This window comes from Ranitomeya variabilis, chromosome 3 (genome assembly GCF_051348905.1).
Source record: "Ranitomeya variabilis isolate aRanVar5 chromosome 3, aRanVar5.hap1, whole genome shotgun sequence".
Lineage (NCBI taxonomy): Eukaryota > Metazoa > Chordata > Amphibia > Anura > Dendrobatidae > Ranitomeya > Ranitomeya variabilis.
The window spans coordinates 236,542,864-236,614,952 of NC_135234.1; the positions used below are offsets into that span (position 1 = coordinate 236,542,864).

A 72,089-nucleotide genomic window follows, 5' to 3' on the forward strand; every position below is an offset into this window, starting at 1 on the left:
GGAGCCGCGCCGGGACGCCGCGGACGGGTAAGTATGAGAGGACGCGGCAAGCGGCGGCAGCAGTGGCGGCAGCAGCGGCGGCAGCAGCGACGTGACACACTCTATGATGAGGCAGATGGAGGTCCTGTTAACGCCATCTGAACTGTGACCAGGCAGTGTCCATCTTTTTATTAGGAGTGCATAAAAGTACAATCTGCCACAGCTTTGTGCACCTCTGATAAAAAGGACACCGCAAAACAGAGGCCAGACAGAGCCCAGATTAACTCTGTGAATGGATCCTAAGGGATTTCATCTGCATTATGTCTCTCGGAGAATTAAAGAGAAACCCCTATGCGAGTGCTCAGCGTAGAGCGTAGGATAAATGTGATCCAAAATATAATGTAAAATGTTCCCAATAAATGCTTCAACTCAATCCACAAAGAAAAACAAGTCCCCATTCAAGTCTTTTACCTGTTAACGGAAATATAAGGGCTTCCATATTACTGGTATTACAAAGGCTCTGGAAAAGCTAAATGACCCTCACCTCAAAAGAGAAATTCATCAAATTCTGTGCTCCCAAATCTAGCAGTTTGCAATTTTCACTCCGCATCATCCGCTGCTGCTTGTTACTGGAAAACACCCATGGAGTCAAAATCGTCACTACACCGTCCCAGCCAGGCTTGCACACTGCGCCTGTGCGAGCATTGTGGCCAGCCACCTTTGAAATCCCCGCCCCGCACTGTGCATAATGCATAACACTGTGCATAATGCATAACACAGTGCGGGGCGGGGATTCCAAAGGTGGCTGGCCGCAATGCCCGCGCAGGCGCAGTGTGCAAGCCTGACTGGGACGGCAGACGGCCAGAGCTTACTGCGTCTGTGCAGGACACCAGTACACAGCGCAGGCGCCGGTTTTGAAACGATAACAGCGCTGAGGGGGCGGCGCCGAAAGCGCAGGAAGATTGGAGTGACGGCAGAGGAGCTGGTCAAGCTGGGGAGTGAGGACCCGCCTCCCTAGCTAGAGACAGGAATTGTGGCTAAGTATAAACACGCTTTATTTGGGGTATACTTGAACCTAAAACTAAAAGAGCCACCTTGTTAGAATGCAGCATTACTGCTGCACAAGGTGGCTTTTTTAGTTTATAACGGCTGGAGGGGGGTGACAGTGGCACTTTAAGTCACATGCTGTCCATTTCCTTGTGGTCCTTCATGAGATGGTTCTACTCCTTCATTGGCGTCCATCTATGTTTAATTAAACTGATAGGACTTGAGTTGGAAAGACACACACCTGTCTATATAATACCTCACAGCTCACAGTGCATGTCAGACCAAAGGAGATTCATTATTTGGTCAAAAGAAATGACCAAGAAGCTCAGAGACAGTATTGTGTTGTGGCAAGGCACAGATCTGGCCAAGATTACAGCAGAATTTCTGCAGTACTCAAGGTTCTTAAGAGCACAGTGGCCTCCATAATCCTTAAATGGAAGAAGTTTGGGACCACCAGAAGTTTTCCTAGACCTGGCCATCCAGAAAAACTGAGCAATCATGGAAGAGTCAACTATCACTGCAGCCCTCCACCAGTCGGGCCTTTATGGCAGAGGGGCCCAACAGAAACCTTTCCTCGGCGCAAGACATATGAAAGCCTGCATAGAGTTTGCTAAAAAACAAGATGAAGGACTCCCAAACTATGAGAAATAAGATTCTCTGGTCTGATTAGACAAATATAGACCTTTTTGGTAATAACTCTAAGCGGTATGTGTGGTGAAATCCAGGCACTGCTCATCACCTGCCCAATACAATCCCAACAGTGAGACATGGTTGTGGCAGCTTCATGCTATGGGGGTGTTTTTCAGCTGCAGGGACTGGACAACTGGGTGTCATAGAAGGAAACATGAATGTGGCCAAGTACAGCGATATCCTGGATGAAAACCTCTTCCAGAATGCTTTGGACCTCAGACTTGGCCGAAGGTTTACCTTCCAACAAGACAATGACCCTAAGCACACAACTAAAATAACAAAGGAATTGCTTCAGAACAACTCTGTGGCCATTCTTGACTGGCCCAGCCAGAGCCCTGACCTAAACCCAATTGAGCATCTCTGGAGAGACCTGAAAATGGCTGTCCACCAATGTTCACCATCCAACTTGACTGAACTGGAGAAAATCTGCAAGGAAGAATTGCAGTGGATCCCCAACTCCAGGTGTGAAAAACTTGTTGCATTATTCCCAAGAAGACTCATGGCTGTACTAGCTCAAAAGGGTGCTTCTACTCAATACTGAGCAAAGGGTCTGAATACTTATGACCATGTGATATTTCAGTTTTTCTTTTTTAATAAATTAGCAAAAATTTCTACATTTGTTTTTTTTCAGTCAAGATGAGGTGCAGTATGTACATTAATGAGAAAAAAAATGAACTTGTTTGAATTTACCAAATGGCTACAATGAAACAAAGAGAGAAAAATTTAAAGGGGTATGAATACTTTCCGTACCCACTGTATATGATATATGGGTTCTGTACCTTCAGGGGTAACAGTGGTTGCATATTTCAATTTTGTAATGTTACCTGTTCTTGCCAGTTGCATTACTTAGTTGTACTTAGTTGTTATTCAACACTTTAGGATGATCATGATTAGTTCATTCACCTGTGGACACTCTCCATGAGAAATACATTTATTTCATCTGACCATTGGTTCTTCTGTATGTTTTGGAACTGCTGAGACAATCTATCTACTTATATGTACATCATTTGATCATACCTGTGCTGACGAGTTTTTTGTTTGTACTAGTGTCCAGTAGGACAAGGTTTGAATACCTAATCAGATTGACTCTTTCCCTTTTATCTTCATGTCACACTAGTAGGGCCTCTTATAAACCCTCAGGAAGAGCTGTGGAGTGGGGGCACCATTTGCGTTCAAGAGGGTGCCAACCTCCGCTGACAGGTAGGGACTAGTGTTGAGCATTCCGATACCGCGAGTATCGGGTATCGGCTGATACTTGCGGGTATCGGAATTCCGATACCGAGATCCGATACTTTTGTGGTATCGGGTATCGGTATCGAAACAACATTAATGTGTAAAAGAAAGAATTAAAATAAAAAATATTGCTATACTCACCTCTCCGACGCAGCCTGGACCTTACCGAGGGAACCGGCAGCATTCTTTGCTTAAAATGCGCGCGTTTACTGCCTTCCGTGACGTCACGGCTTGTGATTGGTCGCGTGCCGCCCATGTGGCCGCGACGCGACCAATCACAGCAAGCCGTGATGTAATTTTCAGGTCCTGAATGCCTAATTCTAGGCATTCAGGATTTGAAAATTACGTTACGGCATGTGAATGGTCGCGTCGCGATCACATGGGCGACGCGACCAATCACAAGCCGTGACGTCACGGGAGGCAGGAAACGTGCGCATTTTAAAATTATGTCACGGCTTGTGATTGGTTGCGTGCCGCCCATGTGACCGCGACGCAACCAATCACAGCAAGCCGTGACGTAATTTTCAGGTCCTGAATGCAGAATTAGGCATTCAGGACCTGAAATTACGTCACGGCTTGCTGTGATTGGTCGCGTCGTGGTCACATGGGCGGCACGCAACCAATCACAAGCCGTGACGTAATTTTAAAATGCGCGCGTTTCCTGCCTCCCGTGACGTCACGGCTTGTGATTGGTCGCGTCGCCCATGTGACCGCGACGCGACCAATCACAAGCCGTAACGTAATTTTCAAATCCTGAATGCCTAGAATTAGGCATTCAGGACCTGAAAATTACGTCACGGCTTGCTGTGATTGGTCGCGTCGCGGCCACATGGGCGGCACGCGACCAATCACAAGCCGTGACGTCACGGAAGGCAGTAAACGCGCGCATTTTAAGCAAAGAACGTTGCCGGTTCTCTCGGTAAGGTCCAGGCTGCGTCGGAGAGGTGAGTATAGCAATATTTTTTATTTTAATTCTTTCTTTTACACATTAATATGGATCCCAGGGCCTGAAGGAGAGTTTCCTCTCCTTCAGACCCTGGGAACCATCAGGGATACCGTCCGATACTTGAGTCCCATTGACTTGTATTGGTATCGGGTATCGGTATCGGATTAGATCCGATACTTTGCCGGTATCGGCCGATACTTTCCGATACCGATACTTTCAAGTATCGGACGGTATCGCTCAACACTAGTAGGGACCAAGTTAGGGTACAGTATAAGGTCACTACCCTGCTACTTGTCTCAACAGCCTTGGTACATCTTCAATACAGTATCTCTGGAGATTTCTTTTTCTGTTTTTGTTTTTTTGGTTTTCTATTTTTTTATCCTCTTTTATATTTTAATAGATACTAATAAACAGTGATTTTATGTGTATAATCTATGAATCTACCCTTGTTACAATGCAAAATTTTGGATAAAAAACATTTTTTGTGGGGAAAAGCACCAAGGTTTCAAGTTGCTCACCACACATCTAGATAAGTTCCGAGAAGGGTCTAGTTTTCATAATGGTGTCACTTGTGAGGGGGTTTCCACTGTTTAGGCACATCAGGGGCTCTCCAAAGGCAGCATGGCATCCACTAATTATTCCAGCACATTTTACACTCAAAAAGTCAAATGGCGATCCTTCCCTTCCGAGCCCTGCCATGTACCCAAATAACAGTTTTCCCCCACATATGAGGTATCGCCATACTCAGGAGACATTGCACAACAAATTTGGTAGTGCAAGTTCTCCTGTTACCTTTGTGAAAATGCAAAGTTTGGGGCTAAAAAATATTTTTGTGGGGAAAATGTGATTTTGTTTATTTTCACGACTCAACATATAAACTTCTGTGAAGCACCTGAGTATTAAAGGTGCTCACCACACATCTAGTTAGGTTCCCTCAGGGGTCTTCTTTCCAAAATTGTGTCATTTGGGGGCAGTTTCCACTGTGTAGGCACATCAGGGGCTCTCCAAACACAACATGGCATCCACTAATTATTCCAGAACTTGGAATCATCCCAACTTGGTGTGTGATATCATCAGAATGTGGAGTGCGAGGTAAATGCAAACTGCTGCTTGTGCAAGTTTTGCAGGGTACTATGCAGTTTACAGTTACATTTCCAGTATGAAGGCTGTGTCAAGAGAAATGGGAAAATGGCATGACAGGTAAGAGCGCCAGTCTATTGGCGTGTGTACTGCAAAGTTACATAATAATATAATAATAATCTTTATTTTTATATAGCGCTAACATATTCCGCAGCGCTTTACAGTTTTGCACACATTATCAGTTACCTGCCTTTACATGCCTTGGCATGCAATCGGTGAGGTTGTCAATGGTTGTCTGGAATGTTCTGCCACAGTGAATTCACTTCGGCATGCAACTCATTAAGATACACTGCTGTAAGCTCCCTTTGCAACTGTTGACCACTGATGGACTCGATGGAAGACAAGTCTGGAGATGCTGCAGAACATGGTAACACAATTACACTATGCACGCTGCTCACAGTAGTATGAGCAACATGCGACCAAGACACACAGTGGCCACTGGTGGTGGGGTGAATTATTCTTAATTCTGCCAGACATATTATTCTTTTGTTCAGTGGGTCAAGGGACATGTGCTATTGTTTCATGTGAGTCTGTCCATTGTTGTTTCTTAATTTGTGGAATGCCTACTGATTATGTATTGCATCAGCCCTTTGCGGTGTACTAGTCTGCACAACTTGGAGGACAAAAATGCAGGTTAATTGAACAATCGAACAATGAGGAATTACCTCCCCCCACCTTCTCCCAATCCTGTGGGAGAATGCTCTGATTGAGAGCTGTGGATTATAAGTGGGGGCTGCCTCTGTTTCCAGAGAGACTCTACAAGACATCAGCCCAATAAACCACAGCTCCAACTGGTGGAATACAGATAAGTTCCACTGCCCACCACTGAACCCACAAAGATGTTTGGAGATCCCAGGTTGGAACAATCAGGTCACCTGGCCAAACACCATACTGTCAGCTTTCTAAGCTTGCTGCTTCCTCTCTGTGGGTGCTCACGAAAAGTGAGGTGCTATTGGTTGGAGTAGTTGTCCCTGGATGCCCCCAGGTCGCAGAGGTTCTAATCCCCAACAAGCCCCCAGAAGGTTATGACTCTGTCATTTGTACCATCATGTGTTTTTGCTGTGTACTATATAACGCATTACCGCAGTGTGTTACCCTCACCCTGTGTTGTTTGAGTAGTATTCTACCCATGGGGAAGGAGTACAGGCGAGCGTTCTGTGGGATGAGCCCTGGTCCATGCAGTCTTTCAAAAGACAGCAAGGCCAGTAGACAAGAGCACCTACTGACCCTTGTGTCTCCACACCTCCCCACCCCATAATCCCGGAAGTAGAACTGGTTTGATGTTCCGTCATGAAAGCCTCTTCATGACGTTGCCCACATTTTCTCCAGAGCAATCTCCAGCTGTCATTGTGTCCAGAACAACTAATGATTAATTGCTGATGAGGATATAACTCCATTCCAGCCTATGATCTCCATCTGATGACCACATGAGGAACACCATGAAGAGGCCTCTACGAAGGAATGCCACATTGGTTCTACCCCAATATCATGATACGCACAAAAACATAATAACTAGGGTGCAGAAAATGGCAGCAGGTGATCTGGATTGATGAGTCAAAATATGAAATATTTGGCTGTGATATAAGAGGAAGTTTGTTTGCTAATGGGCTGGAGATAAGCACAATAATGAGTGTCTGCAGGATGCAATGAAGCTTGGTGGAGGTTCCTTGCAAATTTGGGACTGCATTGCAAGAAATTGACTTCGGAATTTGGTCAGGAGTCAGACTAATGGTGTCCTCAATGTTGAGAAATACAGGCAGATACTTTTCCATTATGCAATATCATTAGGGAGACATCTAATTGGTCCCAAATATATTTTGCAGATGGACTTTGACCCGAAGCATACAGTCAATTTTATCAAGAACTTGTCACGAGATTGTCATGTCCTCCTGGGAGATCTGGGGTTAGAATATCATTACGTATTGATAATCGCAGATCTTCCATTTAACCTGTGTGTTTGTGTCCCATATTAAATGGATTTGGTTTCCTTTGGTGCTGCAGAGGTAAACGACCCTTTCTTTGCTGATCAGAAACTTGTAGCTCCATTTTCAGCTGTTTCTGATCTGATCATAACCTCTCCCTATAAAACCTGGCCAGTCCCTCTCTGCGTTGCCAGTGAAAAGATTTGCTTCCTAGCTTCTTGGAGACACTGTGCTGAATAGGAGTTTGTTGTTAGTGCTGGAGATTCGTCTTCCTGTGTTGAGTGCAAAAGCTAACTAGCTGGAGTGGAGTTGTAGTAGTGATCTTTAGTTTGCTGTAGTACGTGTGTGTTTATCTCCTCGTCCCTATTCATATTTGGTTGGTACATTCCTATCCTTCCCTATATACTTCTCTACCTCTCTGGTGAGTGTTTGTATGTTTGTTGCTTTCTGTTATCCTTGTTTCGGCTTTGTGTCTTGTTTGCCTTATATTTCTGTCCAGGCCTCATGAGGTGGGGGAGGGGACAGATCAGGAGTGGTGATGAGCGAATATACTCTTTACTTGAGATTTCCCGAGTACGCTCGGGTGACCAAGTATTTTTTAGGGCTCGGAAATCTAGTTTTTATTGCTGCAGCTGAATGATTTACATCTGATAGCCAGCATAAGTACATGTGGGGGTTGCCTGGTTGCTAGGGAATCCCCACATGTACTTATGCTGGCTAACAGATGTAAATCATTCAGCTGCGGCAATAAAAACTAAATCTCTGAGCACTAAAAAATACTCGGAGGACACCCAAGCGTGCTCGGGAAATCTCGAGTAACTAGTATATTCGCTCATCACTATTCAGGAGATAACAGGAGCAGAGTTAGGTCAGAGACCTTCGGGCCTCTCTTCCTTCAAGAGTACCACCGAGACAGGGATAGTAAGGGTCTCAGTTCCAGTGACAGTTTGAGGCCACCATCCTTACTGAATACCGTAACAGCATGACAGAAATATCTTCATTGTAGAAAGGAACAAGAAGTCCTGGAAGTGATGATATGGCCTCAACAAAGCACTGACCTCATGATCATCGTGTCTGTCTGGGATTACATGAAGAGGCAGAATGATTTGCTCAAGTTTTCATCCATAAAAGATCAGGGGTTAGTTCTCCAAGATGTTTGGAACAACGTCCCAATCAAATTCCTTAAAAAAACCAGTGTGTGCAAGTGTACATTGAGGAATTGATGTTTTGATGCTATATAAAAGTTGTTCACACCAAATATTGATTTCAGATTTTTCATCTGTCCATTCACTTTGCATTTTGTTAATGAATAAAAAATACACTATTACACTTCTATTTTTAAAAACATTCTTACTTTGTAACATTTTTCCACACCTTCCTAAAAGTTTTGCATAGTTTTGTGTGTACATACTGTATATAGAAATGAATCACTTTACGATATTACCATACACAGAGATATTTGAATAAACATTTATTAAACGTTTTATTTGCAGTCAATGATTTTGTAGAATAGGGGATTCATGTAATGCTACAGTGTTGTAGGAAAAAAATATATAAATAAACTGAGTCACAGGCAATAGTTTATTTGCTAGTTAATTCTCCTTTATATTACTTTCTCTTCAATTTACTGGTACCGCCGCACCAGTATGTAACCAGTATTTAATAACCATCAGAATTCACCTATTTTTTTAATAGAAAAGGGTATATGCTGACAGTCTTCAGAACTGCAGATTTTTATGCTGATTGCGCAAATCCAACTCTGTTGTTGCCCATATCATAAACAGAGTAGTACTGACGGAGGAAGACATCACCCAGAATCCAGAAGGGTTGACCATTTTGAGAAGGCAGATAGGTCACTTCTACTCCAACTGTACAGTAGCCATTATTCTACAAAGAAAGAATAATGTAATGAGAATGGTGAATTGCCAAAGATGAATACATTATTGTTTATGAATGTGATATAGACCAGATACCTGGAGAATATAGGCAGAAGGAGGAATGGGGAACTGTACGCCATTGATTGTGAAGCTGATGGTCGGCAGGTTCTGCACATTGTTACAGTTCACCAGATACTGTGAATTTAAAAGCATAATGTTGTTATTGTTTAAAGGTCTATGTATGAATGTAATGCAACAGACTGTAAAAACAATCATTTTTATGACCATAATAGCATGCATTAGGGTACTTATTATTACGATTACTGTTAAATTAAGGAAGGGGTTAATGGCTTCAGGCATGCCAAAACTCATGGAGTGTGGTAGTTCTCACTAGAACTCTCTGAAAGGCAAGGGTCACACAACCATCTGAGAAAATCTGACACTGATCAGAGTTTGATCAGAGTGGGATCCGATTTTCTCAAGGTGGAGAGAAAATAATTTCTCCTCCTTATCCATTCAGTCTGTGAAAATTGGACTGCATAGAGATGTCCTCCAATGTCCGACCAATAGACTTGAATAGATGAGTGAAATACTCAGAGGCAAATTGGACATGGGTACGAATGCTAATGGTGAAAACCATGGATAGCCCTTGTTCAGTTAACACAGTCATCTGCAGGAGCCCAAAGAAAGTCTTGCTAAGGAGTATGAATAAGCTGGGTGGATACAGAGATTATCTTTCCTTATTATTCAGCCATGTATTCTGCTGTTTGCTATTTTGTAAGAAATTAATAAAATGCATGCAATGTTCATTTATATTCATGGATGGTATAAATAAATAGACACTTCAGATATTCTTCAGAGAATCTTGGAAATCACGACTGTGTATTTCTTGGTCCTCACCGGCACTGAGTGAATCCCAGAAAATGTAAAGTTGAAGTTAGAACTGCTCTAATATTGCACATGTTAAATGAAGAAAATGTTTTGCTACATAAAAAGGTTTGTGTTTTTAACCCCTTTATAAGGTGTAACTAATACTATTTAACTGTAGAAGCAAAATCTTATTTCTAATCTCTAATCTTTCTTTAAGCTAGTGTATGAGTCTAGGCTCTTATGTGAACTTTCTCACCGCTCCATTCTGGCTTTCTTGGGCTCCCACAGACTGAAGGAATGTTCCCAAAAACTGTTGTGGTATGGTAAGGAGGGAGGTTCCAGTATCCACCATGGCTTGGCAACCCTGACTACACCATCCTGTTGCTTGTCCATTAATGGAAAACCTGTAATATATTAGTTTTGTAATTGCAATACAAGTACAAGAATACATTTGGCTTGAGCAACATACATTTGTTGAAAGACTACTCACGCATCAACTGCAATCTGCCAGTATAGCTCCTGGGTGACAGGTGCCCAGTATATTTCACCAGAATACAAGTTGTTGTCAACACCACCAAAAACAACCATCCCAGACTGACTGCAAAAAGATTGTAAAGTCATATCAATGTTAAGTCATATCAATGTTCTAATTTCTCAGTTTGGAAATAATATCAATAATCAAGACTAAAAATAAATGAGTACACATTTACTAAAACTTACCTACTCATGTAGACACTAAAGATTGGGTAAGTGAGAAGGTTTTGTTGCAGCATGCCCTGCATAGCAGTGGTGGCACCTCCAGCAGAAAGAGAAGGGTAGGCCATTCCGAAAATCCCTTCAAAGCCAGCATACACAAAATTGGTGCCTGGTTCATTCACACTTAGTCCAATCTCTTGGTTTGTGATAGTCAGGCCTTGTACCTACATAAAATAATGTAAATGTATTAATAACACAACAGATAATCTGTAAACACATAGTTTTAAAGGGATCTTGTCAGACAAGTATATTATTGTAGGCGAGTATATTATTCTTTGAAATGCTTTGGTGTTTCAGAGTAAGTATAGTTAGAACATCTGGATGGGGACCATAGCCGGAGACCCAGTTTGTTTCTCCCTGCTCTGCTGCAGGTGGTTGATAGATCTCTCTCCTATATGTTCATATGGAGAGACCTAGCAATTACTTGCAGCATCCATGAGAATAGCCGGCAAGGAGTTGGCGCTGGACTAGTTTCATCTCTGCCTACAGCCCTTAGCTGGATCTCCAAAGTTTATTTCCGGCTCTGGTATTTCAGAAAGTAATATACTTAGTTGTAATTGTGTTCCAATTGGGATCCATATTTCTTGCAGAGGCTCACTTTACAGAAGTGTTTTGAGGGGAATGTTTTTCAACTTAATTGTGATTTTCCTATAATTTTGCTTTCAATATTTTATTTCTAAAACGGAATAAACTTGGTAAGGTCTACAAGCTAATCTCAAATATGTATTAAAATGAATGTCCCATGTGACAAATGTATATGATGACATGAGCCGAGACTTCAAGGCACAGTAATGGCCATTCAGTTAGGAGCAGGAAGAAGGTGTGGTGCCCCAGGGTCCTGGTCGTCGCAGTGGTATTGCTTTCCTCTCGGGGAGAGTGATGCTACGTTTGGAGGGAAGGAAGTATAACTGCATCCAGGTATCACAAACATGCAATGCATTTCACACTCCAGGCCACCAGGGGGAGCTTCTGCTCCTATTTATTAGGTCACTCCCCATATAGATATATAACTGGTAGTCTGTAGTTCCTGACAGAGCTCCAGACAGGAGTTCTGTAGAAGAAAGTTCCAGACAGTAGTCTGAGGAGGACAGAAGGTTAATGGAGCTGTGCATGCCCTCAGAGCTGCAGCTTCCAGAAAGAGACATTGGAAGGCAGAATTGTATTGCAGCGAACGTGAAGGAAGTCGAAGCAAAGGAGAGGATACCAGAAGGGGGCCAGCCCCGCTCAGGCTGCCTCTTTCTGAGGCGCAAAATCCCGGTAGCTGGAACACCGAGGGAGTAAGGACCTCTACGCCATATTTCAGAGACTGGCAGGACAGTTAATTGCAGGTTACCTGTCCGCACCTACACCCAGAAGGCATGGAGACACCCACAGAGCCGGGTTATCTAAGAGACCCTATAAACAGGCTCAAGTCACCAGTCATACGGGTTTTGTCCTATCCTATATGGGAGACAGAGAGAGCGAAACATCGCATATGTGAGACCTTTATGTGAAGCCATAGGCAGTAAGGGACTACACCACTGCAGCGCAAGTGAAGGCTACTGATTTCCACCTGGACAAGGGAACTCTGGACTTGCCTCCAAACCAGCCGGACTCTGCCTGCCCTTTGATCTGGTGCTCTGGACTGTGGATGCTGAAGAGTTCAGTAAAGGTAATGAGACTGCAACCTTGTGTCCTCGTTTTTCACTGCGCCATTCACCATACCACCATCTACATACTGGGAAGCCCTGGGGACATACTTCACCTTTGGGTAGGTATACCATCTAGCTGCCATAACATCACCCCAGCGGACCCCTTAAAGCAGCATCGGTCACCCTGACCGAATACCACAGGTGGCGTCGCAAACATAAACTTTATCCCTTTAAAGACCTTTCCCTTTTACATGGGTGCCCAGGGCCACGGACTGGGTCACAGCCACCGTGACATCCCACTGTGAAACAGCAGGACCCGGTAGTAAGTACCCCTTGCCCGCGGGGCAACTCAAAGGTATACAGGAAGGCACTCCAGAGGGCAGGGCTTGTCCTTGGAAAAGAAATGTAGATGCAATCCATTACTTACAGATACAGTGTCATATCCAAAGACTCCGGTGAGACTTCCACTGCCATACTGCATGGAAAACTGCTGATTATTGGAGGAGTATGTGGAAGACTGGCTTGGGTTAAAAAGTGGGTGGTTCTCTAACAAAGCAAGATACTTTTATTAGTAAATTACCTACATATGGAGAAAAAATAACTAAAACTGAAGAAGTATTTTCTAAGATATATTTTGCAAGTAAAATGCATATTGCATTTTTATTAATCTATTAAAACAAGGCACATCAAGGCATTGGGCTATGGGCATGCAAGAAATTATTGTGCCTCATAGCAAAAGTTGAAATTGACTGTACTCTTAAGATTGTAAAACATTTTCTCTATTTTTTTATTCATTTCAACTGTTATTTCATAAAATATGTTAAACCTTTAATGACCAGAGAATTGTTTCTTTTTTATTTTTCCTCCGTCTCTTCCAATAGCCATAACATTGTTATATTTTCATCAAAGTAGTGGTGCAAGAGCTTGTTTTACTTTACCATATAATGCACTAGAAAATAGAAAAAAAATTCTGAGTGCTGCGAAATTGCGGAACACCCCCCCCCCCCACACACACACACACACACACACACACAGTATTGCCACTGTTTTGCTGGTTTTAATTTTGCCCAATTTATTCTGCATTGAAAATAACCTGGGTACATGATTCCCCAAGCCAGTATGATTATAATAATAAAAACAATTGTATAGTTTTTTTTATTATATCAGTGATGAAAAAAATCTGAAAAAAAAAGAATTGTCAACATTTTCTGAAACCCATAACTTTGATATTTTTTGCACCCTGAGTTGATGTTATATTGATACCATTTTGGGGTACATATTTCATTTTGATTCCTTTTTATTTCTTTGAGAAGTGTGATAACCGAAAAATGACAATGCTGTCGCTCCAAATAAATTTTCATTTTTTTTTTTTAACTTTTGAAGTACGGAAAATGGAGGGGCCATTCAAAATTGTACTTATTTTTCTTTTATATTGTTTAACTTTATTTTCACTTTTTTTAGGCCTTGCAATCGTTCAATTGCTTATACTATTTACTGCAATACTAAACTCTCTGATGTTGGAGGCCTGTGGAAGTTCTTTGTTCCCTCTGGAGATATGCCATTGCCAAAGAAGTTGGGAGTGATAGCTGTCATTCAAACAAGTTCATCCTACAGATATTGAGAGTGTTTTAGTTTTTAGTGTAGATGTTTACATTTGAACAATTTGGTGATCCATTATTTTTTATGACCAATATAAAGATTCATTCAACCCCTTTCCGAACGGTGATGAACATATACGTCTGTTATGATGACCTGGTGGTTAGGAGCACTCGGAATGACCTGATGAGCAAACTAGTAATACAGGACAAGCTCTGGGAAGTGGGAGCTCTGCTGACCGCAACCCCTAATCCTATCACAACAACTAGAAATAGCCGTGGAGCGTACCTGACTCTGCCTAGACGCCTCTTCACAGCCTAAGAGCTAACTACCCCTAAAGATAGAAAATAAAGCCTACCTTGCCTCAGAGAAATTCCCCAAAGAAAAAGGCAGCCCCCCACACATATTGACTGTGAGTTAAGATGGAAGTCACAAACACAGGAATGAAATAGGTTTCAGCAAAGGAGGCCAGACTTAACTAAACAGACTGAGGATAGAAAAGGTGTCTTTGCGGTCAGCATAAAAAACTACCAAAAAACCACGCAGAGTGTGCAAAAGAGACCCACGCACCGACTCACGGCGCGGAGGTGCCACTCTGCATCCCAGAGCTTCCAGCTAGCAAGGCAAAATCATGATAGCAAGCTGGACAAGAAAACAGTGGTAAACAAATAAGCTAGCAGGGACTTAGCTTTTGCTGGAGTAGACAGGTCATCTGAAAGATCCAAGAGAACTGAACCAGTACTAGGACATTGACAGCCGGCATCAAGTAACGATCTGAGTGGAGTTAAATAGAGCAGCCAGCCTAGGACTTAAACGAGGTCAGCTGAGGAAGGAACCTCAGAACCAGCAGCTCCACTCACAGCCACCAGAGGGAGTCCATGGACAGAACTTGCCGAAGTACCATTCATAACCACAGGAGGGAGTTCGAGAACCGAATTCACAACAGTACCCCCCCTTGAGGAGGGGTCACCGAACCCTCACCAGAGCCCCCAGGCCGATCAGGATGAGCCAAATGAAAGGCACAAACAAGATCGGCAGCATGAACATCAGAGGCAACCATCCAGGAATTATCCTCCTGACCATAACCTTTCCACTTGACTAGGTACTGAAGTTTCCGTCTCGAAATACGAGAATCTAAAATCTTCTCCACCACATACTCCAACTCCCCCTCAACCAACACCGGGGCAGGAGGGTCAACAGAGGGAACCATAGGAGCCACATATCTCCGCAATAACGACCTATGGAACACATTATGGATGGCGAAAGAAGCTGGAAGGTCCAAACGAAATGACACAGGATTAAGAATTTCAGAAATCTTATAAGGACCAATGAAACGAGGTTTAAACTTAGGAGACGAAACCTTCATAGGAACATAACGAGACGACAACCAAACCAAATCCCCAACACGAAGTCGGGGACCAACACAGCGACGGAAGTTAGCGAAACGTTGAGCCTTCTCCTGGGACAATGTCAAATTGTCCACCACGTGAGTCCAAATTTGCTGCAACCTGTCCACCACAGAATCCACACCAGGACAGTCCGAAGGCTCAACCTGCCCTGAAGAAAAACGAGGGTGGAAACCAGAATTACAGAAGAAAGGCGAAACCAAAGTGGCCGAGCTGGCCCGATTATTAAGGGCGAACTCAGCCAAAGGCAAGAAGGACACCCAATTATCCTGATCAGCAGAAACAAAGCATCTCAGATATGTTTCCAAAGTCTGATTGGTTCATTCGGTTTGGCCATTTGTCTGAGGATGGAAAGCTGAAGAAAAAGACAAATCAATGCCCATCTTAGCACAAAAGTACCGCCAAAACCTTGAAACAAACTGGGAACCTCTGTCCGACACGATGTTTTCCGGAATGCCATGTAAACGAACCACGTGCTGGAAAAATAATGGAACCAAATCAGAGGAGGAAGGCAATTTAGGCAAAGGTACCAAATGGACCATCTTAGAGAAGCGATCACAAACCACCCAGATAACCGACATCCTTTGAGAGACAGGGAGATCTGAAATAAAATCCATGGAAATATGCGTCCAGGGCCTTTTTGGGACCGGCAAGGGCAAAAGCAACCCACTGGCACGAGAACAGCAGGGTTTAGCCCGAGCACAAGTCCCACAGGACTGCACAAAAGAACGCACATCCCGTGACAAGGAAGGCCACCAAAAGGATCTGGCCACCAAATCTCTGGTACCAAAGATTCCAGGATGACCAGCCAACACCGAACAATGAACCTCAGAGATAACTCTACTAGTCCATCTATCAGGGACAAACAGCTTCTCCGCTGGGCAACGGTCAGGTCTATCAGCCTGAAACTCCTGCAGCACCCGCCGCAAATCAAGGGAGATGGCAGACAAAATTACCCCCTCTTTGAGAATACCAGCCGGCTCAGGAACTCCCGGAGAATCAGGCACAAAACTCCTTGAAAGGGCATCAGCCTTCACATTCTTAGAACCCGGAAGGTACGAAACCACAAAATCGAAGTGGGAGAAAAACAGCGACCATCGAGCCTGTCTAGGATTCAACCGCTTGGCAGACTAGAGATAAGTCAGATTCTTGTGATCCGTCAAGACCACCACGCGATGCTTGGCTCCTTCAAGCCAATGTCGCCACTCGTCAAACACCCACTTCATGGCCAACAACTCTCGATTGCCCACATCATAATTGCGGTCAGCAGGCGAAAACTTTCTAGAAAAGAAAGCACATGGTTTCATCACCGAGCCATCAGAACCTCTTTGAGATAAAACAGCCCCTGCTCCAATCTCAGAAGCATCCACCTCGACCTGAAACGGGAGCGAAACATCTGGCTGACACAACACAGAGGCAGAAGAAAAACGACGCTTCAACTCGTGAAAAGCCTCAACGGCCGCAGAGGACCAATTGACCACATCCGCACCTTTCTTGGTTAAATCAGTCAATGGTTTAACAACACTAGAAAAATTAGCGATGAAGCGACGGTAAAAATTAGCAAAGCCCAGGAATTTCTGAAGGCTCTTCACAGAAGTAGGCTGAGTCCAATCATAAATGGCCTGAACTTTAACAGGGTCCATCTCGATAGTAGAAGGGGAAAAAATGAAGCCCAAAAATGAAACCTTCTGAACTCCAAAGAGACATTTAGACCCCTTCACAAACAAGGAATTAGCACGAAGGACCTGGAACACCATTCTGACCTGCTTCACATGAGACTCCCAATCGTCCGAAAAGACCAAAATATCATCCAAATATACAATCATGAATCTATCCAGGTACTTTCGGAAGATGTCATGCATAAAGGACTGAAACACAGATGGAGCATTAGAAAGCCCGAATGGCATCACCAGGTACTCAAAATGACCCTCGGGCGTATTAAATGCTGTTTTCCATTCGTCGCCCCGTTTAATACGCACAAGATTATACGCCCCTCGAAGATCTATCTTGGTGAACCAGCTAGCCCCCTTAATCCGAGCAAACAAATCAGACAGTAGCGGCAAAGGGTACTGAAATTTGACGGTGATTTTATTGAGAAGGCGGTAATCTATACAAGGTCTCAGAGAACCATCCTTCTTGGCCACAAAAAAGAACCCTGCTCCCAACGGTGACGACGACGGGCGAATATGCCCTTTCTCCAAGGACTCCTTTATATAACTCCGCATAGCGGCGTGTTCTGGCACAGATAAATTGAACAGTCGGCCCTTCGGAAACTTACTACCAGGAATCAAATTAATAGCACAATCGCAATCCCTATGAGGAGGTAGGGCACTGGATTTGGGCTCATCAAATACATCCCGGTAATCTGACAAGAACTCAGGGACTTCAGAAGGATGGGAAGACGAAATTGACAACAATGGGACATCGCCATGTACCCCTTGACAACCCCAACTGGATATAGACATTGATTTCCAATCCAATACTGGATTATGGACCTGTAGCCATGGCAAACCCAAAACGACCACATCATGCAGATTATGCAACACCAAAAAGCGAATATCCTCCTGATGAGCAGGAGCCATGCACATGGTCAATTGAGTCCAGTACTGAGGCTTATTCTTGGCCAAAGGTGTAGCATCAATTCCTCTCAATGGAATAGGATACTGTAAGGGCTCCAAGAAAAAACCACAGCGCCTGGCAAACTCCAAGTCCATCAAATTCAGGGCAGCGCCTGAATCCACAAATGCCATAACAGAATAGGACGACAAAGAGCAAATCAGAGTAACGGACAAAAGAAATTTTGGCTGTACCGTACCAATGGTGGCAGACCTAGCGAACCGCTTAGTGCGCTTAGGACAATCAGAGATAGCATGAGTGGAGTCACCACAGTAAAAACACAGCCCATTCTGACGTCTGTATTCTTGCCGTTCAGCTCTGGTCAAGGTCCTATCACATTGCATAGGCTCAGGCCTCTGCTCAGAAGATACCGCCAAATGGTGCACAGTTTTGCGCTCACGTAAGCGTCGATCGATCTGAATGGCCAAGGACATAGACTCATTCAGACCAGCAGGCGTGGGGAATCCCACCATAACATCCTTAAGGGCTTCAGAAAGACCCTTTCTGAAAATTGCCGCCAGGGCACACTCATTCCACTGAGTAAGCACAGACCACTTTCTAAACTTCTGACAATATACCTCCGCTTCATCCTGACCCTGACACAAAGCCAGCAAGATTTTCTCTGCCTGATCCACTGAATCTGGTTCATCATAAAGCAATCCAAGCGCCAGAAAAAACGCATCTACATTACGCAATGCAGGATCACCTGGCGCAAGGGAAAATGCCCAGTCTTGAGGGTCGCCACGTAGCAAAGAAATTATGATTTTTACTTGCTGAATGGGGTCACCAGACGAACGGGGTTTCAAAGCAAAAAGCAGTCTACAATTATTTTTGAAATTCAGGAACTTAGATCTATCCCCAGAAAACAAATCAGGAATTGGAATTCTGGGTTCTAACATCGGGTTCTGAACTACATAATCTTGAATGCCTTGTACACTTGCAGTGAGTTGATCCACACAAGAGGACAGACCTTGAATGTCCATATCTACACCTGTGTCCTGAACCACCCAGAGATTTAGGGGAAACGAAAAACAAAGCACGCTGCAGAGGAAAAAAAAATGGTCTCAGAACTTCTCTTATCCCTCTATTGAGATGCATTAACACTTTACTGGCCAGCTGTACTGTTATGATGACCTGGTGGTTAGGAGCACTCGGAATGACCTGATGAGCAAACTAGTAATACAGGACAAGCTCTGGGAAGTGGGAGCTCTGCTGACTGCAACCCCTAATCCTATCACAACAACTAGAAATAGCCGTGGAGCGTACCTGACTCTGCCTAGACGCCTCTTCACAGCCTAAGAGCTAATTACCCCTAAAGATAGAAAATAAAGTCTACCTTGCCTCAGAGAAATTCCCCAAAGAAAAAGGCAGCCCCCCACACATATTGACTGTGAGTTAAGATGGAAGTCACAAACACAGGAATGAAATAGGTTTCAGGAAAGGAGGCCAGACTTAACTAAACAGACTGAGGATAGAAAAGGTGTCTTTGCGGTCAGCATAAAAAACTACCAAAAAACCACGCAGAGTGTGCAAAAGAGACCCCTGCACTGACTCACGGCGCGGAGGTGCCACTCTGCATCCCAGAGCTTCCAGCTAGCAAGGCAAAATCATGATAGCAAGCTGGACAAGAAAACAGTGGTAAACAAATAAGCTAGCAGGGACTTAGCTTTTGCTGGAGTAGACAGGTCATCTGAAAGATCCAAGAGAACTGAACCAGTACTAGGACATTGACAGCTGGCATCAAGTAACGATCTGAGTGGAGTTAAATAGAGCAGCCAGCCTAGGACTTAAACGAGGTCAGCTGAGGAAGGAACCTCAGAACCAGCAGCTCCACTCACAGCCACCAGAAGGAGTCCATGGACAGATCTCGCCGAAGTACCATTCATAACCACAGGAGGGAGTTCGAGAACCGAATTCACAACATACGTCACATTTTGAGTGCTGGTGTATGGAACAGGTTCAGCAGCTGAACCCGCTTTAAAAATGGTGGAGGCAGGCTGTTTTGTACAGCCAAAATCCGCCTCTAACAGCTATGACTACAGCTAGAACACTGCTGTTAACCCCTTAACCCGGTGTCGTGCTAGTCATATCAGCCCAACTTGTGAAGTCACTGTGGGGTGCCGATTGGCTGCCATGGTAGCTGGTGTCTGCTGAAGGCTTCCATGGCTGCCATGTTGGAGCTGCTATGATAGTCAAATAAAAACATAACTTTTTATAATTTTTGAGAATTGTTTTCACCACTTAAAAAAAGAAACTAAAGCAAGACATTTACAAATTGTCTAATGCCTTAATCATATTGACCTGGAATATACTTAGCATACATCGAATGACGTAAAAACTAAAACCCCAAAATAACTGGCGGAATTGTATTTTTTTGCCATTTCACTGCTTTTGCATTTTTTTACCATTTTACAATACATTTTATTGTAAAATGAAAGGTATCATTCAAAACTAGAATTTGTTCTGCAGATAACACACCCTCAAATGGCGATGTGGATGGAAGAATTAAAAAGTTATGGCTCTTGAAAGAGTGGAATGAAAAATCACGCTAAAATGGAAAATCGAACATTCAAGATGGTTATTATCACTACTGCTGGGAAAATACTTTTTACTTAAAGGAACACTGTCACCTAAATTTGCAGGGAACAATTTTCAGCCATAGGGGCGGGGTTTTCGGGTGTTTGATTCACCCTTTCCTTACCCGCTGGCTGCATGCTGGCTGCAATATTGGATTGAAGTTCATTCTCTGTCCTCCGGAGTACATGCCTGCACAAGACAATCTTGCCTTACGCAGGCGTGTACTATGGAGGACAGAGAATGAACTTCAATCCAATATTGCAGCCAGCATGCAGCCAGCGGGTAAGGAAAGGGTGAATCAAACACCCGAAAACCCCGCCTCTATGGCTGAAAATTGTTCCCTCCAAATTTAGGTGACAGTGTCCCTTTAAAATTGTTATTAATCACAAGATGAATGTAATATTTAGACATTTTATTCGAACTGAGCTCATTTTTGTACTTTGGATATGATTACCCTATTGCTCCTAAATACTCACGGCAAGCTTCACTCGAGCAGTAGGTGGAAGCAACCCAAAGATTGGATGACCCTGTGTCAAAAAGAACCATAAAGTTTTGCGGTGGTGTTCCGACACTAATTTGTCCAAAGTAACAAGCCTGGAACAGAAAAAACACACACTGGTGAAAACCAGAATTACAAAAAAAAGGCGAAACCAAAGTAGCCGAACTGGCCCGATTATTAAGGGCGAACTCAGCCAATGGCAAGAAGGTCACCCAATCATCCTGATCAGCAGAAACAAAGCATCTCAGATAGGTCTCCAAAGTCATTTATTAAGGCAGAAGAGTGGTGGGCAGAGTGTGATGCCATTCAGGAACCAAGACTTTGCTCTACATTGATGCAGGGACAAGTGACTTTGTGGTGTTTCAATATGTAGGTGTACCCATAAAATCTCATCAAATTGGATTCAACTGTGTAGTAAGTTTTGTGTCGCCCTGCATACTATATAGTTTTGGTAACATTGAAAAGTTCCTTTTCCTAATTTTTTTCTTCCTCTTACCCTTATTAGCAAAGTGTATGATAGCGCGTATGCTATGTAAATACTAGTTTACTACACATTATGTATACGTTCAGATGGCCATATGAAAAATTGGGCTGTCTTGTTTGCAAGGTACAGACATGACTGGCTCCGTGTGCAGCGCCGCATGCTCGTCCACATAGCGGATGGGTGCAGTAGCACCTGCTATTTGTATGCAATAGACTGGCCCATATAACCCACTAGTCTGGTGCACAATGTGATTTTTCCCGTGCAGAGTTGAGGTCTGTGTGGGAGATCACAGATATCCGCTATCATATATGCTACAATTGGTCCATGTGTTGAGGGGTGTGCTGCGCACAGGAACAGCACTCAGACTGAACATAGATTTGTGTGAATGTGCCCTTATACAACACTAATTTCTTTAAGGAAATCTGTCACCAGGTTTGGCTACCCCATCTGAGTACAGCATAGGGGACAGACGCCCTGATTCTAGCAACTGGGCTGCATGCTGCAGTTTTGCTTTCACTGTTTTACCTTTTGCAGATCCAGCAGTTCTCTAAATATTGAGCTCTATATAGCCCCTCCCACACCACTGATTGACAGCTTTCTGCCTATGCACAGTGTCAATCGGTGAGGGTGGGGCTATACAGAATTAATGAATATTGAGGACGACACGGTAGAAGTTTTTTTAGTCCTCTTGTTCTGTCTCCGCCATCTAATTTGTTACCTCCAATTATCTGTTTGCATAATTTGCAGTTTCTCAGCCAGTATACAGGACTTGATATAGTCATACCTTTATTTGTAGTGCTTTGGCTCCCTCTAGCGGTCAGAGTCATGTTGACAGTTGTATTTTTCTGTTATGTATTTTTTATGTCTGATTCTCCTCCTCCTTTGCAATGCATTATGGTAGCTCAGCCTACATTTCCCTCCATTATCATTTCACTTCCAGTTTGCCTTCCAGGAAAGAAGCTTACACTTCATCCCCCTTGCGATTGCATTGCCGGTATGTCTTTATGCTCTCTGTAGATATTTCTGCTCTATATTAGCCTAGCTTAACCAGTTGCACTCCTAGTTCAGTTACTAGCCTTCTAAATGTAATGCATAACGTTTATCATGTGTTGTATGTATTTGTTCCCTACCATGCACTGATTCTATGTATATCATTGTTCACAGTTTCACCGCATCAATATACCACTACGTTTAATAAAGCACAGACTCAACCACAGTCTCCTTATTGGACCCCGGTATAGCGGTTTAGCTGACTGGATAGCTACTTGGGCCTGTCTCATTTAGTGAGGACAGAACAGTGAAACGGCAGCCATCCAACTAGTGGGATTCAAGTCACCGGCTACTCAGAGACTAAATACAGCTACAGCAATCTCTGCACAGCCAAGCACTTTCCCAAGACACCATGTCTCACAAATCCCATAGAACAAGATCCGTTACTTCCGTTTCCTCAAAGACAACATCCATCACCAGCGCGGTCGCCATTGCCCGCGCAAATGCCGAAGCCGCCAAAATGCGAGCAAGCTTTGCTGACCAAGAGATGAAACTTAAGTTAGAGAAGGCACGTGTGGATGCTGCCTTAGAAAGCCTAGCAGCAAAAAGGGAAGCTGCCGCAGCCCTCGCTGAAGCAGAATCGCTAGAAGCCGCGCAAAGTCCCAAGCTGCATAGCCAAAGCAGTATGTCGAGTCTGGAGTTTCCACCACAAGACTCACCACAACGCACATCTCAGTATGTTAATGAACTTCCTGATCCAAACTATAACCCTGAACCAGTACCAAAACAAGAGTACGACGTCTCCAGCGAAGTTAGCGAGAGTCATCTCGAGGCTCAGCTCCAGGACAGAAACAAACTCGAAAACGTGACACAAAACAACTCTGCTAATGACTACCTTGCCCCTCACCAGGTAACCAATGTGGATCACCCTGCTGACACACCGTACGTCAGACCGAAGCAATACGACACCGGCTGGCGCCACCCTGAGGACACTAACAGGTATGAACGCACCTCACATCACTATCAGGGTGACCCATCACCAGCTTACTCTGCTGACAACCGGTTCACGACAGAATTTGCCAGGTTCTTCACATGACGTGAACTGGTTGCCAAGGGGCTCATGAAATTCACTGACCAAGCTGAAGGATACAGAGCTTGGAAAGCTTCCTTCCAAAATGTAATTAGAGACTTGGGGCTACAACACAGGGAAGAGATAGACCTGTTAGTCAAATACCTGGGAGAAGAGTCAGTCAAACACGCAGTAAGAATCAGAGACATTAATATAAACCGCCCTGAGACCGGCCTCAGAGAGATCTGGAAGAGGCTGGATGAGTGTTACGGTTCGGCAGAGGTAATAGAAAGAGCCTTGTTCAAAAGAATCGATGACTTTCCTAAAATTTCTAACAAAGGTCTCCAGAAACTTAGAGAGCTAAGCGACCTACTAAAGGAAGTCCAAGTTGCCAAATACGAGGACGACCTACAGGGACTTGCATTTCTCGACACAGCCAGAGGTGTTAACCCTATAGTCCAGAAGTTGCCCTACAATCTACAGGAGAGGTGGCTCACACATGGTTCCACGTACAAATACAAACACAGTGTTCCATTTCCCCCCTTCTCCGTTTTTGTAGACTTTATACACCAACAAGCGAGAATTAGAAACGATCCCAGCTTTGACTTTGCAATGCCATATGCCACACCGTCACCACCTGCAAATCCACGCAGAACATCTGTGGCAGTACACAAGACTTATGTTTCTTCTCCAGGTTCTAATTACAGGTCTGCTGGCTGCTCCCAATCAGAGACAAAGGTGCAGGACCCTGACAAGCAGTGCCCACTTCATCAGAAGCCTCATCCTCTCCTGAAATGCAGAGCCTTCAGAGGAAAATCTATGCCAGACCGCAGAAGCTTCCTGAAAGAGAACGGTATCTGCTACAAGTGCTGCTCATCCACAACTCATCTCGCCAAGGACTGCAAGGTCAGTGTAAAATGCACAGAATGTGGCACCACAGACCATAACACTGCTCTACACCCAGGCCCAGCTCCATGGAATGCACAAAACATGCCAGCTGAGAGTGAGCATGGCGGGGAGGAAAGGAACACTGATACAGCTACGCCAGAGATCACTTCACAATGTACCGAGGTCTGCAAAAGGACAATAGACAGTAGGTCCTGTTCAAAAATTTGCCTTGTCAGAGTATACCCAAAAGGCCATAGAGACCAGGCTGTAAGACTGTATGCTATCTTGGATGATCAAAGTAATCGATCCTTGGCAAGATCAACATTCTTTGACCTATTCAACATCAAAGGGCCAAGCACTCCCTACTCATTAAAGACGTGTGCAGGTACTGTGACTACAGCAGGCAGGAAAGCTACAGACTACCAAATCGAGTCATTGTCCATTCTGCCTACCACTACCTACGATCATCGAATGTAACCAGATCCCAGACAACAGATCTGAAATCCCTACGCCAGATGTAGCAATCCATCACGCTCACTTAAAGCGAATAGCACACCTTATACCGGAACTCGACCATCAGACCCAGATAATTCTGCTATTGGGGAGAGATATCCTGCAGGTTCATAAAGTGAGACGTCATATCAATGGACTCCACAATGCTCCCTATGCCCAAAAGCTAGACCTAGGATGGGTCATAATTGGCAACGTATGCTTGGGACGCATGCACGCCCCATCTTCTGTGACAAGCATGCTGACAAATACATTGGAGAAAGGACGACCATCTCTGTTTCAACCTTGTAACAATGAGTTCCATGTCAGGGAACTGCCACACAGCATCCAACTGCCCAATCATTTAATAGACTTTACTCACGACAGCAGTATAGTGTCGGGAAGCTATGAGGATCAGTTAGGGTGCACAGTCTTCCAGAGAACTAAGCAGGACAACCAAGTGGCAATGTCGGTAGAGGACAAGTTGTTCTTGGAGGTAATGGACAAGGGACTCGTTAAAGATGAGACCAACAGCTGGGTCGCACCTCTTCCCTTCAAAACCCACAGACCACGTCTACAGAACAACAGAAATTAGGCATTACAACGTTTCTCCTCTCTCAAACGTAATCTGCAAAAGAAACCAGAGATGAAAGATCACTTTTTCTCCTTCATGTCAAAGATTTTTGAAAACTGTCACGCAGAACTAGCTCCCACTCTCAAAGACTCTGAAGAATGCTGGTTCCTACCTATGTTCGGAGTATACCACCCTAAGAAACCAGGCCAGATTAGAGTCGTGTTCGATTCCAGTGCCAAATTTAATGATGTCTCCCTAAATGACGTTCTACTAACAGGACCAGACCTCAATAACAAACTGCTGGGAGTACTTATGCGCTTCCGTAAGGATTCCATTGCCTTCATCGCTGACATCCAGCAAATGTTCCATTGTTTCCTTGTGAGAGAGAGAGACAGGAACTTCCTAAGATTCTTCTGGTACAGAGACAATGATCCTACTAAAGAAGTCACAGAGTATCGCATGAGAGTGCACATCTTTGGCAACAGTCCTTCCCCTGCAGTCGCCATTTATGGACTCAAAAGGTCGGCTCAGGAAGGAGAAGCAGAATACGGAGCAGATGTCAGACAATTCATAGAAAAGGACTTTTATGTCGACGACTGTCTGAAAGCCATGCCTTCAAATGAGACTGCCATCAGTCTTCTCAGGAGAGCCCAGGACATGCTTGCCTGCTCGAACCTTAGGCTTCATAAAATAGCCTCAAACAGCCAAGAACTCATGGAAGCGTTCCCTTCTCAGGACCTATGCAATGGTCTCAGAGACCTGGACCTGGGGTCAGACCCCGCACCAATGCAACGCAGCCTTGGGCTTCTCTGGAATCTACAGTCAGACACTTTCACCTTTCAGGTCAACCAGGAAGAAAGGCCTTTCACACATAGAGGCGTCCTGTCTACCATCAACAGTCTGTACGATCCCTTGGGTTTCGCAGCTCCTGTTACTATACAAGGCAAGGCCCTACTAAGAGACTTAACTAGGGAAACATCTGACTGGGATGCACCTCTGCCACCTGATAAGAGGATCCAGTGGGAAGAGTGGAAGAACTCGTTAGCGGCACTCTCCAACCTGAATGTGCCAAGACCATACGCCCCTGTGCCATCTACTGAAATACAAAGCCAAAGACTGTACGTATTTGCAGATGCTTCTGTCAAAGCGATTGCCGCTGTTGCCTACCTGAGAACTGTAGACTCCAAAGGTCAGTGCCACATTGGTTTCATTATGGGGAAGGCCAAACTCGCACCACAACCAGAGCACACTATACCCAGGTTAGAGCTTTGTGCCGCAGTCCTAGCCATTGAGTTAGCAGAGTTCATCACATCCGAAATGGATATCGACCTGACACAGGCCAAGTTCTACTCAGACAGCAAAGTAGTCCTGGGATATATCCACAACGAAACCAGGCGATTCTACGTTTATGTCAATAACAGAGTGCTACGTATCAGGAGATCAGTTCATCCAAAGCAGTGGCATTACACACCCTTGGTTCCAGTTCCTAACGACCCTGAGGAGCCCTTGCTATTGACTCCAGCTACTCTACTTACCCAGAAAACGGGACTGTCCAGTGCCCCTCCAGGAGGATTCGACGCTAAGGACCTCTACAAGCGCCAATGGAGACAGGTACAAAGTCTTGCAAATACTTTCTGGGACAGGTGGCGCAAGCAATATTTGTCTACCCTGCAGCCACGTACGAAGTGGCAATCTACTAAACCTAATTTGAACGTAGGTGACCTTGTTCTTGTGAAAGACTGTCAAATTCACCGGAACCAGTGGCCACTTGGTCTAGTTACCGCAACATTCCCGAGCAAGGACGGCAACGTCCGCAAAGTTGAACTAAGGATGACCAAAGGGAATGAACCTAAGACATTTTCCAGACCGGTATCTGAACTGGTCCTATTGTTGCCTTCGGAAGAAAGGAGTAGTGACATCCGTTGATGTCAGACGGGGAGTGTTCTGTCTCCGCCATCTAATTTGTTACCTCCAATTATCTGTTTGCATAATTTGCAGTTTCTCAGCCAGTATACAGGACTTGATATATTCATACCTTTATTTGTAGTGCTTTGGCTCCCTCTAGTGGTCAGAGTCATGTTGACAGTTGTATTTTTCTGTTATGTATTTTTTATGTCTGATTCTCCTCCTCCTTTGCAATGCGTTATGGTAGCTCAGCCTACATTTCCCTCCATTATCATTTCACTTCCAGTTTGCCTTCCAGGAAAGAAGCTTACACTTCATCCCCCTTGCGATTGCATTGCCGGTATGTCTTTATGCTCTCTGTAGATATTTCTGCTCTATATTAGCCTAGCTTAACCAGTTGCACTCCTAGTTCAGTTACTAGCCTTCTAAATGTAATGCATAACGTTTATCATGTGTAGTATGTATTTGTTCCCTACCATGCACTGATTCTATGTATATCATTGTTCACAGTTTCACCGCATCAATATACCACTACGTTTGATAAAGCACAGACTCAACCACAGTCTCCTTATTGGACCCCGGTATAGCGGTTTAGCTGACTGGATAGCTACTTGGGCCTGTCTCATTTAGTGAGGACAGAACACCTCTAGTGATAATCTCTTGCTCATAAAACAGTGACTTTACCAAAACTACACTGGGTAGGAGGTAAGTGACACGTCACTGAAATCAGGGCTCTACAGAATGCTGCTCTCAGATTAGGTGAGAAAAACCTGGCTACAGATTCCCTTTAACATAATAGGTAATTTGCTAACATTACCACTCATACAAATACTTACGTCCATGTTCATTGGCTCATAAGCAATTGCAAAGTTATTCCTGTGGTTGAAGCTGTACTTCATGGCTGGATCTCTTTTGTGCGTTTTCGTAAATTGCTCCAGGACGCCTTTTTCCTTCATCGTCTCTCTTATAGACTTGAATCTTTTTAGAGGCACTCTGAGTGATGATAGTGGGGTGGTGAGTACATGGTATTTCACACATAGATAGGTATATACATGTCATGTCATCATTAGTTACAAAAATTAATAAATATTAATATCGCATATGTAAGATTATACTTGTTCTATAGTGGAGAATGAAACTTCTCATTGTCATATTAATTGCATAATTAAAACTGAAGTCATTTTAATTGACTTCAGTTTTTTCTACAGCCAACAGAGCGCTGTGTCTAAGGGTCTGATAATGCTGTGAGTTACGGGGGTTTTCCAGTGTCAGAAACCATGCGCCAAAACAATGGCATATTTTTAAAACAACAAATACATAGAGTACTCATCATTCTTCTCCGCTGCTCTGGTCTCTGTTTACTGCTTGCAGTGGTGATGACATGACTACGACGCATATTATCGCTGCAGCCAATCACTGAGCATAGCAGCTCATGCCTTCTACATCAGCAGGTCGCTGAGCTCAGTGATGTAAGCAGTCAACATTGAGAACATAGTTGCAATGATAACCAGCAGTGATGCAAGGCAAGGTGAGAACTATATGTGTTTTTACATTAGAAGAATTGTTTAGGGTGCACTTTTTTCAGTTGGCTGCAGCAGTGATTCGCACTGTTATTGTGAAGTCACTGCTGCAGCCACTAACCAGAAATGTGAACAGCAGAAGAGAGCGAGCGCAGGACCTGGTGAGGGTGAGTACTATCTGGATTTGTTGTTTTTCTCGTATTACAATCTTTCTGGTACAAGATTATTTTATCGTGGACCCACTTGTTTTACTGCCAAGAGATCAGGCTTTGGCTGCAGAAAAAAAGCAGCAATCAACTTTTGAACATAGCTTTGAAGTGTTAATTGTGTCTGATAGATGGAGGTTGAACTTTCTCCATTCAACCGTTCACATTTTATAATTTTGTGAACTAGATAAAGTCAACTCAACTAAATACAGATGTGATAGAGACAGTTTCTAGTAAGTATTTAGAAAATAGAAAATTTCTATATGTATACACTATGTTCCAAATTATTATGCAAATGATATTTTTCTCGGAGTTTCCTAAATGGTCAGTGCAAATGACAGTCAGTCTAATAAAAGTCATCACCCGTTAGAGTATACATCAAATTTTATTGAAGAAACCTCCCAATGATAACAGTATAATCTCCAAAATGAATAAAAACTCAAAATGCACTGTTCCAAATTATTAGGCACAGTAGTATTTCTAAACATTTGATATGTTATAAAGAACTGAAAATGCTCATTTGTGGAATTTGCAGCATTAGGAGGTCACATTCACTGAACAAAAAAGCTATTTAACTCCAAAACATCCTAACAGGCCAAGTTACATGTTAACATAGGAGCCCTTCATTGATATCACCTTCACAATTCTTGCATCCATTGAACTTGTGAGTTTATGGAGAGTTTCTGCTTGTATTTCTTTGCATGAAGTCAGAATAGCCTCCCAGAGCTGCTGTTTTGATGTGAACTGCCTCCCACCCTCATACATCTTTTGCTTGATGATTCTCCAAAGGTTCTCTATAGGGTTGAGGTCAGGGGAAGATGGTGGCCACACCATGAGTTTATCTCCTTTTATGCCCATAGCAGCCAATTACTCAGAGGTATTCATTGTCATGCACAAAGATGATTTTGTTCCCGAAGGCACGTTTTTGCTTTTTAGACCATGGAAGAAAGTTGTCAGTCAGAAACTCTATTTACTTTGCTGAGGTCATTTTCACACCTTCAGGAACCTTAAAGAGCCCTACCAGCTGGTTCCCCATGATTCCAGCCCAAAACATGACTCCTCCACCTCCTTGCTGACGTCGCAGCCTTGTTGGGACATGGTGGCCATCCACCAACCATCCACTACTCCATCCATCTGGACCGTCCAGAGTGGCTCGACACTCATCAGTAAACAAGACTGTTTGAAAATTAGTCTTCATGTATGTCTGGGCCCACTGCAACCATTTCTGCTTGTGAACACTGTTTAGGAGTGGCCGAATAGTAGGTTTATGACCACAGCAAGCCTTTGAAGGATCCTACACCTTGAGGTTCGAGGGACTCCAGACGCACCAGCAGCTTCAAATAACTGTTTGCTGCTTTGTAATGGTATTTTGGCAGCTGCTTTCTTAATCCAATGAATTTGTCTGCCAGAAACCTTCCTCATTATGCCTTTATTTGCATGAACACTGTCTGTGCTCTGTTTCAGTCACAAATCTCATCAGAGTATGATGATCACTCTTAAGTTTTCGTGAAATATCTAATTTTGTCATACCTTGTCCAAGGCATTGCACTATTTAATGCTTTTCAGCAGCAGAGAGATCCTTTTTATTTCCCATATTGCTTGAAACCTGTGACCTGCATAATAATGTGGAACATCATTTTTGAGTAGTTTTCCTTTAATTAGAATCAACTGGAAAACTAATTATCACATGTGTTTAAGATTGATTTCAGTGATCCATTGAGCCCTGAGACATAATACCATCCACGAGTTTATTTGAAAAACAAAATAATTAAATCTTTAAGACACTTAAATCCAATTTGCATAATAATTTGGAACACAGTGTAGAGGATTTTCAGAAACTTTTTTTTTACTTTGAGACCGGGTTCACTACGTGAAGCGTTTAACCTTAATGCATTGCAGCTATCATATCACATGGTCTAGTGCAGCCAATCAGGGGGACTATCACTGGGACTATAAAGGATAAGGGCAGAGCAAGCACGGTCATTTTAGGATTTCACTGCCTAGGGCTAGGAGGTTAGAGAGCACAGCTCAATCCATATATTGATATAAAAGGCCTAAATCGCATTATAGTGTACTTCTGCAGTTCTGAGGAACCTTTGAAAATGCATTATTATGGAGTCTGTGCATAATAATGCACATATTTAATTGATAGGGAGGTCCTTTTTTTGGGGATCAGTGACCTGTCAGAAACCATACACATGAATACCTAATCAGAAGACCATATGAAGACTCCCCACAGGAGCACCAAAGCACGAGCATATCATTAACCCAAACTGAAAATAAAGACAATTAACAGAGATACTAGAGTCTGCCCGTATGGCAGTGGAAGGTAAAGTACAGGAAACGTTGCCCTGTGTGAACTGTGCTGCTGATGTGAAGAATGCAGATAAGAAGATGTCTCTGTGTTTGAACTGTGGAAAAAGACCTCATCTTGCGGGGCTCATGAATGCGGAGCCAGCACGGCAACAGCTGAGGGGAATCTGACAGAGCCTGTGAGTGTGCTGTGGTGCATGCTGCACATGCGGTACAAGCGACTTTATTTATCTTTTCATGTACAAGGTGTCGGGGTGCTCAATGACTGTTGCTTAGTGAACTCGCCCACGACTACCATCCCGTGCCACCTTGTTACACTCACAGCATTCAATGGTGTTCAATGGTGGATATACACTTTAAAGTCTACCTATGTCACATTGGTTTGTATTATAGCACTCCAGTAGACACAAGCTATGCTATAATATTTTACTCACACTATTTTAATTTCAGAATCAGATCATTTCAGATAATTGTTTGTGTTAAAGAAGCAACATTTTGGGTAAAATAAAAAGTTTAATTAAGCATATAATGGATAGTTAGAACATTTTTGGGGGGTGGTTGCCCCATGACGACGTAAAAAAGAAGACTCCAATGTTTACTGCGGCTTGTGACAGAACTGAAGTGTCAATTTTCTAGTTGCGGAATTTAATCAATGGAAATATCACTTGCTAATAGAAATGGAGGAAGCAATTCACAGAAGCAGACCAGTAATCTGGGACGGCTGGAAGGGAGGCCTGCCAACCTCCTGGCATTCCCAGCTATTCTTTTGATTAGCCTAGTTGATTTAATGTCATCTGTGTGGCGCAACAAGCTCTTGATATCGTACTAGCCCAGGTAATCAAATGAAGAGTTGGTAATCCCAGGAGGTAAGGAGATTTGCAGGCCTCTCATCCAGCAGTCATAGATTAGTGACTTGGTTGATGGACCAGAGTCCTGCAAATCGATTTTCCCACCTCTACTTACTCTCTAAACTGTGTTTAGTGGAGTGCTGTTCTGTAAACTAATGTGCTGTGTTAATACTTAGGGTAGGTAGTGATCAGCTTTCAGGAAACGTGGACACAGAAAATCTACATCACACTGATGAACATATGCCACAAGATGGATCTAGATTTTATACTACAAAGATTTAAACTCAACAATCAAAAGATCTAGATACAATATTTAGATAGAAATAAAAAGAAGTAACTGAATAGAGTATCAAAAGTAAAATGTATGTCAAAAATGAGGGTATTTACAGACCTGACCAAGCCCTCTGACAGCTGGAGACAAACCAGCGCAAGGATCACCCACTTCATGGTTACTGGCCTAGGGAAACACCGTTTAGGTGTCTTCAGTATATCTTTGAAGTGAACTTGTAAAACAGTAGACTTTGCTTTTTATAACTAAAATCTTTGAAGACCTACGTCACCACTTGCAAAGATTTTCATTTAACCTTCTGCAAATGTTCTTGATAATTGTATTTATTTTGGAGCTCATAAACATTTGCTATCAAAAGGTTCTGTCAATGATATAGTAATCCACTCAGATAATCATTTTTCTAGCATATGTTTCCTCCATTCTCTAGAAAACGAGAATAATAGAAATGTGTATGTACATTTTATGTATATTTAAAATAATTGTATTAATCCATAAATGAACCTTCTTACAATAGCAAAAATAATTTCCCACCAGTTGGTATCCCAGGCATCCCAGGGACCATGTCCACAGTGACGAAGATGTAGTTAGGTAGTCTGCACAGAATGGAAAAAAACATATCGACATGGACCACTTACATAGGTAACCATGTTGTGCTCTACGTTGGTGCACCCTAATCATAGTGAGTAAAGGTGAAACTGATTAGGAAAAACAAAGATACAAAGATCAGGACAAATATTGCATCCATTCTATGACCATATTATGGTAGATACCAGTTCTGCAGAAAATGTAAGAGATTACAGTGCAGTCAAAAATAGTGAGTTACAGGTGACATTCTTTTTGATGGGGATATTCACTTTTTCCATATAGCCAGTCAGACATGATGGCTTCTTCAGACAGAACTGCTCTGCAGAGTTTACACCAAAGACACATTTGAGGTTTTGCATTTCTAGCACCATTCCCACCTATTCCCAACCCACACAAACGTTACATCCTACCATCACCTAAATACTGAGCTGCTGCTGTATGGCATGGTAACTGTGCTCCTCTTAGTGCCCCGCACAGTAATAATGCCCTCCCTTTCGACACTTACACATTAAATGTCATATTTGTACTCTCTTGATAGTATAATCGCCGTCTAGAAAATATTAATGCCCTTTTTGAGCAGCATTTGATCAGATTTTGCATCCATATTTACATTCATTGACTATATTTTCAGTTGGGCAAAAATAGCATTGAAGGCATTTACATATGCAAAAACTGATCAAATATTAATGAAAATATGATGCATCCACTTTAATAACATGTCATATTGCAGATCTGCATTATGAACATGTGTGGAAGTGGACCTCTACTGCTTACAAGTGATAAATGAATTCCATACAAAGCACTACCACCAGATATTTTATCCTCTTAATATATTGCAATCATCATATCATATAGCACTGTGTACTTACAATTGCTCATTTTAACTTCTACACAGTTACCATAATTCTTCCCTTTTCTCTGCTCTTTGGAGAAACATAAAGTCTCTTGTCCCTGCATTTATCATTCCCCTCTTCAACTCCTGACCCACCTGCTCCCTCCTCTCCTGTCACGGACTTTTGCGTGACTTATGACTCATGCAGGGAAAATGTACCCCCTGTTTCTACATAGAACTTAATTAACTGGGTAGAAAGGCAAAATGAGAAACTGTAAGTACACAATGCTATATAATAATTCTGCAATATATTAATTGGATACAAATTTTGATAGGAGTGCTTCTTTAAGATGAATCGATCTGTATTTATCAGTAGTACTGATAAACTATAGTAGGTGTATCTCAATGGTACCTCCTGTCCATTTTTCCAAGCTACTTTTTGTCACGATTCCTCCTAAGTGTCTGGAAGCAGTGAGTGACAGGTCAGTCATGAAATCTAGGACAGGGGTGTGCTGAGATGTCAGTATGGTGATTGATAGCTCAGTCGTTCAATCAGAGGCTGGGCGTGCTGAGCTGTCAGTATGTTGAGTGAGAGTTCAGCTGTCCAATCAGGGCCGGGACATGCCAGGGTTTCCACAATGTGTCTCCTATTCGAGTGATTACCTGGCTGTTTAGTTGGCTCTCTGAGTCCCGTTGGTGCCAGTTGTAGGTTAGCTCAAGTGGTGTGAGCTTACTTTGTTCTCTGTGTTCCTTTAGTTGATCTTTGTTGCAAGACCTTGGACCTTGTCTCTGACCATCCATGTGACTCGCTCTTTTGCCTTGATCCGCCACCTTCCTGGAATTCTGACATTGGACTGTGACCTCACTACGCCTTTGTCTCCTTTGTTTATGATGAGCTCGCTTGGTTTCTGCCCCCGGACCTCTTGACTTCCCAGCCTCACGTCTTCACCATGAGTAGTGACTAGCATCACACCCTTTTCACATTTTCCTTTTTCTTTTATACTTATCATATTGAACTTTTCATGGGATTTGAACATATTTCAATAATAACACCCCATTTTTTGTTGAAAACAGAAATCTGTTTGGAGCAAGTAAATACCCATATAGACACTACTACTGGTCTAAAAAAGTGTATGTCCTACAAATAATAGTTGCCTTGTGTGATGAAAATATGCAACAAACGCAAAATTCTTAGAATGTAAAGGTAATGAACACATGTAAGTACTGGCTTAGCTTATTTTTAATTTTTCACTGCTATTTTGCCTTAAACACTATTTGTTTGCCTTGGTCTCTGTTCCATACAAATGTATCTTAACTAATTTATCAGGCTATGGGATATTATTGTCTGCATGCAGACTTTTTCTATTGTTTGTGTATATATTTAAGCTGTTTGTAGATATATTCTTTGAAATCATACATTGCTAAATAGTAAAATTTGTTTGGCCGCAGAGAAACTGCAGCATACATATTTTCTTATTACACAGGTCTACAAAAAATATTTTTTTTAATAATCGCAGGTGACTTTGTACTTTTCTGAATCATCTTTTTGTCCCAATTTCAAAACTGTATATAGTTTTTCTGTAGCACGTATAGTTTCCATGGAGCAGGTTCATTATTATAAGGTATAGGAAATATACTGGCGACATTAATAAAACAGTAATCTACATATCAGAAAAAAATGCTTCACCTTACAAAACAGTTTTTATTGAACCAAAATAATTTCACATGCAAAATAGAAACCAAAATATAGCAGAAATTAAAAGTGCTTGACATTAGACTGTTGTTGATATGATGTTTCAGGGTTGTCCCTATATAACATCCAACAGTAATCTGCCATCATTGAGTCATTCCAAAAACTCTGGTAGCGGTGTTCCATTACTTTAATGTCCTGGTGAAACCGCTCGCCTTTTTCTTCGCTTACATCCCCAAGATTTTGAGGGAAGAAATCTTAATGTGAATGCCAAAAGTGCATTTTCAGAGACATGCAACATCCAAGACACTGGTATGCATTTAGCAGTTCCTCAACACCTTCAACATATTCTGGAGATTTTTTTTCCTAAGAAGTTTTCACAGATCCATTTGAAGCTTTTCCAAGATCTCAATTCCTTACGATTTAGAGTTCCTTCAAATACATCATCTCTCATAAGCTCTCTGATCTGAGGACCAACAAATACCCCTTCCTTCAGTTTTGCTGATGAAATGCTGGAAAATTTCTGTGAAATGTACTGGAACCCTTGTGATTTTGTCTTTGTCATGGCTTTCACAAAGTTTTTAATCAATCCTAACTTTATATGTCGTGGAGGAAGAAAGATTTTTGTTGGAGCAACTAAAGGATTATGCTGAACATTGTTTCTACCTGGAGCATAGATGTTTCTCTGTCCCTAATCACAACGAACATAATTCTCTACTGTATTTCTACTGTCCCATAAACACAAGAAGAAACAATATTTTGTGAAACCTCCTTGCATTCCCATTAGCAAACCAATCACTTTCAAATCTCCACAGATATTCCATTGATGATGCTTATAATGTATAGCATCCAAAACAACTGACAGATTTTCATAACTCTCTTTTAGATGACATGAGTGAGCAGTAGGGATTGATGGTTTCATATTTCCATTGTGAAGCAACACTGCTTTCAAACTTCTTTGGGATGAGTCAATAAACAATCGCTAATCTGCAACAAAATACTCTTGATTCAATTCTTCAAAGAGGCCATTCGCATTGTTACAGTACACCATTGGTCCATCAACTGTGAAAAATTCTGTTACAGTGTTACTTCTGTTTCAATAATAACACACTTTGACATCATCATGAAGAAGATTCTTCTGTTTCAACCTAGATGCAAGAAGTTCCGCTTTTTCTTTCGACAATGAAAGGTCTCTGATGAGATCATTTAATTCTTGTTGAGTAAAGCGTTCTGGCTGCTCGGCTGCTCCATCAGGTACATGCTCATCTTGACTTGAGGTCTCCATGTCTTCGTCAGTAGCTTCAGCTCCATAGTCTTCATATTCGACTTCATTTTCATCCAATCCAGACAGCGGTGGTACAGGAACTGGCAAGGTACCATCATGTGGAAATGACCTAATCGCAGATTAAAGTTCAGGGTAATTAATCTTTTGTTTGTTCTTTGTAGAAAAAGCCTTCAGTATGACAAAACAAAAGTAGTAGTCATCACTATGATTTTGGGGTTCTCTCCAAATCATGGGAACAGCAAATGGTATAGCCACTTTCCTCATATTCAACCAGTCACGAAGACCATTTGAACAACTTGAGCATATCATATGAGGGGCACAGCTTTTGTCTTGATCACCAAGTGGACACTTAAAGTACATCTGGTACAACTTTTTAATATCATGAGTGAATGAACGTATTTGGCCGTTTGTTGTAAAAGAATCATGCACATAGCAGAATCTGTTCAGATGATTGATACACTGTTGGGGCATTTTTCTCCTTAAAATCAGATCAATCAGTAGAGTAAGTTCAGTTCAATGGTGGTGACAAACTAAAAAAAAAAATGCGATGATCCGACCGACTATATGTAGATATTTCCCCAGAGATGTCAGAGGCAGCTTGTATTTAGAACTGATTTTACTGGAGGTAATCTGGTAGATAACTGTATACAGTTGTGAGGTAAACGGGTCATCCTATTCCTTACAGATGAACATTTGCAAGCAGGCAGTTTCTCAGAGTGATATTGGCTGCTTTCAGGTTCTCTCTCTGTGGAGATCCTCACTCAGTTACACCTCAGTGGCTGAGCTGTTTTCTTCCCTCTGAGGCGACTTGCCCTCCAGGAAATGCTGTGAGAATCCTCTCACAATGCCGGCTGTCCGCTGCCTTCCCTTCTATTTCCCTGTGGCAGGGCTCATCCTTGTAGAGGCCTGTCTCCTGTCAGAGTCTCACATTCCTGTCCTTGCTGCCATCACCATCCTTTTCTGACTGACTCAAATCTGACCGCCTCATAACAGTTAGCTCCTCCGCATAACATGTGACTTTCTGAGAAGCAGTCATTGGTTGACTGCACTGTCAATACTCCCTCCCATAAAACTCACTAAGTCCTTTACTGATGTTGTCACTGTAAGAAAATTCACAATTAAGTAAGACAAGCAAAGAAATGGGAATAACATAGGAAAAACCACATACATTGAAAATGCAGAAATAACATAATAACAAAAATACTTCTATCTCAGAAACTTTATGTGATAGAGCAAAACTAAGCATATTTTGGAATCAACACATCAAACTCCATAAAACAGACATATTGCCTTTGCTGATTTTTTTGTGTTGACCAGCGTTATTTTTTTGTGGCAGTGAAAGGGGTAGAGTACAATAATCTAGTTAACATGTTATTTCAGGTAATGATGTCTAGATAACATGCTATTGTTTCAAGTTAAGATACAAATATAACCTTTTATATCATAGTTAATGAACATAGAAATATTTGTGTTCCCTAGAACAGGATATACTAAAAATAAGATAAGAAAGCATACTGCTGTTTTCTCTGTATCAAAAAGGATTTATATCATATTTATATACTGCTTCAAACAAATACATACAAATATAGATATGATAATATTCAACTAAATGTAAAAGAAATATTACATCATACTTTTACTTTGTTCAAGAGCAGGATAAGATTATTTCCCCTTCACTACCATAAGTACATGTCCATTTTACACCTCAGGTCCCGGCTGCAGTTTTCATATTTTTGACTTGTATAAATAATATTAAAACCCTGTGAAGTTTACCCAGATAGTAATGTTTGGTCAATTTACACAAAAATAAAAACAGTTGTACATGCCAAATTTTCGTCGTCATAAATACAATTATTTTATTATTTAATAATTAAAATTAGATTGATTCAAAAAATGCAAAAACACTAATATCAAATTTAGTGGGTAGAACAGGAGAAGACCAGGTAATAGGGTAATAAAAAATAAATATGTTTAGGCATAGGACCAGCAGATATAAATAATATATGAAAGCAAGTGGTATACAGAAAACAATTGTAATTGATCAAAAGAAAAATGTAATCATCATTTGCATGAGACAAAAAATATGAAGAAAAAGAAAATTCACTAGTGAGAATCAAATACAACACCACAGGTCTAAAGATACAGCATAAATGAATACTTGTCATGTTGGAATAGTGGACATCTACCAAGGTCATGGAATGATGGTAGGCATCTTCTCTTTCAGTAGCTCCCTGACACCAGTAACACTCATGCAGCCCCACATAAGGACACTGCTACCACCATGTTTCACTGTAGGCACCAGGCATTTAGAAAAATGAATATAGAAAAATGCATAGTGCCTTCAGTGAAACAGAGTGGCGGCAGGGTTTTTATGAGGGGCTGCATGAGTGCTGCTGGTGTCATGAATTCACAGATTTACTGCTTTATTGCTAAAGAGAAGACTTTATGATCTCTCTGTGCTCTTGGTAGACATGCATATTTTCTACATGCATGGTGCCTGTTCTTTCACAGCTGTACTGTTCGTTAAAAGAGCTTCCAGGCTTAGTGCAACAACTCCGTTTACCAGATTCTAGGGATTGCCTTGACATTTGCCCTTTAACTCATGCTCAGGAATCTGGTCTTAAACGAAGAGGGGCCCATGGTGCCACAGAACAGCTGCTGACTAGTGGAGTAAATGGAAAACAAGAAGGGTTACCATGTGTGGGTCAGCACGGTGGCTCAGTGGTTAGCTTTGCAGTGCTGGAGTCCTGGGTTCAAATCCCACCAAGGACATCTGCATAGTATATTATATATTATTATAGTCCTCCTAAATATGTATTGGTTGAAACTATTAGTGGATCTTAACAAAAATTATAAAGGGAACCTAAGGATTATTTGCAAATATATGACTTGCCATCACTCATTATAATAGTAGTATTATAGGATTTCTTGACTAATTTGAGTGCCTTTGCCACTGAACCACTAAAAAAGTATCATTGCTTCTTTCTCTATAAATCATGTTAGTCTTTATTAATAAACCCAAATGACTGATGGTAGACTCGCCACTTTATACAATTTGAATGCATTTTCTAGCAACACTGTCAGAAAATGCAATAAATACTAGACTAAACATTGTCACATTTTTAAGTCTAATAGTGCCAAGCAGCTTTGTGGCAATGAGGATATTTGAAAAAAAGCATAAAATCTTGTTTGTGACTAAAGCGTGTATATCCAGAGACTTGAACTGAATTACACTATAAAAATGCTATATCAAGCTGTGCAAAATTCACATATGCCATGCCTTGAGACTTCAATAATAAATAATTCACATTTCAAAATCTACAACCATCTGCCTAAGCAATCAGATATGCATTTGTTCAATAAGGGCCCTTTCACACATCCTGCTATATCCAGAACTAGAAAAAACAGTAATGGAGATATCAGAGTCCGATCAGTGCGAGAAGGGGGCAATATTGAGAGTTGTATTCAACTATTAACAACGAGAACAGGAGGCGACTGATGAGAGTATTCATCAGCAGACGCATGCACTATAAATAAATAAAAAAACTAAATTGGTGTTGGTTCCCCTGTATTTTTGATAACCAGCCAGGCAAAACTGGCAACTGCAGGCTGCAACCCTCAGCTGTCAGCTTTAGCAAGGCTGGTTATCAAGAATCAAGGGGTCCCCACACTGTTTTTTTTAATTATTTAAATAAATAATTTAAAAAAACGGAGTTGGGTCTCCCCATTTTTGACAACCAGTCAAGCTAATGTGATTTTTTACCTTGACCTCCACTCTTTCTGTTAACTGCCATTTCTTAATTACATTTCTGAAGATAGGGCAACTTGAAATCGCTTTGATATCTTCTTATAGCCTTCTCCTGCTTTGTGGGCCTCCACCATTTTCATTTTCAGAGCGCTAGGCTGCTCCTTAGAAGAACACATGGCTGCTGTTTTTTGGCACATTGTTAGAGGAGGCTGGGTCATTATAAAGCTGGGAAATTTGCATTACCTGGCCTTTCCTAATGATGATAGTGAGGTGAGCACACAATAACCCTAACAGGCTAATTAAGGTCTGAAACATTGGTCAAAGTTATTTGGGCACACAAATCTCCAAGGTGCCCACACTTTTGCATCAGCCCATTTTCCTTTTTGTAATTTTAAAATGTAAAAAATTACAATGTATATTTTTTTGCCTAAAATACGAAGGAAATATGTCATCTTTAGCCACAAGCCTTTTAGAGATCATTTCATCTTCAACTTGCTTAACTGTTCACAATAACAGTAATTTTGACCAAAACTTTTACATACCACTGTATAATATATCAGGGCCATCCAATGTGGGTCATAGGTCTATATATGGTTAACTAACCTAGTGGCTAGATAATGACTATGTACAGATGTCAGGTTATTTTTCAAAACACTAACAAAATAATACAAATTAAAATTTAGATTTTTAAGAGCAAAACAGTAATAATACAGTGACATCAGGGCTAGCTCCAGTTTTTATTGGACCCCAGGCGAAAGAGCCTCAGTGGGCCCCTTTAACACATACCACAATTCATGATGCTCATTATTTTACACAGTTACATAGTTATTAAGGTTGAAGGAAGACTTTAAGTCCATCTAGTTCAACCCATAGCCTAAAATGCCCTAACATGTTCCAGGGGAAGGCAAAAAAAACCCATGTGGTAAGAGTAAGCTCCACCATGGGGAAAAAAATTCCTTCCCGACCCCACATTTGGCAATCAGACTAGTTCCCTGGATCAACGCCCTATCAAGGAATCTAATATATATACCCTGTAACATTATACTTTTCCAGAAAGGTATCCAGTCCCCTCTTAAATTTAAGTAATGAATCACTCATTACAACATCATACGGCAGAGAGTTCCATAGTCTCACTGCTCTTACAGTAAAGAATCCGCGTCTGTTATTATGCTTAAACCTTCTTTCCTCCAGACGTAGAGGATGCCCCCTTGTCCCTGTCACCGGTCTATGATTAAAAAGATCAGCAGAAAGGTCTTTGTACTGTCCCCTCATATATTTATACATTAACATAAGATCACCCCTTAGTCTTCGTTTTTCCAAACTAAATAGCCCCAAGTGTAATAACCTATCTTGGTATTGCAGACCCCCCCAGTCCTCTAATAACCTTGGTCGCTCTTCTCTGCACCCGCTCTAGTTCAGCTATGTCTTTCTTATACACCGGAGACCAGAACTGTGCACAGTATTCTAAGTGTGGTCGAACTAGTGACTTGTATAGAGGTAAAATTATGTTCTCCTCATGAGCATCTATGCCTCTTTTAATGCATCCCATTATTTTATTTGCCTTTGTAGCAGCTGCCTGACACTGGCCACTGAATATGAGTTTGTCATCCACCCATACACCCAGGTCTTTTTCATTGACGGTTTTGCCCAAAGTTTTAGAATTAAGCACATAGTTATACATCTTATTACTTCTACCCAAGTGCATGACCTTACATTTATGCCCATTAAAGCTCATTTGCCATTTATCAGCCCAAGCTTCTAGTTTACATAAATCATCCTGTAATATAAAATTGTCCTCCCCTGTATTGATTACCCTGCACAGTTTAGTGTCATCTGCAAATATTGAAATTCTACTCTGAATGCCCCCTACAAGGTCATTAATAAATATGTTAAAAATTAAAAATACTGACCCCTGTGGTACCCCACTGCTAACCGCGACCCAGTCCGAGTGTGCTCCATTAATAACCACCCTTTGTTTCCTATCCCTGAGCCAGCTATCAATCCACCTACACATATTTTCCCCTATCCCCATTATTCTCATTTTATGTAACAACCTTTTGTGTGGCACCGTATCAAAAGCTTTTGAAAAGTCCATATACACTACATCCACTGGGTTCCCTTGGTCCAGTCCGGAACTTATGGAGCACTATGTGGTGACCATAATATTGTATGGAGCAATATATGGGGCTCATTATTCTGTATGGAGCACTATGTGGTGCCCATAGTACTGTATGGAGGACTATACTGTCTGGTTTCTGAGCTATTGGCATCACTCATGTAATGCAAGAAGTAAGTGACATTTTTGGCATTGTACTATAACTATATTTCTCTGATCTCATGCCTGATCATTGCCTGTATGTAGCAGAGCCGATCAGGTTATGGTAGCTTCTAGTCTCTCATGAAGACTATTGAAGCATGCCAAAAGTTAAAAAAAATGTTTTTAAAAATATTTAAAAAATTTAAAAAAAATAAAAGTTCAAATCACCACCCTTTCACCCCATTCAAAATAAAGCAATAAAAAAATCAAACATACACATGTTTGGTATCGCCACGTTCAGAATCACCTGATCTATCAATATAAAAAAATAATTAACCCGATCGCTAAACGGCGTAATGAGAAAAAATTAAAAATGACAGAATAACTTTTTTTTGGTCGCTGCAACATTGCATTAAAACACAATAACGGGCGATCAAAAGATCATATCTGCACTAAAATAGTATAATTAAAAACATCAGCTCGGCACACAAAAAATAAGCCCTCACCCAACCTAAGATCACGAAAACTGGAGACGCTACAGGTCTCTGAAAATTACGCATTTTTCTTTATTTTTTTTACAAATTTTGGATTTTTGTTTCACAACTTAAATAAAAAAGAACCTAGACATGTTTAGTGTCTATGAACTCGTGATGACCTGGAGAATCATAATGCAGGTCAGTTTTGGCATTTGGTGAACATAGTGAAAAAAATTCCAAAAAATAGTTGTGGAATTGCACTTTTTTTGCAATTTCACCGCACTTGGAATTTTTTCCCCGTTTTTGAGTACACAGTATGGTAAAACCAATAGCAGGGGCGTAACTACCGCGGTCGCAGGGGTCGCAATTGCGACGGGGCCCGCAGTGCTTAGGGGCCCACCCAGTCCAGCAGACTGGGCGGGCTCCTAAGAACTCTAAGCTACAAAATGGGCCGCCGGCCCTTTAAATAATTCTTCCTTACAGGCCCTGCTGCGCGTGCACTCGCGATCACGGGTGGGACTGCACTTGACCCGCAGCAGAGCCCCTCCACCGCAGAGAGCCGCACACCACTACTATAGCTGCCACTGCTCTGTGCGCACAGGACCTGTGATGAGGTCACAGGAGGGGAGGAGTTGGAGTCACATGATCAAGGGCTTCCGTGTAGTGCAGGTGTACGGAGCGGAGCCGGGTGTGTACGAGGTGTACGGAGCGGAGCCGGGTGTGTATGAGGTGTACGGAGCGGAGCCGGGTGTGTATGAGGTGTACGGAGCGGAGCCGGGTGTGTATGAGGTGTACGGAGCAGAGCTGGGTGTGCATGAGGTGTACGGAGCAGAGCTGGGTGTGCATGAGGTGTACGGAGCGGAGCCGGGTGTGTATGAGGTGTACGGAGCGGAGCCGGGTGTGCATGAGGTGTACGGAGCGGAGCCGGGTGTGCATGAGGTGTACGGAGCGGAGCCGGGTGTGCATGAGGTGTACGGAGCAGAGCCGGGTGTGCATGAGGTGTACGGAGCAGAGCCGGGTGTGCATGAGGTGTACGGAGCAGAGCCGGGTGTGCATGAGGTGTACGGAGCAGAGCTGGGTGTGTATGAGGTGTACGGAGCAGAGCCGGGTGTGTACGGAGCGGAGCCGGGTGTGTACGAGGTGTACGGAGCGGAGCCAGGTGTGTATGAGGTGTACGGAGCGGAGCCGGGTGTGCATGAGGTGTACGGAGCAGAGCCGGGTGTGCATGAGGTGTACGGAGCGGAGCCGTGTGTGTACGAGGTGTATGGAGCGGAGCCGTGTGTGTACGAGGTGTACGGAGCGGAGCCGTGTGTGTACGAGGTGTACGGAGCGGAGCCGTGTGTGTACGAGGTGTACGGAGCGGAGCCGTGTGTGTACGAGGTGTACGGAGCGGAGCCGTGTGTGTACGAGGTGTACGGAGCGGAGTCGGGGGTGTACGGAGCGGAGTCGGGTGTGTACGAGGTGTCGCATCTCTGCTTCAGGAAAATGGCCGCCGCGATCTCCATCTGGGCACGCGCGGCATCCTGCGGCCATTTTCCTGAAGCCGCGGCCAGCAGAGCGCCGCTTCTGCGCACGCGCGGCCAAAGGAAGATGGCCGCCCCCACCGATCACCAATGAAATGTCGCACATCACGCTATTTTCACTCCCCTGTGCAGTGGATTCGGGACCTTGGGCATGCGCACACCACTACGCCACCAACGGAAAACTAAGCAAGATCTGGGGGAAGACACCACGCCCATCTGAACAGACCAGCCTGATTGACAGGCGAAAACGACTACTTTGGTAACGTATTTCTGCAGCATAGTTGGGGAATCGGGGTCCACAAAATACACTATTGCAATGCACAGCTCAGGCCCTATTTAACAGTATTTTTATCTCATACGGAAAAAACGGGGTGACAGGTTCCCTTTAAGAGAAAGCCAAAATAACCCCGGGACAGAAGGCGAGAGCAGGGGGGAGGTGCGGGACAGAGCCGCTTTAGGCTACTTTCACACTAGCGTTAACTGCAATACGTCGCAAATGCGTCGTTTTGCCGAAAATACGCATCCAGCAAAAGTTCTTGCTGGATACGTTTTTTCGTCATAGACTAACATTAGCGACGCATTTGCGACGCATTGCCAAACGTCGCGTCCGTTTTGCGACGCTTGGGCGTGTGGTAGTGGACCGTCGGGAGAAAAAAACCTTACATGTAAGGTTTTTTGCTCCCGACGGTCCACTTTTTCCGACCGCGCATGCGCGGCCGGAACTCCGCCCCCACCTCCCCGCACTTCCCCGCACCTCACAATGGGGCAGCGGATGCGTGGGAAAAATGCATCCGCTGCCCCCGTTGTGCGGCGGAGACCACACTAGCGTCGGGAACGTCGGCCCGACGCACAGCGACGGGTTGTTCCCGACGCTAGTGTGAAACTAGCCTTAGTCAGGAGAAGCTGAGGAGCTGCAGCCGGTTTACATCAGCCACCCCTGTACCAGAGAGGAGATTGTGAGTTGTGTATATGAGCTGGTATCTCTGGTGTGTGTGTGTGTGTGTGTGTGGTATCTGTAGTGTGTGTGTGATAACTGTAGTATGTGTGTGATATCTGTAGTATGATGTGTGTGTGTGTGATATCTGTAGTGTGTGTATGTGTGTGTGTGTGTGTGTGTGATATCTGTAGTGTGTGTATGTGTGTGTGTGTGTGTGTGTGTGATATCTGTAGTGTGTGTGTGTGTGTGTGTTATCTGTAGTGTGTGTGTGTGTGATATCTGTAGTATGATGTGTGTGTGTGTGTGTGATATCTGTAGTATGTCTGTGTGTGTGTGTGATATCTGTAGTGTGTGTGTGTGATAACTGTAGTGTGTGTGTGATATCTGTAGTGTGTGTAATAACTGATGTGTGTGTGTGTGTGTGTGTGATATCTGTAGTATGATGTGTGTGTGTGATATCTGTAGTGTGTGTGTGTGATATCTGTAGTATGTGTGTGTGTGAGGCAGCGGCGTAACTACTACGGTCGCAGCTGCAAGCGGCTCTGGCAGGTCAGGGGGCCGTGAGTCCCCTTGAGCCTGTCTCCCTTATGCTTGTGTCCCCATGTGCCAGTCTCCCTTGCCCATTAGTCCCTGTGTGTCCCCATGTGCCTGTCTCCCTTGTCCCCTTATGCTTGTGTCCCTTGTCCCCGTGTGCCAGTCTCCCTTGCCCATTAGTCCCTGTGTGTCCCCTTGAGCCTGTCTCCCTTATGCTTGTGTCCCCGTGTGCCAGTCTCCCTTGCCCATTAGTCCCTGTGTGTCCCCATGTGCCTGTCTCCTATGTCCCCTTGTGCTTGTGTCAGTCTCCTTTGTCCCCTTGTGCTTGTGTCAGTCTCCTTTGCCCACTAGTCCCTGTGTGTCAGTCTCCCTTTCCCACTTGTCCCTGTGTGTCCCCTTGTGCTTGTATCCCTTGTCCCCTTGTGTCAGTCTCTTGCTCACTAGTCCCTATGTGTCCCCTTGTGCCTGTCTCCCTTGTCCCCTTGTGCTTGTCCCTTGTCCCCGTGTGTCAGTCTCCATTGCCCACTAGTCCCCTTGTATCAGTCTCCCTTGCCCACTATTCCCCGTGTGTCAGTCTCCATTGCCCACTAGTCCCCTTGTATCAGTCTCCCTTGCCCACTATTCCCCGTGTGTCAGTCTCCCTTGCCCACTAGTCCGTGTCCCCGTGTGCCAGTCTCTCTTGTCCACTAGTCCCCGTGTGCCCTTTGTGTCAGTCTCCCTTGCCCACTTGTGTCAGTCTCCCTTGCCCACTAGACCCCTTGTATCCTTCTCCCCTGCCTCCTAGCCCCCATGTGTCCCCTAGTGCCTGTCTTCCTTGCCCCCTTGTTCCCTCTCCTCTGCCCCCTCGTCACCATTTGCTCGTGTCTTTGTCACTGCCCCTGTATGGAGGGGCTGCATTATACTATGAGGGGGGCTGCATTGTATTCTATGGGGCTTACATTGAATTTTATGGCGGGGGGGCCCCATTTGGAAGTTCGCACCGGGGCCCATAACTTTGTGGTTACGCCACTGACCAATAGCGTTGTTCAAAAGTACAACTTGTCCCACAAAAACAAACCCTTACATGGCCATATTGATAGAAAAATAAAAAAGTTATGGCTCTGGGAAGAAGGGGAGCGAAAAACAGAAACGCAAAAAGAAAAAGGGCTCTGTCATGTAGAGGTTAATAAGAGAAAATGGAAGAGGACTTTTCTGTGTCCAGCAATGTGAGTGGCTGCATTCCAGATATATGTATATAATATGTATTTACCTTCTCTCTTCAATGAGATGTTTATAAGATCTCCTAAAATATTGAAAAGAGCCCACTCTGATGTTGGGCGGATGGAGATATTAAAGGTATCCCTAAGAAAGTGGGGTTAACCATTTCCCATAATTCCTGGATAACAGAATATTTCCAAAAACAATGTAAAATATCTGCCTGTGGGTTTTGACATTTGGAACAACAGCATCTATATGGAGTATACATCTTGGCTTGTCTCTTAGGTATAATATAGGTTCTATAAAATATCATTAGGACCATAGATTTATAATTATCTTATGGACGCATTATTTAAATTTTTTTGTAGCTTCTCATTTACAGTTTCTTGAATTGATAGTGGGTAGCTGAAGGAACCACTTACCGGGACCTGGAGATTTATCCAACCATATTATTTCTGGTTTAATAATCTGATAAACAAAACTCAGTGAAAAAGATGATGATTGTATTTTAACCAATATTTTATCTAATGGGTGTCCTCTTGACTGTTCAAGGATTGAGGCCATAATAGTCTCTGTAAAATTTCTAGAGAAGGAACATTTTGTGACTGTCTCATTGAATGAAAGTATAGAATACTCATTAGTCAGCATATCAGAAATATCTATGCCTACTACCTTGAACAATTCTGCGTCTCCAATAAATGGGGCCAGAATCAATCCATTTGGATTAAGTTTATAAAGTGTCCTGGAGGCTTTCCAAGATATTATTATGTTCCAAATAAGGGGGGTTATCTTTAGTGTCTGCATAAATATTAGGCAATTTAGTATTTAACAATATTCGAGGATTAATGGGACCACAAAATCCAGCATCAACTTGTAAATTGGTGGTAAAGTATCTATTACCAATCCAACCCATATTATATCTCAATATAATATCTCATATTAGCTACTATATTTTAGATTATTTGATTTAGTAAATTAAGGCCATATAAAGAATTTGAACTGCTTCAATTTAAATTAACTAATATGACTACTTTTGCCACCCTTCCAAGTGAATGATCTAAAAGATTTATTGAGTCTTGATTCATCAGAGTAATTCATCTAGTAATTATTAACCCCTTCATGACCTTGGGATTTTCCATTTTTCCGTGTTCGTTTTTTGCTCCCCTTCTTCCCAGAGCCATAACTTTTTTATTTTTCCGTCTATATGGCCATGTGAGGGCTTTTTTTTGCAAAACAAGTTGTGATTTTGAACGACATCATTGGTTTTAGCATGTCGTGTACTAAAAAACGGGAAAAAAATTCTAAGTGCGGTGAAATTGCAAAAAAAGTGCAAACCCACACTTGTTTTTTGATTGGCTTTTTTGCTAGGTTCACTAAATGCTAAAACTGACCTGCCATTATGATTCTCCAGGTCATTAAAGAGTTCAACGACACCAAACATGCCTAGGTTCTCTTTTATCTAAGTGGTGAAAAAAATTTCAAACTTTGCTAAAAAAAAAAAAAAATTGTGCCATTTTACGATACCCGAAGCATCTCCATTTTTCATGATCTGGGGTCGGGTGAGGGCTCATTTTTGGTGTGCCGAGCTGACGTTTTTAATTATAGCATTTTGGTGCAGATACGTTCTTTTGATCGCCCGTTATTGCATTTTAATGCAATGTCGCGGCGACCAAAAAAACGTAATTCTGGCGTTTTTTCTCGGTACGTCGTTTAGCGATCAGGTTAATCCTTTTTTTTTATTGATAGATCGGGCGATTCTGAACTCGGCGATACCAAATATGTGTAGGTTTGATTTTTTTTTATTGATTTATTTTGAATGGGGCGAAAGGGGGGTGATTTAAACTTTTCCTTTTTTTTCTTTTTTTTTACTTTTTTTTAACTTTTGCTATGCTTCAATAGCCTCCATGGGAGGCTAGAAGCTGGCACAACGCGATCGGCTCTGCTACATACCAGCGATCATCAGATCACTGCTATGCAGCAGAAATGCAGGCTTGCTATGAGCGCCGACCACAGGGGGGCGCTCACAGCAGGCTGGCATCAGTAACCATAGAGGTCTCAAGGACCTCTATGGTTACCATTCTGATGCATCGCTGACCCCTGATCATGTGTCGGGGGTCAGCGATGCGCTTATTTCCGGCCGCCCAGCCGGAAGCGCCGGTTAAATGCCGCTGTCAGTGTTTGACAGCGGCATTTAACTACTTAATAGCGGTGGGTGGATCGCGATTCCACCCGCCGCTATTGCGGGCACATGTCAGCTGTTCAAAACAGCTGATATGTCCCGGCTTTGATGCGGGCTCACCGCCGGAGCCCTGCATCAAAGCGCAGTATCTGACCTCGGACGTACTATCCCGTCCGAGGTCAGAAAGAGGTTAAGGGAGGATATGGTTTGAAAAAAAATAGTATGGTCAATTAAATTATTTTAAGAAGATTAACCCAACCCAAAAAGGAGTGTCACACAGGTACCCTAGACTGAATCTTCTCGATAACCTTTGAAATAAAAAGCATTGAGGAATTTGCTAGCAACATGATTCGTAAGTATGCAATCGCATCTGTTCTATTTTTGGGGGATTTGAAAGTACATGTTGAACAACAATTGGACAGGGAGTGTACATATTTCATGGCCCACTTGGTTAATGATTTGAAAGGAAGAAATGCACTAATGCAACCAGGGCAGGTGGTGAAGCCTACATAGTTGAGCATCAGGTTTGTTCTGTCCATTCTAATAAGGACAGTGTAGCTCGTATTATGTATTGAAGTTTAGTACTACAGTGTTTGGTTTGCTGTGTTGTAGCACCATCTAGTGGTGGTTAAATTTATAATCTGTGCCTTAGTAACAATTAGAGTGTTGCATTGTGGGACTGTACCAAGGTATGCTGGGAGATGGAAACTCCATTATTTTCTGTGTACTTCCTGGGAAACGCGTGCTCATGTGCTGTGCTGGAACCATCTCACTTACTTGCCATCCTGGTTAAGTTTATCTGGTAAGATTGTTACCTCTGTTTTTGTAATATAGTGTTGTACAGAATGTGATTTACTGTATAGCAGCCAGTACTTAGGAAATGTATTATCAGAGACTTACTGTATGTAGTTATATACACAAGTTGCATCATACTGTATACTTTATCTGTTAGTTGTAAAGTGTCAGCTGTGCTATTATTTTACCCAATACTTATTTCTGTCATTTGTATTCTTATAGTTTTACCGCATTTGCAATACTTGTTTACCAATAAACAAGTTAGACTACAGAGAACAGTCTTCTTATTTGGAAGACAGAAGTGGTTTATGCTGTATGTTGGATCACACACCGTATCAACGTGTATGAAGACAGAACAAGGTTTATTGCCAATGCTAGGTTGCACTTATCCACCTCCTCCTCAATTGACATGACCCTATCCCAACAAGGACATTGCATCCACCCCCAGCTCTTAGACTTTTCTTTTTTGTAAAATTAAAGGCGTTGACCAGTACTGTACAATTCCCTTTCATGTGAACTAATTGCCATTGATAAGTACTTTATTAAATACCTTGCACCCTGAGTCTGCAGGAAAGCTTGAATTTCTTTGGAACTTGATTGATCCTTGCTTATCCACCATCCAAACTATCCTGCATTGCAACCTTTCATGAATTCTTCTCTGCTGTCCACGGAGATTAGCTTACAGTGCCATGGGTTGTAAACCTCTTGAATATGTTGCTGACAATGGAACATCAAGATCTCTGGAGATGGATTTATAACTTGAGATTGTTGATATTTTTTAACAATTTTGGTTCTCAAGTCCTCAGACAGTTTTTTCCATTGTAAAGATTGAATCAACTTCTCCCTTTTTTAACTGGTTTCAGGTGTGATTTCCTTATTGCCCACACCTGTTACTTGCCACATGGGAGTTTAAATAAGAATCACATGCTTGAAACAAAGTTGTTTCCCAACAATTTTGGAAAAGTGGCAACAATTTTGTCTGGCCTATTTTGGGAGTTTTGTGTGAAATTATGTCCAATTTGTCTCCTTTTCTTAGTTTTTTTTTATTGTTTCAATACACACAAAAGAAATAAACATGTGTATAACAAAGCATGTAATTGCAATAATTTTCTGGGAGAAATACTTCTTCCATCCGTCAGTGAGGGTGAGTGGGGGATAATCTTTATTGGCATGGCTGGTGCTTTTTGTATTACTTCTTTTTCCTGTAGCAGTGTCCTCTACAGGAGATTGTGCTGATGCTGTGTGACTCTTGTGGAGCAGTGGAAGGGGTTTGGGCAGAATTACAGTGGGTGTGCTCACTGCTGGCTTGCAGGCCAGCACAGGGGATGATGGGGAATGTAGTAAGAAGGGAGCAGAGAATTCTAAAGAAGAAATGATGGCTATGACAGCAGAGCTGATGCCAAGGCACAGAAAGTGAAGCTGAAAGGTGTTAAACAATATGAAACTTGGCAGAAAAGGTATATGGGATTATTTAGGGGACTAATCAATAAGCATTTATGGTAAAAGCAGTAACTGAGTTAGGATAGTGGACAACCTCATTAAGTGCTGCTAAGCTGCTTATTAGCATGGGCAACAAAAGGTAGTTAGAGGGCAAGTTGATGCTCGGCATTAATCAGTAAATTTCACACTGGACAACTCTCCATCAACTGCAACGATGCTCAGAGCATTGAAGCTGCACTACATTTTTGTGAAAGAAACTCATGCTCTCTGCATGGTGCATGTCATAAATTTGATAAGAAGAAATGGGGAATCAACTATATCATGCTCATAATATTTATATTGGTAGAAAAAACACAAGGCTGCAACAATTGATGAGGGAAAACAACAACTTCAACAATTTAATCACAGTCAAGGACAATGTCACATGCAGTGGGATGTGAAGGCGGAAGAGGAGGAGGATCAGCAGCATGTGGAAGTGGAGAAGGACTCTGAGCTATCCCAAGGGTAGGCAGGAGAAGAATCAAACAGACAGTGAGAAATTGATAATGATGATGATGACGTTGTCTTTGACCAACCATGTGCAAAAAGTAAACCTACTTTGCCCTTGGTTGTGTTGATGACTATAACAAGCTACATGGTCAATTGCTTGTGTGATGACATGTGTTTCATTAGTATCAATCAAAAGGGATTCTCCAGCAGAGACGCTGAGCCCCAACTACATGGTCTTGTAAGTCAGCAGATTAGCAAGAACTGTCCCAGTTTGCTATGGGTGTAATGCTTTGTCCAGTCTCAATCAGATCAGATTGTCCTCTGCAATTGTTTTAAATGCTCACAATTGATAAAATGAACCAGGAATGGCTAAGTGTAGAATTTCATTCACCTACACTACAGCTAACGTCAATGATTAGGCTGGCCATAGCATCTGTTTACTTGTTCATTGTGTTCTACACTGATCTACTGCTGTCAGTTCTGATGCCCCTACACAACCAATCATCTCTTATCTGTCCATAATGTAATGTTTATACTTTGCTTCTTAGGCCAGGGCTGCAAGTGCTTCCGCAGCCACATACATCCAACAGATCCATTGTGGTCTAGAGCTATACTGTACTGTTTCTGATAACTCTACCCTGCACAGCATAAATAAACCTGAAACTGCATAAAAATGTATAATTATTGCACTGCTTTTAAAAAAGCCTTTGCTTCTTCACTTTCCAAATGGAAAATGTGTTGCTGCTAATAAAAAGGATCACATAAAAAATGCTCAATGATATCATTAGGGATTAGCTAATATTTTAATCCAATAGCTAAAGACCCAAAAATACAATTTTAACCAATCACAAATAAAACATAACTTTTACTTGTCAAATTCAAAATATGAGTAACTGTCTTGGGTCCACCCCTCAGTGTGTCTGGGATTCAGTTATTGACAGCTCATCCATCCAATCTGGTACAGGGGCATGCTGAAGCTGTCAGTGCTTTGATTGACAGCTGTCATCCAGTCTGTTACAGGAAAGCCGTGAGCTGTCAGTGTCTTGATTGACAGCTCGACTATCCAATCTGAGACTGAGAGGCACTGAGAGTCTCCAAGTGTTCATTATCCCAGGTGATTGCCATGATACTTAACTGAGCTGTTTCTCCCAGACCTGTGCCAGATGTACATTCAGCTAGTGAGGTTTGTTCTCTCTGTGCCTTGAGTTCTGTATGCTTGATTTTTTGTTGCCTGACCTCGGACCTCGTTCTGACCATCCGCCTGTTAACCCTTTCTGCTCTGATCCATTACCCTCCTGGTTTTCTGACCTCGGAACGTTATCTGACCACGCTTTTGTCTCTTCCTTCTGTTTATGATGTACCCTTCTGGCTTCTGACCTTGGACTATTCTGACTATTCTGACTCATGGCTCGGCCGTGAGTAGTGACTAGCGTCACCATAACTACTGCAACTCATATGTTGAAATGCACAATAAAATACTTTGTTCCTTATTAGTGCTACCTATGTTTACATGTATCCCAATCTGTCAAATTGGAAGGCTAGTTGAGTCATTCAATTTTAATATACATATGGAAAGACTTAATTTATTTGTAGCTATAGAGGTGTACAGCTCCAATAGCCTCAAATTGTATAACTAATATAAAGCAAAAGGACTGCCATCTATTATTTAACCATCAGGGATTGTATCCCATTTTGTAATGTCTAATGCTTAGAAGAACAAGGAGCTATTAAAATAGAGAAAGAGCATTCCCAACAATTTTCACCGTTATGGACTTCATCAGGGTATGTGGCAAATGCTCCCAAAAAGTGTTAATTTTCAGACGACTTAATAGAAGTCATCAAATTAATTACTTTCCAAACAGCAAACCTGTTTCTCTTCTGAAGAAAGGATATTTTTTGGACAGCTTTTTATAAAGCTTTTACTTCTTAATTTTCCATACAGCAAAATTGTTACTGGCAAAGAAAAAGGCAAAAAAAAAAAAAGATATTTTTTGGACAGCTTGTTAAAAAGTCATTGCTTTTTCACTTTCCAAACATCAAACCTGTTTCTCCCAAAAAAGGGAGTGTAAGGCCATGTTCACACTTTGCGGGTGACCTCTGCGGGTTCTCCCGCAGTGGATTTGATAAATCTGCAGGGCAAAACCGCTGTGGTTATCCCTGCAGATTTATCGCGGTTTGTTCCGCGGTTTCCGCTGCGGGTTTCCGCCTATACTATTGATGCTGCATATGCAGCAATATGCAGCATCAATAGTAATGTTAAAAATAATAAAAATTGGTTATACTCACCCTCTGATGTCCGGATCTCCTCGGCGCTGCACCCGGCGGTCCGGTTCCAAAGATGATGTGCGAGAAGGACCCTTCGTGACGTCACGGTCATGTGACTGCGACGTCACGGTCATGTGACCGTGACGTCACCACAGGTCCTGTTCGCACAGCAACTCTGACCGGCCGGCCGCATGTAGCACTGAGAGGTGAGTATAACATGATTTTTTATTTTTATTCTTTTTTTTACCCCAAATATGGTTCCCAGGGCCTGGAGGAGAGTCTCCTCTCCTCCACCCCGGGTACCATCTGCACATTATCCGCTTACTTCCCGCAACGTGGGCACAGCCCCATGCGGGAAGTAAGCGGTTCAATGCATTCCTATGGGTGCAGAATCGCAGCGATTCTGCACAAAGAAGTGACATGCTGCGGGTTTTAAACCGCTGCGTTTCTGCGTGGTTTTTCCCGCAGCATGTGCACAGCGGTTTGCGGTTTCCATAGGGTTTACATGTAAATGGAAATGCTATGGAAACTGCTGCGGACCCGCAGCATCAAAATCGCGGCGGTTCCGCGGTAAAAACCGCAAAGTGTGAACATGGCCTAAAAGCTATAATTTCTTCATTTTATAAACAACACACCTGTTGCTACTCCTCAAAACTGCATAATTTTTTAATCAATGCTTGTGTATACTAGCATGGCTAAGCATATGGCCCCCCCAAGTGGTTCATTTTTAGATTATTTTAGCATTTTAAATACTTGAAACATCTGTTAGTGCAGTGTGTTATTAAATAAACTGTAGGTTATTTACCAGTTATCATCTGTTTACCATCATGTATAAGGTCACTTTGAAATTATAAGGCTATGTATTTTAAAGAGCTAGGAAAAGGTTAAAGGGGTGGTCCAGAATCTCAAACGTCCTTTAGAACTATCTATCTTTACACCCTAACCACTTTTGTATTTAGCTTTATTGTACAATGCCCTACACTTCTCCCTACCTAGCTAATCCCTAAATGTTATTTTTTTGCTTCACTTCCTGTGTTGTTTCATTTGATAAAAGTCTCCAGCAAGATGTCACAGGAGGCTAGGGCTGCACTCACCGACCCTCAAGGAACAGAATACCAACAAAACACTGCAGGGAAGTGAGTGCAGCCCCAGACTCCTCTCAAACGAAACATCACAAGAATTGAAGTAAAAAAAACACATTTAGGGATTAGCTAAGATAGGAAGAAGTGTAGGGGATTGTATAATAAGGATAATTGAAAAAGTGTTTGGGGTGTAAAGGTAGATATTTAGAAAGGACATTTTTGGAGCAAGACCAACCCTTTAAGTACAGTCATAGGAGACCTTAGAGTTTTTTCAGTGCAACTTCAGGCTTTGCAGAACTTGCAATTCATGGCAAATTGATTAGCTGCTAATTAAAATTTTTGAATTTCACAAAGCTGGAAAACAAATTTTGTGTCAAAAAATGTTCATGTGGAAACAGTATTGGCAATCGTAATGTAAATAATATGATTAAGAAACATGGTTTGTGATATTCCTGAGATTAGCTTTTCTTCACCGAAGAATATAAAAAACACAACAAACATTAAGTAATTTTTTGCACCCAGTTTATTGATAGAAATGGGAAACATGGATATGAAATAAGAATATTCCGCAAAATATATTGCAATATAATTGGCTGATAGATATTGTTATCAATCATGCGTTCTCATGTTTCTAGCATAGTGGTAATCCCAGGCAGTCTATGCTACTTGAGCAAATCCAACACGACTGTTTCCAAAGTCAAAGACTGAATAATACTGCCTCAGGAAAACATCTCCCAGAATCCAGAGAGGGTCTCCATTCTGTGCTGGAAGGCTGATGTCAATGAAGTTGGCGGAACAGTATCCGTTCTCCTAGAAATGTAACACAATTATAATGTAATTCTCTACATAAAAAAGGAGTATCAACATATGCAGAGGGTTTGAACCTTTATTATAATGTAATTAATATAAATGAAGAATTTGTATTGGAAAAAACCCATTCTCTTCAAATGTCTATCTAAAGCAGACTGAAAATTAATATCTACCAGAAATATGCAAACTGCCTCTTCAGAGAAAAAGAGGACTTGAACTCTATCCATATTGCAGCTTCTTATTTGTTTTTCTCTAGATGATGATCAGGTCCGATTTAACTTTAAAATCTTTGCAGATTTTTGTAAGAATGTGATTTCTTAGATCTCTACATTTAATAGGTCGATATCTGATCATAAATACTTAAAACAGATATAATGTTTCAAGTTTTTACCTGAATGATGTATGCGGATGGTTCCAGGGGGAAAGAGACTCCATTGATGGTGAAGGTGAGAGTTGGCAAGTTCTGAAGGTTGTTGCAGTTAACGTAATACTGAAAATGGAAAAGTATAATTAGAATATAAGGTACATCAGATATACCGCCAAAATATTTATCAATGATTAACTAAAAACTGCAGCTCAATCAATATCTGCAATGCTCTCCTGTATAAAAAAAAACATAGTTTTGTAACTATCAATACAAATAAAACATATACAATACTGTGCAAAAGATTTAGGCCAGTGTGGAAAAATAGTATTTATAATTTATTTTTACCAAATTAACAAAATGCAAAGTAAACAAACAAAGGAGAAATCTAAATCAAATCTATGTTTGGTGTGACTGCCATTTGTCTCAAAACAGTAGCAAATCTTCTAAGTACACTTGCACAAAATTAGGAATTTTGTAGAATTATAGCCAGGTGTATGAGTAATCACTTCTACCAAACAGGTGACAATGATCATCAATCTCATATGTAGGTTGAAACGGGGTGGACACAGACAGAAAAAGGCCTACTGTGCAAGAACAATATATGGTCTCTTTGTAGTCCAATAATGTGTCTGTTACAGAAATGACGTACCACTTTGGAGGTGGAAGTAGGCCCCCTTACCTCTTAGTCCCCCTGTGCAGATGGATGTACATTTCTGGGTAAAATACAGTTATTAACTGAAACAGAAAGCCATGTAGGAGACAAAAATCTGTGTGAGGAAAAGCCAAATTCTACCGCAATGGTGAGGCAGTGGAAGATAGTTTCATGTCACTAGTCGCACACCACGTCATGACTGAGCACAGCAACAAAACACAAGGTAGCTAAACGGAATCATCAAGGTCTCTCATAGGCAAAGTTTTCAAAGCAATCTGAATTTCAAGATGTTCTGTTCAAGCTCTCTTGAAAGCGCACCAAAAAATGGGCAACGTTGAGAACTCTAGATGCAGTGGTCAGCCAAGGAAATGAAAGACACATTATGCTTGCTTTGCTTCAAGATGTGCAATAGTGTCTTCAGCTCAGAGCTAACAGCTGAAAGTGGGAGCCAGCTACACTCATCTTTTGTTTGGAGAAATATGTCCAGAAGTGGTCATCATGGAAGAACTGCAGCTAAATAGCCATATTTTCCACATGGGAACAAGGCCAAGTGAATCACTATGCACAAAAAACATGGAGTTGCAAAAAAGTGGCAACAGGTGCTCTGGACTGGTGAGTCACAATGTGAAATATGTGGCTGAAGGCAGTTTGTTCACAGAGGGCTGGAGAGCGATACAATAATGAGTTTCTGCAGGCAACAGTGGAGCATGGTGGAGGTTCTTTGCAAGTTTGGGGCTGCATATCAGCAAATGGAGTTGGTAAGAAATAATGGTGTGCTTAGAAATACAGGCAGATACTTATTGATCATGCAGTATCTGGGAGGCATGTGATTGGCTTCAAATGTATTCTGCTGCAGAACAACTAACGGAAACATATAGCCAGTATAATTAAGAACTATTTTCAGCATAATGAAGAACAATGAGTCCTTGAAATTACTATATGGCCCCACAGAGACTTGATCTCAACATCATTGAGTCTGTCTGGGATTATATAAAGAGACAGAAGGATTTTCAAAAGCCTAAATCCACAGAAGGTCTGTGGTTATTCCTCCAAGATGTTTGTTAATTGATAAAAAAAAAATCTATTAATATTCCTATTTTTTAAAGCATTCTTACTTTTCAGTAGTTTTCACACACCTACCTAAAGCATTTGCACGGTACTGTAATGTATGTATATACTGTGTGTATATATATACACATACTGTATATATATATACACAGAAAGCAATGTCTCTCGCGCTCTCTCTGTATATATATATATATACAGTATATATATATACACATATACTGTATATATATATACATATATGTACACATTTGTATACAATTGTATACAATATAAATCAAAACAATCTTACGCCTCCATTCTGTGTCTGCTGGATGCCAAGGTATGGTAGCAGCTGTTGCATGTATGTTTGAGGAATATTGAGCTGTGTGGTTCCAGTATCTACGATAGCTTGACAACCTCCACTGCACCATCCAGTAGCTTGTCCATTGATGGAAAATCTGTAAAAATAGACAAAGCTTCAGTAATAGGGTAAAATACACACCAATCATTACATATATGTCTAACAATTGTTTCTATGGTGATTATCTTGTAACACATATTTATATACAGTAAAATGTATTAATTAAATGTTTAGGAAAAAATTAGTTCTAGTATGAATTGCAAGTCAACAAATGCTTATAAACCAATTGTTAATCATTTAGAAAACTGAATGCCACTAATACAATGGCTTGAAAAAGTAATCACATAATTTGCTTTTTACCTATTTTGTTACATTACAACCTGTGTTTAAATATTTTTGTATTCCGATTTGTGTGTGATGCATCAGCACTAAATAGTCTAAGTTGGTGAAGTGAAGTGAGAAAAATTAGGAGCAAATTAAATTTATGGGATCAAATAACTAAAAATTGCCTTGTGCATATGTATTCACCCTTGCTATAAAGCCCATAAAAATTTCTGGTGCAAACAATTGCCTTCATAAGTCACATGCTTAGTGAAAGGGAGTCCACCTGTGTGAAATCTAAGTGTCACTTGTACTGTCGGTATATACACACCTTTTCTGAAAGGCCACAGCGGCTGCAACACCATTAAGCAAAGCGCACCACTAACCAAACAACATCATTAAGACCAAGGAGATCACCAAACAAGTCAAGGACAAAGTTGTTGAGAAGTACAAGTCAGGGTTGGGTTATAAAAAAACAATACCAATCTCTGACGATACCCCAGAGCACCATCAAATCCGTTATCATCAAATGGAAAGAACATGGTACCACAACAAACCTGCCAAGAGAGGGTCTCCCACCAAAACTTTCAGCCCAGGCAAGGAGGACATTAATTAGAGAGGTAGCACAGAGACCAAAGGTAACCCTGAAGGAGCTGCAGAGCTCCCAAGCAGAGACTGGAGTATCTGTTCATACAACCACAATAAGCCATACACTCCATAGAGGTGGCCTTTATGGAAAAGTGCGCAAAAAAAAGCCTTTACTTAGAAAAATTGTAAGGCTCATTTTGAGTTTGAGACTGAAATTGAAGTTTTTGGCAACAAAGGTAAATGCTGTGTCTGGCGCCAAACCAACACAGCTCTTCACCCCAAGAACACCATCTCCACAGTGAAACATGGTGGTGGCAGCATCATGCTGTGGAGATGTTTTTGGCATCTGGGACAGGGAAAATGGTCCGAGTTGAGGGAAAGATGGATGGTGCGAAATTCAAGGATATTCTTGAGCAAAACCTGTTTCAGTCTGTCAGTGATATGAGACTGGAATGAAGTTTCACCTTCCAACAAGACCATGACCCAAAGCATACTGCTAAAGCAACACTCGTGTTGATTAAAGGGAAACAGTAAATGTTTTGAAGTGACCTAATCGAAGCTCAGGCCTTATTGTTATTCTGTAATGTCTTTTATTGTCTGTTCTAAAATGTAAAGTGCTGTGGAATATGTTGGCGCTACAGAAATAAAATTATCCAATTTTTTTTATTTTTTTTTTAATCCAATTGAGAATCTGTGGTCAGACTTGAAAATTGAAGTTCACCAGAGGAAACCATCTAACTTGATGTAGCTGGAGCAGTTTTGCCTTGAAGAATGGGCAAAAATCCCAGTGTCAAGATGTGGAAAGCTCATAGAGACTTTCAGCTGTAATTGCCGCAAAAGGGGCTCTACAAAGTACTGACTCTAGGGGGGGTGAATAGTTAGGCACACTTTAGTTTTTAGTTATTTTGTCCTATTTGTTGTTTGCTTCACAGTAAAAAAACAAATGTTCCCAGTTGCAGGCATGTTCTTTACATGAACTCTGTTGTGAGGTAGCAAAACATGAAAAATGCCAAGGAAAGTGAATATGTTCGCAAGCCTCTTAAGATGGAGATAAGCATTTATGTAAAAAAAAAAAATAGCACTTGAGTTCACACTTGCAAATTGAATTCACACTTACAAATTTTCAGGCATGTTTGAAGACCACTGTTTTGATGAACTGATACCTCTCTTATGTATACCTCACATTCCTAGGTTTTAGTTCCTTGTATTAACTGGCGATAGTAGCTAAATGTAACTGTCAATGAATAGCTTTCCATTTAAAGGCTGTATTTGAACTTTGTTTTTTGTGAATGATAGACCTCATTAAACAGATGTATGGTACCTGTCTTTGACTATCCATATTCTAAATGTAACACACGGACCTCTATTACTTGGATGGATGATCTTGCATTACAATGAATACTGATATGTGTGTATATGATAATACTAATGCCAGCCACGTTCAATTTTTTGCTAGAACTTATTTTGTAATGGAGGTAGTAGTTGTACTTTAAAATAAGCTCAAACTAACTTTATATTGTTAGAATCATCAAGGTTATTGCACAAAAGGTTTAACAATCTAGATAACTAAGGAGTCAATTTGTTGTTTATCCATAAGACCTGGAAGCTGATCTATTGGTGAAACCTTGGTAAGCACTATGGAATCCAATGCACCCAAATATATATTAAATATATACTTTTTTTGTGTTTAGTCCTTCATTTGAATGTAAGATGGAGAAACAGGACACAATAAATGAAGACTATAATTGTAAACGATACTTACTCCTGAAGAGCAATTTGCCAGTAGAGCTGATCTGAAAGTGGAGCCCAGTTAATTTGTCCAGTGTAATAGTTAGGATCCACTCCTCCAAACACAACTTCACCTGATTGGCTGAAAATAAGAAATAAAATATGAAAAACATAATAGATGCATGAATAGTACTAGGAGAACAGCATGAATTTAACACCTGAAGTTAACAAAATATGTAATTCTCTGAAAGCCATGAATGCTCATGTCATCACACTACCTCCCCTATTTTTTACAGAGGATGTGGTGTGCTTTGGATCATGAACTGTTCCAAGCTTTTTCCATACTTTCTTCTTCTGGTACAGGCTGAACTTAGTTTCATCTGTCCAAAGAATGCTTTTCCAGAACTGGGCTGGCTGTCATGATTCTCAATGGCGAGAGAACATAGCCCAGCATATATGAGAACTAGCTCTTGGAAGATGGAAACTATACTGACCATGAACTAAACCTGCTGCACAACTAGAAGTGGCCGGGTAGCATGCCTACGTTTTTTATCCCTAGATGCCCAGCGCCAGCCGGAGAACTACCTAATCCTAGCAGAGGAAAAGACAGTCCTGGCTCACCTCTAGAGAAATTTTCCCAAAAGGCAGACAGAGGCCCCCACATATATTGGCGGTGATTTTAGATGAAATGACAAACGTAGTATGAAAATAGGTTTAGCAAAATCGAGGTCCGCTTACTAGATAGCATGAAGACAGAAAGGGCACTTTCATGGTCAGCAGAAAACCCTATCAAAACACCATCCAGAAATTACTTTAAGACTCTAGCATTAACTCATAACACCAGAGTGGCAATTTCCGCTCACAAGAGCTTTCCAGACACAGTAACGAAACAGCAGCTGTGAACAGGAACAAAATGCAAAAACACACAAGGACAAAAGTCCAACTTAGCTAGGAGTTGTCTAGTAGCAGGAACATGCACAGAAGGCTTCTGATTACATTGTTGACCGGCATGAAACTGACAGAGGAGCAAGGTTATATAGCGACTCCCACATCCTGATAGGAGCAGGTGAACAGAGGGGATGATGCACACAAGTACAATTCCACAAGTGGCCACCGGGGGAGCCCAGAATCCAATTTCACAACAGTACCCCCCCCTCAAGGAGGGGGCACCGAACCCTCACCAGAACCACCAGGGCGATCAGGATGAGCCCTATGAAAGGCACGGACAAGATCGGAGGCATGAACATCAGAGGCAGTGACCCAAGAATTATCCTCCTGACCGTATCCCTTCCATTTGACCAGATACTGGAGTTTCCGTCTGGAAACACGAGAGTCTAAGATCTTTTCCACAACGTACTCCAACTCACCCTCAACCAACACCGGAGCAGGAGGCTCAACGGAAGGCACAGCCGGTACCTCATACCTGCGCAACAATGACCGATGAAAAACATTATGAATCGAAAAGGATGCAGGGAGGTCCAAACGGAAGGACACAGGGTTAAGAATCTCCAATATCTTGTACGGGCCGATGAACCGAGGCTTAAACTTAGGAGAAGAAACCCTCATAGGGACAAAACGAGAAGACAACCACACCAAGTCCCCAACACAAAGCCGAGGACCAACACGACGACGGCGGTTGGCAAAAAGCTGAGTCTTCTCCTGGGACAACTTCAAATTGTCCACCACCTGCCCCCAAATCTGATGCAACCTCTCCACCACAGCATCCACTCCAGGACAATCCGAAGATTCCACTTGACCGGAGGAAAATCGAGGATGAAACCCCGAATTACAGAAAAACGGGGACACCAAGGTGGCAGAGCTGGCCCGATTATTGAGGGCGAACTCCGCCAAAGGCAAAAAAGCAACCCAATCATCCTGATCCGCAGACACAAAACACCTCAAATATGTCTCCAAGGTCTGATTAGTCCGCTCGGTCTGGCCATTAGTCTGAGGATGGAAAGCAGACGAAAAAGACAAATCTATGCCCATCCTAGCACAGAATGCCCGCCAAAATCTAGACACGAATTGGGTCCCTCTGTCAGAAACGATATTCTCCGGAATACCATGCAAACGAACAACATTTTGAAAAAACAGAGGAACCAACTCGGAAGAAGAAGGCAACTTAGGCAAGGGAACCAGATGGACCATCTTAGAGAAACGGTCACACACCACCCAGATGACAGACATCTTCTGAGAAACAGGCAGATCCGAAATAAAATCCATCGAGATGTGCGTCCAAGGCCTCTTCGGGATAGGTAAGGATAACAACAATCCACTAGCCCGAGAACAACAAGGCTTGGCCCGAGCACAAACGTCACAAGACTGCACAAAGCCTCGCACATCTCGTGACAGGGAAGGCCACCAGAAGGACCTTGCCACCAAATCCCTGGTACCAAAGATTCCAGGATGACCTGCCAACGCAGAAGAATGAACCTCAGAGATGACTCTACTGGTCCAATCATCAGGAACAAACAGTCTACCAGGTGGGCAACGATCAGGTCTATCCGCCTGAAACTCCTGCAAGGCCCGCCGCAGGTCTGGAGAAACGGCAGACAATATCACTCCATCTTTAAGGATACCTGTGGGCTCAGAATTACCAGGGGAGTCAGGCTCAAAACTCCTAGAAAGGGCATCCGCCTTAACATTCTTAGAACCCGGTAGGTAAGACACCACAAAATTAAACCGAGAGAAAAACAACGACCAGCGCGCCTGTCTAGGATTCAGGCGCCTGGCAGACTCAAGGTAAATTAAATTTTTGTGGTCAGTCAATACCACCACCTGATGTCTGGCCCCCTCAAGCCAGTGACGCCACTCCTCAAAAGCCCACTTCATGGCCAAAAGCTCCCGATTCCCAATATCATAATTCCGCTCGGCGGGCGAAAATTTACGGGAAAAAAAGGCACAAGGTCTCATCACGGAGCAGTCGGAACTTCTCTGCGACAACACCGCCCCAGCTCCGATTTCAGAAGCGTCGACCTCAACCTGAAAAGGAAGAGCAACATCAGGCTGACGCAACACTGGGGCGGAAGAAAAGCGGCGCTTGAGCTCCCGAAAGGCCTCCACAGCATCAGGGGACCAATCAGCAACATCAGCACCCTTCTTAGTCAAATCAGTCAATGGTTTTACAACATCAGAAAAACCAGCAATAAATCGACGATAAAAGTTAGCAAAGCCCAAAAATTTCTGAAGACTCTTAAGAGAAGAGGGTTGCGTCCAATCACCAATAGCCTGAACCTTGACAGGATCCATCTCGATGGAAGAGGGGGAAAAAATGTATCCCAAGAAGGAAATCTTTTGAACCCCAAAAACACACTTAGAACCCTTCACACACAAGGAATTAGACCGCAAAACCTGAAAAACCCTCCTGACCTGCTGGACATGAGAGTCCCAGTCATCCGAAAAAATCAGAATATCATCCAGATACACAATCATAAATTTATCCAAATAATCGCGGAAAATGTCATGCATAAAGGACTGGAAGACTGAAGGGGCATTTGAAAGACCAAAAGGCATCACCAAATACTCAAAATGGCCCTCGGGCGTATTAAATGCGGTTTTCCACTCATCCCCCTGCTTGATTCGCACCAAATTATACGCCCCACGGAGATCAATCTTAGAGAACCACTTGGCCCCCTTTATACGAGCAAACAAATCAGTAAGCAGTGGTAACGGATATTGATATTTAACCGTGATTTTATTCAAAAGTCGATAATCAATACACGGCCTCAAAGAGCCGTCTTTCTTAGACACAAAGAAAAAAACGGCTCCTAAGGGAGATGACGAAGGACGAATATGTCCCTTTTCCAAGGACTCCTTTATATATTCTCGCATAGCCGCGTGTTCAGGCACAGACAGATTAAATAAACGACCCTTAGGGTATTTACTACCCGGGATCAAGTCTATGGCACAATCGCACTCCCGGTGCGGAGGTAGTGAACCAACCTTGGGTTCTTCAAAAACGTCACGAAAGTCAGACAAGAATTCAGGAATCTCAGAGGGAATAGATGATGAAATGGAAACCAAAGGTACGTCCCCATGAGTTCCTTTACATCCCCAGCTTAACACAGACATAGCTCTCCAGTCGAGGACTGGGTTATGAGATTGCAGCCATGGCAATCCCAGCACCAAAACATCATGTAGATTATACAGCACCAGAAAGCGAATAACCTCCTGGTGATCCGGATTAACACGCATAGTCACTTGTGTCCAGTATTGTGGTTTATTACTAGCCAATGGGGTGGAGTCAATCCCTTTCAGAGGTATCGGAGCCTCCAATGGCTCCAAATCATACCCACAGCGTTTGGCAAAGGACCAATCCATAAGACTCAAAGCAGCGCCAGAGTCGACATAGGCGTCCGCGGTAATAGATGACAAAGAACAAATCAGGGTCACAGATAGAATAAACTTAGACTGTAAAGTGCTAATTGAAACAGACTTGTCAGGCTTCTTAGTACGCTTAAAGCATGCTGATATAACATGAGTTGAATCACCACAATAGAAGCACAACCCATTTTTTCGTCTAAAATTCTGCCGCTCGCTTCTGGACAGAATTCTATCACATTGCATATCTTCTGGCGTTTTCTCAGTAGACACCGCCAAATGGTGCACAGGTTTGCGCTCCCGCAGACGCCTATCGATCTGAATAGCCATCGTCATGGACTCATTCAGACTCGCAGGCACAGGGAACCCCACCATAACATCCTTAATGGCATCAGAGAGACCTTCTCTGAAAATCGCCGCCAGGGCGCACTCATTCCACTGAGTAAGCACAGACCATTTGCGGAATTTTTGGCAGTATATTTCAGCTTCATCTTGCCCCTGAGACAAGGACATCAAGGCCTTTTCCGCCTGAAGCTCTAAATGAGGTTCCTCATAAAGCAACCCCAAGGCCAGAAAAAACGCATCCACATTGAGCAACGCAGGATCCCCTGGTGCCAATGCAAAAGCCCAGTCCTGAGGGTCGCCCCGGAGCAAGGAAATTACAATCCTGACCTGCTGTGCAGGGTCTCCGGCAGAGCGAGACTTCAGGGACAAAAACAATTTGCAATTATTTTTAAAATTTTGAAAGTGAGATCTATTCCCCGAGAAGAATTCAGGCAAAGGAATTCTAGGCTCAGACATAGGTGCATGAACAACAAAATCTTGCAAATTTTGTACCTTTGTGGCGAGATTATTCAAACCTGTAGCTACACTCTGAAGATCCATTTGAAACAGGTGAACACAGAGCCATTCAAGGATTAGAAGGAGAGAAAGAGAGGAAGGCTGCAGCATAGGCAAACTAGCAAGTGATTCAATTAAGAGCACACTCAGAACTAGAGAAAAAAAAAAAAAAAAATTGTAGCAGACTTCTTTTTTCTCTCCTTTCTCAGCCAGTAATTTAACCCTTTTTTGGGCCGGTCAAACTGTCATGATTCTCAATGGCGAGAGAACATAGCCCAGCATATATGAGAACTAGCTCTTGGAAGATGGAAACTATACTGACCATGAACTAAACCTGCCGCACAACTAGAAGTGGCCGGGTAGCATGCCTACGTTTTTTATCCCTAGATGCCCAGCGCCAGCCGGAGAACTACCTAATCCTAGCAGAGGAAAAGACAGTCCTGGCTCACCTCTAGAGAAATTTTCCCAAAAGGCAGACAGAGGCCCCCACATATATTGGCGGTGATTTTAGATGAAATGACAAACGTAGTATGAAAATAGGTTTAGCAAAATCGAGGTCCGCTTACTAGATAGCATGAAGACAGAAAGGGCACTTTCATGGTCAGCAGAAAACCCTATCAAAACACCATCCAGAAATTACTTTAAGACTCTAGCATTAACTCATAACACCAGAGTGGCAATTTCCGCTCACAAGAGCTTTCCAGACACAGTAACGAAACAGCAGCTGTGAACAGGAACAAAATGCAAAAACACACAAGGACAAAAGTCCAACTTAGCTAGGAGTTGTCTAGTAGCAGGAACATGCACAGAAGGCTTCTGATTACATTGTTGACCGGCATGAAACTGACAGAGGAGCAAGGTTATATAGCGACTCCCACATCCTGATAGGAGCAGGTGAACAGAGGGGATGATGCACACAAGTACAATTCCACAAGTGGCCACCGGGGGAGCCCAGAATCCAATTTCACAACAGCTGGCTTCTTTAGATGTTTTTTTGTCAAAGTCTAATCTGGCCTTTCTATTTTAAAGGATGATTAATGATTTACACCTTCTGTATTTGCTTTCATGAAGTCTTCTCTTTATGGTAGAGTTAGATACTGAAACACCTACTTCCTGGAATTGTTCTCCACTTAATTGGATGTTGTGAATCAGTTTTTCTTCACTATGGAAAGGATTCTGTAATCATTCATCACTGTTGTCTTGTGTGGACGTCTAGACCTTTTCGAGTTTCCAAACTCACCAGTGGACTACTTTTTTTGCAGAATGTACCAAACTGGTGATTTAGCCACGCCTTACATTTCTGCTAACTCTCTGATGGATTTCTTCTTTTTTCAGTCTAATGAGGTCTGTTCCTCTTATAATGAGAGCTCCTTTGACTGCAGATTGTGGGCTCACAGCAACAGCTTCCAAATGCAAATGTCACACTTGGAATCATCTCCAGACCTTTTACCTGCTTAATTGATGATGGATTTACGCCCATGCCCCCATTAAAGAGCTTTTGAGATAATTGTCCAATTACCTTTGGTCCCATGAAAAAGAGGCAGCTACATATTAAAGAGCTGTGATTCCTAAACCTTTACTTCAATTAGTATGTGAATACCCTCAAATTAAAGCCACGTTCACATGTTCAGTATTTGGTCGGTATTTTACATTAGTATCTGTAAGCCATAATAAAGGCTGGAACAATCAAAGGAAAACTATAATAAAACATGTGCACAACTACATTTTTCACACACTGCTGGTTTTAGATTACAACTACTGATGTGAAATACTTACCAAATACTGAATGTGTGAACATGGCCTAAAACTGATAGTCTGCACTTTAAGCCCATATTGATTATATAACTGTGTCTTGAATATCTTTTGGTAAACAGATAAAATGCCAAAATGCATGTCACTGTCTAAATATTTCTGTAATTTTTGGCCATCAGCACATTCTCATGTATCTAAATATTCCATAAAAAAATAAACATTTTACCTGCCAAGGTAGATGCCGAAAATGGGCTGATTCAAGAGGTTGTCCTGTAATATTCCTTGCATCACAGTGGTAGCACCACCAACTGAAAGACCAGGATAAGCTAATCCCAAGATACCATCAAATGGGGAATAATAAAAGTTACCAGAGGGCTCTGTAACGGTCAGACCAAATTCCTGATTTGGGATGGTAAGGCCTTGAATCTAGAAGAATGAAAACAAGGGATATAGTAAATCTCTAAATGCTGCAAGATCACACACATGGCCTTAATATTCTGGGCATTTGAGATGTATTGACTAATACTATTTTTTTTTAGCAGACATCTTCATAATGCAATCACATCTAAACTGTTATTGCATATTTACTTCTGCAAACTTTTTTTTGTACATTAGTGAGTGGCAAGTCTACACCTTGTGAAGACAACTTTAGTAAATACTGAATTAGACAGAAAGAGTTAAATGATGCAATAGAATGTCTTACATAGACAGTATCATATCCAAACAATCCAGTGACACTGCTGGCAACGTTTCCACCTCCATATCCCATAGTGAATCGCTGTCCATTGGAAGTATAAGTGGAGGACTGACTTGGGTTAAATACATGATGGTTTGCTAAAGAAGTAATAAAAAAACAAAACATTTATATTTATTATATATGTAAATTGAACAACAATTATTTTTAAAATGTCTTTCCAACTAGTGTAAGAGGTAAATAAATATCTATCACCATCTAACATCCATCTATCCTACGGCGTAGCTGCATCCCATTGTTTATGGTGATTTTTTTTTAACAATCAACTAAAAGGCATACATTACATTTATGATGTTTTGGTTAAGCATGACATGGCGACGAATAGGAACCATAGAATAGATATGTACGAAATCAATAAAACTTAACTTTTAATAATGTAAAAGATAAAAAATGGAGGCTTAACCTACATAATAATACATATAAAATGATGATGCACAATACACATGTTAAGTGCCCAAATGAACCAGTGCAATTAATGAAATGTTTCGGTCTCACCCATAATGCTGTCAGAGGAGATCATCCATAAATTCGGGAAGGGACAGTGGCCATACAGGTTTTCCTACATTCCTTGTAGTGCCCCATATGAGGTCTCCGATCCTGACAAGGACAGTACCCAAGTGTGGTCCTGTCCCACTAAATGTCATTACGTTTACACTCACAACACTTTTCGTCCAACTGTAGCAGGGGACTCCTCAGGGAAATGCACAAATTAGTGGAGAGAATAGAATGGGAGTCAAGTAAAACCCTTAGCAGATATGAAGAATGGGACATATTATCAAGGGCCTATACTATCATGGCACTCTAAAAGTTGGCAGAGTGCTGTGCCACAAAAAAATAAATAAACATGGAATAAAACACCTTTGGAAAAATAATGACTGTGAATAGAAGAATTATGTTATAAGAGAATCACAGTTCATGGGAGCAGCCATTTTGGAATTGGCAGCTCAGCCTGATAAATGAGACACGCACCCAGATTCCGAGCTGCTCACTAGGCAGCGCTTGAGGCTACATAGTAACAAGTAAAACACATATCAGCTTACTCTTTGGTGATCTGGCAAGTCAGTTTGCATGAGAGTGATCATCTATAAAAGTCCACATTTATACTGAAAGTGTATATAGATGGATGTTATATAAAACCTTCTAGTTAACACGATCCAAGTGTATATATACAATATATATATATACAGTACAGACCAAAAATTTGGACACACCTTCTCATTTAAAGATTTTTCTGTATTTTCATGACTATGAAAATTGTAAATTCACACTGAAGGCATCAAAACTATGAATTAACACATGTGGAATTATATACTTAACAAAAAAGTGTGAAACAACTGAAAATATGTCTTATATTCTAGGTTCTTCAAAGTAGCCACCTTTTGCTTTGATAACTGCATTGCACACTCTTGGCGTTCTCTTGATGAGCTTCAAGAGGTAGACACCGGAAATGGTCTTCCAACAATCTTGAAGGAGTTCCCAGAGATGCTTAGCACTTGTTGGCCCTTTTGCCTTCACTCTGCGGTCCAGCTCACCCCAAACCATCTCGATTGGGTTCAGGTCTGGTGACTGTGGAGGCCAGGTCATCTGGCGTAGCACCCCATCACTCTCCTTCTTGGTCAAATAGCCCTTACACAGCCTGGAGGTGTGTTTGGGGTCATTGTCCTGTTGAAAAATAAATGATGGTCCAAATAAACGCAAACCGGATGGAATAGCATGCCGCTGCAAGATGCTGGGGTAGCCATGCTGGTTCAGTATGCCTTCAATTTTGAATAAATCCCCAACAGTGTCGCCAGCAAAGCACCCCTACACCATCACACCTCCTCCTCCATGCTTCACGGTGGGAACCAGGCATGTAGAGTCCATCCGTTCACCTTTTCTGCGTCACACAAAGACATGGTGGTTGGCACCAAAGATCTTAAATTTGGACTCATCAGACCAAAGCACAGATTTCCACTGGTCTAATGTCCATACCTTGTGTTCTTTAGCCCAAACAAGTCTCTTCTGCTTGTTGCCTGTCCTTAGCAGTGGTTTCCTAGCAGCTATTTTACCATGAAGGCCTGCTGCACAAAGTCTCCTCTTAACAGTTGTTGTAGAGATGTGTCTGCTGCTAGAACTCTGTGTGGCATTGACCTGGTCTCTAATCTGAGCTGCTGTTAACCTGTGATTTCTGAGGCTGGTAACTCCGATAAACATCCTCAGAAGCAGAGGTGACTCTTGGTCTTCCTTTCCTGGGGCGGTCCTCATGTGAGCCAGTTTCTTTGTGGTGCTTGATGGTTTTTGCAACTGCACTTGGGGACTTTTTCAAGTTTTCCCAATTTTTCAGACTGACTGACCTTCATTTCTTAAAGTAATGATTTCCACTCGTTTTTCTTTACTTAGCTGCTTTTTTCTTGTCATAATACAAATTCTAACAGTCTATTCAGTAGGACTATTAGCTGTGTATCCACCAGACTTCTGCTCAACACAACTGATGGTCCCAACCCCATTTATAAGGCACGAAATCCCACTTATTAAACCTGACAGAGCACACCTGTGAAGTGAAAACCATTTCTGGTGACTACCTCTTGAAGCTCATCAAGAGAATGCCAAGTATATATATAGTGAAAATATAATAACACATTAGGAATATGCGTGTGTTTATTTGCGCATATTTTTGGATTTGTGCCATGGGCATGCAAAAAAACAAAGGGCCATAAAGCCAAAGTTCTAATTGCCCCCTCCTGTACAACACCAATAAATAATGGCAGGATCACAGAGCATTGGTGAATTTGCAGGGCATATATCCTGTGAAGGATGGCACTAGAGAGATCGCACAGAATCCTTCTGCTGCCAACACATGTGATGAACCCACACGTCGCCACCCTGCCTGACATGA

At 42.2% G+C, this 72,089-nt stretch overlaps 2 protein-coding genes across 3 annotated transcripts in view; both read right to left on the reverse strand.

The window, feature by feature from the left end:
• Positions 1 to 8,297: 8,297 nt before the first annotated feature.
• Positions 8,298 to 34,577, reverse strand: LOC143815726 (gastricsin-like). Of its 2 annotated transcripts, none has more exons than XM_077295287.1 (9): positions 32,463 to 32,565; positions 28,021 to 28,177; positions 20,763 to 20,880; positions 12,519 to 12,637; positions 10,425 to 10,624; positions 10,195 to 10,302; positions 9,961 to 10,108; positions 8,931 to 9,029; positions 8,298 to 8,844 (listed from the first exon to the last, which is right to left on the reverse strand). In XM_077295287.1, the coding sequence occupies exons 1-9, from the start codon at positions 32,516 to 32,518 to the stop codon at positions 8,692 to 8,694; spliced, it is 1,158 nt and encodes a 385-aa protein (XP_077151402.1). In that variant the 5' UTR covers positions 32,519 to 32,565; the 3' UTR covers positions 8,298 to 8,691. The 2 variants fall into 2 exon arrangements, with proteins under 2 accessions (XP_077151402.1, XP_077151403.1); XM_077295288.1 differs by lacking the exon at positions 32,463 to 32,565 and adding an exon at positions 34,441 to 34,577 and having other exon boundaries at positions 8,415 to 8,844.
• A 21,611-nt stretch (positions 34,578 to 56,188) lies between these two features.
• The window catches only part of LOC143818113 (gastricsin-like), a 24,699-nt gene continuing 8,798 nt past the window's right edge, over positions 56,189 to 72,089 (reverse strand). Inside the window, exons 4-9 of the mRNA XM_077299533.1 lie at positions 69,164 to 69,294; positions 68,687 to 68,886; positions 61,583 to 61,690; positions 58,861 to 59,008; positions 56,876 to 56,974; positions 56,189 to 56,484 (exon numbers count right to left, since the gene is read on the reverse strand). Coding sequence (XP_077155648.1) covers positions 56,332 to 56,484; positions 56,876 to 56,974; positions 58,861 to 59,008; positions 61,583 to 61,690; positions 68,687 to 68,886; positions 69,164 to 69,294 — 839 coding nt within the window. The 3' untranslated portion in view covers positions 56,189 to 56,331. The remainder of the gene's footprint in view (positions 56,485 to 56,875; positions 56,975 to 58,860; positions 59,009 to 61,582; positions 61,691 to 68,686; positions 68,887 to 69,163; positions 69,295 to 72,089) is intronic.

What these genes read in the sequence shown, in the direction of transcription:
- LOC143815726 (XM_077295287.1), bottom strand. Translation starts at nt 32,518, where the DNA reads ATGAAGTGGGTGATCCTTGCGCTGGTTTGTCTCCAGCTGTCAGAGGGC. An exon ending in TGGCAGATTGCAGTTGATGC is followed by an intron (nt 10,109 to 10,194) that starts GTGAGTAGTCTT and finishes AATATATTACAG; the next exon opens with GTTTTCCATTAATGGACAAG. An exon ending in CTTCTGCCTATATTCTCCAG is followed by an intron (nt 8,845 to 8,930) that starts GTATCTGGTCTA and finishes CTTTCTTTGTAG; the next exon opens with AATAATGGCTACTGTACAGT.